The sequence below is a fragment of the Peromyscus leucopus genome, chromosome 7 (assembly GCF_004664715.2).
Source record: "Peromyscus leucopus breed LL Stock chromosome 7, UCI_PerLeu_2.1, whole genome shotgun sequence".
NCBI lineage: Eukaryota > Metazoa > Chordata > Mammalia > Rodentia > Cricetidae > Peromyscus > Peromyscus leucopus.
In genome coordinates this window covers 64934782-65006870 of record NC_051069.1, presented here as the reverse complement: position 1 = coordinate 65006870, position 72089 = coordinate 64934782, and the positions used below count along the sequence as shown (strand labels likewise).

At 38.8% G+C, this 72089-nt stretch overlaps 2 protein-coding genes across 5 annotated transcripts; one reads left to right on the top strand and one right to left on the bottom strand.

The window, feature by feature from the left end:
- Window positions 1-19264: 19264 nt before the first annotated feature.
- Aasdhppt (aminoadipate-semialdehyde dehydrogenase-phosphopantetheinyl transferase) lies at window positions 19265-31614 on the bottom strand. The gene is made up of 6 exons (XM_028893031.2): window positions 31352-31614; window positions 30804-31029; window positions 25926-26047; window positions 25186-25347; window positions 24041-24112; window positions 19265-21474 (listed from the first exon to the last, which is right to left on the bottom strand). Exons 1-6 carry the CDS (start codon window positions 31532-31534, stop codon window positions 21310-21312), a joined length of 930 nt encoding a protein of 309 aa, XP_028748864.1. The 5' UTR covers window positions 31535-31614; the 3' UTR covers window positions 19265-21309.
- Window positions 31615-31703: 89 nt separating this feature from the next.
- Kbtbd3 (kelch repeat and BTB domain containing 3) lies at window positions 31704-59558 on the top strand. 4 transcript variants are annotated; one of them, XM_028893027.2, is made up of 3 exons: window positions 31704-31956; window positions 48791-49035; window positions 54299-59558. In XM_028893027.2, the coding sequence occupies exons 2-3, from the start codon at window positions 48815-48817 to the stop codon at window positions 55899-55901; spliced, it is 1824 nt and encodes a 607-aa protein (XP_028748860.1). In that variant the 5' UTR covers window positions 31704-31956; window positions 48791-48814; the 3' UTR covers window positions 55902-59558. The 4 variants fall into 4 exon arrangements, with proteins under 4 accessions (XP_028748860.1, XP_028748862.1, XP_028748861.1 ...); XM_028893029.1 differs by lacking the exon at window positions 31704-31956 and adding an exon at window positions 31963-32127; XM_028893028.2 differs by lacking the exon at window positions 31704-31956 and having other exon boundaries at window positions 47852-49035.
- Window positions 59559-72089: the final 12531 nt, after the last annotated feature.

Here is a 72089-nt window from a genome sequence, read left to right as displayed (position 1 = left end):
AAAAAAAGACATTTAACTGGATGGCTTACAGTTCAGAGTTTCAGTCCATTATCATCATGGTGGAACATCGCAGTGTGCAAGAAGACATGGTGCTGCAGCTGAAAGTCCTACATCTTGACTCATAGGCAACAGTGAGTGGTGTGAGACACTGGGCATGGCTTGAGCACACATGAGCTTTAACACCTGCCTCCACAGTAACATACTTCCTCTAACAAGGCCACACCCACTCCAACAAAGCCACACCTCCTAGTAGCGCTATTCCCCGTGAGCCTATGGGTGCCAATTACATTCAAACTACCACACTTCCTAAGGTTTGACCACCACTTTTCAATGGCTGTAGGATAGAAACAGACGTCAGATTACAAAAGCAGCTGCAGGTACTGCTATCGACTGGGATTGTGTCTCCTCTTATCTTGACAGTTCTTATAATTAAGGCTTCATCTATAATGCAAAGCTAAGAGACTAGATAAACACTATTTTATGATATCCAAATCTGGCATTTTTCAGCCAAATTTACACACAAATGTAAAAGGAGTTAGTAGTCTCATATACATCCAGCTCACAAAAATATGTTCCTCTTTAAGCTTTGAAAGCCCTAAGAGCCTCAGATCAGGCAACAGTTACATTATGATCTGGTTGCTGGCATCATAGAAGTCTTCAAATAATCTCTGAGGGTTTCTGAATGAGCTAGAGTGATATTTATCTGAGCAATAGAAGGCATATGCACTTTTATTTATATTTACAATAAGTCAAATGTTGGAGCAATAGTTTTTCCAAGGCTAAAGCCACAATTGGAAATAAAAATTTTCCAGTACAGTCAAAGGGACATTGCTCATTATGTTCTCTTAAGTGCAAAATGTATGGTATTTTGATTGTGCTGGGTGTGTTGTTTGCTTTTCTTAGACTGTTTAGAGAATAGATACATACTTCCCTTTTGCTTATAAAACTGTAGAGCCCAAAAACAGAAAGCTAAAAGTTAACCCCACTGTTCAAGTAAGGCAGATAGCAAAATATAGGATTGTAATCAACTCTGTTCTTCCCTACAGTGCTATTTCTACTGTTCCATATTTTGACTCAATCAATTGGTACAAAGGTATTCAATGCCTGCTTTGTACAAGGGAGACAACATTTTAGGCATATAAAAATTTTTAAAATACAAGATTATCCCAAAATATCTGTTATAAACCCTTTTTCAATTATGACACCATTCTTTGATGAAATTTTGTTAGAAACAAAATTTTAATCAGTGGTGACATATTAATCTGCAAATAAAGCTATTGCTCTTGTTCAATCTGTAAATTTATTCACTCATCTATTCAGTTATCAAACATTAAAATCCTCATCATGCCAGGGACAGTGAAATCTCAGTATACACAGATCAACAAGAAAGGATTCCTGCCATTAAATGATTTATAATATGGTAAGGAGACACAGGTAGTCAACCAAAAAATAAAAACATGTAAACTGGTGGTAAAGGTATGCTGAAGCAGAATGAGAACTTAGTTTGAAGAAAGTCAATAAAAATAGCATTTGTGATTGGCATAACTGGTTCTTTTTCTTTTTCATAATTTTCACCCTTGCCTCTACCCCTCTAGCTCCTTCCAAGTCCACTCCATCATTCCCTCTCGAATTCATGACTTCATCTATAATTATTTTACACACACACACACACATACAACACACACACACACACACACACACACACACACACACACACACCTGAGTCCAACTAGTGTTGACTATGTGTGTATGGGGCTAAGAACTTAGAATTAGGGTCACCTCTCTTTTAGATGTATGAGTAGTTAGCAAGTTATCTCAGAGCTGTGCTTGGAGTTACCATCTTCCAGTCACAATAGGAAAGTCAGGCTCACTTTACAGAGCATCCTCTCTGCACCTGTCCATCAGAGGAGAGACTGTAGTGTTGCTTTAACTCAGTTTGCCAGCTAATCTCTGGTAACTGACCTTTTTTTAATTCTTCATATTTTTACTTATTTATTTTTTGACAATTCATACATGTTTATAATGATCATATTCATTCATAATTACCTGCTCTTAGTCCTGCCCCACTTCCGTTACACTCCTTTGTTCTTCCCAGTAAATCTTCCTCCTACTTTCATGTCTTTTTTTTTTTAAATGAAACTGAGTCATAAGCATGGGTGAGCAACTATTCACTGGAGCATGGGTAACTTACCATGGATGATACCAAGAAAGAATAGTGACTCTTCTTTCAGTAGCCATTAATTGCCAAGAACTTATTGAGGAGGTGGGTGTACCTTTGTAATCTCCTTCCCTAAACATGTTGCAATGCTCACAGTCTTTATCTTGAATAGGTAAATACAGCTGCTGTGAGTTCATGAAAGCATGAGACAGGTTATGTCTATATGATAACAACTGGATAACCTGGCTTCTATAGGTTGAGTTGGAAGTGTGGTAACTAAGTGTCAGCAGTTACCTTGGTAGGAAGGCAGCTGAAAGTTTTGGAGAGTATAAGAATGCAGTCCTCAGCATCAAAGGAGAGGCTGTTGCCCTGAGGATGCATGCTTTGGCATTTATTCACAAAACCTGAGCATATCTCCAGAGCATTGAAGAGGGTGCAGCTCCATACTTCCTGTCATCTCATAAGCTGATGAATGTGGAGTCAGCAGGTGTGGCAGAAACTTCTAGAAATAATGGTAAAACTGAAGAGAGGACAGCAAGGACTGTGTTTCCATGAAAGAAGATTTCCTTGAATGCTTTTAAGGGAGATAGAATAGCTAGTTGAGAGAACTTCCCATTTAAAATGATTGAGGCTTTCTTGCGATCCCTATTCTGCTGTGGGATGGTCTGTATGTCAAATTGCTCTGATTGGTCAATAAATAAAACACTGATTGGCCAGTGGCCAGGCAGGAAGTAGGTGGGACAAGGAGAGAGGAGAATTCTGGGAAGCGGAAGGCTGAGGCAGAGAGACACTGCCAGCTGCCGCCATGACCAGCAGCATGTGAAGATGCCGGTAAACCACCAGCCACGTGGCAAGGTATAGATTTATGGAAATGGATTAATTTAAGCTATAAGAACAGTTATCAAGAAGCCTGCCACAGCCATACAGTTTGTAAGCAATATAAGTCTCTGTGTTTACTTGGTTGGGTCTGAGCGGCTGTGGGACTGGCAGGTGACAAAGATTTGTCCTGACTGTGGGCAAGGCCGGAAACCTCTAGCTACACTATTCAGTCCATCTGCCAAGTTACTTCTTGGAAAGCAAGTTCTCTGGGTCAGGACAAGTTCTAGAGTTTCCTGATTACAGAAGCAGAACAATTCCTCTTTGTCCCTACAAATCAAAACTTGTGGTTTTTGTCTCTCTCAATGGTAAGAACGGTTATCTAGCCAAGAACTTTCATAGTGACATGGTAATGGATCACCTAGTCTACCAGAGTATCAAATCATAAAACAAACAAACAAGCAAAAGAAAAAAAACATGTCTTATCATTCAGTGCTGTTCTACATATTCCCTATGTGAATTGATCCATTCCTTTTAAAAAATACTGACTCTGACTCCAATATTAAGAACGTTTGACTTACATTAGTCAAATTAAAGCCTTCATACACTGTTCATGGGAGATAGGGTCCCTTAATACCTAACAATGAACTTGTATCTCTGTGGCAGTTTGAATGTAATTGGCCCCCATAATCTTATATGGAGTGGCTTGTTGCAGTGGGTATGGCCTTGTTGGAGGAAGTGTGTCGCTGCCAGGCAGGCTTTGAGGTTTCCTATGCTTAGGACACTACCCGTTGTGTCAGTCATCTTCCTGTTGACTGCAAGATGTAGCACCAGCTCCAGCACCACATCTGCCTGCACACTGCCATGCTCCCCATCATGACGATAATGGACTAAACCTCTGTACTGTAAGCTAACCACTCCAATTAAATGTTTTCTTTATAAGAGTTGCTGTGGTCATGGCAACTTAACAGCAATAGACACCTTAACTAAGACAATATCTAAGAGATATCTAATTTGAACCCAGATCCTTGGGTTCCAAATTATTCTAAATCTACCATTTAGTCTATATGTAATTTCAAAGTTTCTGGGTCATGTAATCTGTTGAATGGACATTATAATTGCATATACTTTATGGGGTTGATATGTTATATATATTTTAAACAAATAAAGCATTTATATCAGAGTAAACTAGTAAAAATACTAGTATTTTTTATTTTAATAAACATAATTTGAATCCTCACATGGAGGAAAATCTCTTTGGCAGAATGTTATACTACAAAGGGAAGATTGATAAGCAGTTACCCATTAAAGATATCTCAGAAGGATTATTATAAAGGTATGGAGGCATTCAAATTGTCAGCAGCTAATTGAGATTGTGTTCAAAGTGAATAGAAAGTAAAAAAGACCAATTTCTATATGCTGATTTGTCAGTTTACTTAGTGACTTACTTAAAGCACTACTTTTACTGTCTATTTGCCAAGCATGACTTCACTTGCTACCTGGAACAAAAAGACCTGGAGAAATAGCTGAAACAATGGGTTGTTGCTCTTAACAACCTACTGACTGCCATGTAAGCTTCTTTCCAATCTTGCTTGCTTGATCATCCCATGTGTGGCTTCAGAATATAAAATGAGAATACAAACTTGGCTCTGGATTGAAGCTTCTCAAGAGCTATCCTGGTTTAGGTCCACCAGTAACATCTCTCTTCCACTCTCATTGGTGTGGAATGATTATTCTAGAAAGATTTCCATAACAAAAGCAAGAGAGACATAGCTACCAACAAACAGACTAGTTTTCACCCTCATGAAGGTAATTTTTTTAATGGGAGAAAGGAAATACACAAAATGTATAGATAACATTACCTGGTGTATCTAATCATAATAATAACAGGAAAATGAGAAAATGGGGATTGAGGGTAAAGCTAAAGAAAGACACTGTGATTTTAGTTGGGTTGCTAAAGGATTTACTGATGAAATCACATTCTCAGAAGAGCCAAGAAGTAAGAGAGCAATGTGTATATGTCAGGAAGAAGACTACCCTATATATACTTAAGAAGGGGAAACTAGCTTATATTTTCAAAGAACAGAAAAATGGCAACTATAGTCAAAACAGAGAGAGAGCATAGTAAAAGAAACAGAGAAGGTGGGGCAAGAGTTAAGGAGGTAATGTGTGTTCTTGTAAGCCATGATAATGCCCTTTTTTAAAAAATCTGAAAGAGTTTGAAGACCCTGAAGAGCTTTGAGAATTAGTCTATGCCCTTTATTAAAAATAAAATAAAATTATTCATGAAACATGTAGAATTTAAAAATATGTAAGACTAGTGGTACCTTGATTCAAAATAATGATGGAGGTAAAAAATAGCAGTCTGACAGGCACATTTTTTTAAAGGTAAAAACAATAGTAATTATTGACAGATTGGAAAAGGTGGGCAGTATAAGCTGGGAGAGTCCAAGTTTTTTTTTTTTAACATAAACATCTAAAGAAATATGTTACACTTAATAGATTGGAAAGGCTTTAGCGAGATAAATGTCTTTATTTTGATATATTTGAGATGCTTGTTAAACATCCAAGTAAAGACATCAAATAAAAAGAAAATATGATCCTACAAGTTGGGAAAAAGATATGGTCTGTGAGGCATGGATTGGGAGTAAATGGTACATAATATATCTAGACAGAAAGTATAGGGAGGAAGAAGTATGAGAGCTGGATCTGGGACCTGCTAATGTTTAGGTCTACAGAAACTAAAGGAGTCAACAAAGGAGATTTGATTGATGTTGTGTCCTAAAGAAGCTGTAACAGGGAGGGGGGAACAGGATAAATTAATGTGATGAGTTAAATGCTATTGACTGTCTAATGTAAGGTAAAAATGCCCAAGGACACGGTAGTATGAATACCACTGGTGAGCCTCAGTGGTAAAATGGGGCAAGAAACCTAAAGGTTGGTGGCTTCTAGAATAAAAAAGAATTGTGGTGATTGAAATTATCTAATTTTGTAGAAAATAAGAGGCAGGGACATAAAAATGAGACAGTATCCATGAAAAAGAGTGTCAAGAGAGATTCTTTTGTTCTGTTTTTAAGATAGTAAAAGAAATGAAACTCTTTGTAAAACCAAGGAACTGTGTCATTGGTCTCCAGATTGCTCAATGGGTAAAGGCAGTTCCTGCCAAACCTAATGACCTAAGTTCTCTCCCAGAACCCATGCAATAGAAAACCAACTACTGTAAGTTGTCTTCTGATCTCTACATTCACATGTCATGCTGGCTAGTTTTCTGTCAACATAGTTATCTGAAAAGTAGAAACCTCAATTAAGAAAAATGCCTCTATAAGATCTGGCCTTAAGGCATTTTTCTTAATTAATGATTGATGGGAGAGGGCCAAGTTTATTGTGGGTGGTGCTATTCCTGGGCTCATGGTCCAAAATAAGAAAGAAGACTGAGCAAGTCAGTAAACATCACCCCTCCATGGCCTCTGCATCAACTCCTGCTTCTAGGTTCCTGCCCTGTTTGAGTTCCTGTCTTGATTTCATTCAATGAACAGTGATATGGAAGTGTAAGCCAAATAAACCCTTTCCTCCTCAATTTGCTTTAATCATGATGTTTTATCACAGCAATAGTAACACTAAGACACACAGTCATAAGTAGAATGTGCACATTCAACACACACACAAACACACACATATACACACAGCACTAAATAAATATAATTTTTTAATCAAGAAAAAAGGGAACAGATATAATATTTTCCAAAGTAACATGAAGGAACCTATTGTACAGGTAGAGTCTGACATAGTACATGGTCATAAATAAAGGGAATGGAAGGATGTATAATAGGGTACATGAGGAAAGTCTTTGAAAGGTTTTCTTTTCATTGGGTAGGAATTGGGGTCATCAGCTGACAGCAAAGATCCAGAGAGTATTAGAGGTTGGAGAATATGGAAAACTTGTGGGTAAGTGGACCTGAAAATGTACACCCTTTGATATTTGTGGTCACGATTTTAAATGAGACCAATAAACTCAGAAGGGTCAAATTTACAAAAAGTAGATAAGAAATGGGTTAAGAGTTAGGGGCAATGGGGAGTAAGGGCAGCTAAAGAGTGACAATGGGATGAGGAGAAATGAGCTGGGAAGCTGGGGTATAAGCATATTAAGGATTCTATACTTGGGCCCACAAAGTAAAGTAAGGCTGATCTTGGTTTTCATGTGGCACAATTTAATTGACAATTTTGCAGGTAGGGTAGGATAAACTAAACATTTATTCATGGTATGTGGATTTCATCAAACTTTAAATTTCTTAGAACTAGAAAATACCTTGCTCCATAAAACTAAACTGGTAACTAAAGGGCTTCTAAAGTAACATTGTTGAAGGATCTGAACTCAGCAGGAGCCCTTAGGAACCTTCTTCACCTAGTTAGTGGACTTCTTGACTTTCTTTTGTCCCTCAGAAATGTAAATACTACACCTTGAAACAAATGCAGGGCTTTTTCCTTGTTTCGGGGTCAACAGAAATAAAGTCATATTGTACTATGATTTGGTATGCCAAATAGGAAAGGAAAGAGGAAAAAAATATCCATTTGATGTAAGACAAATTGCTAAATGGTCTTATTAATAAAAAAAAAAAAACCTGGAGCCAGATATTGGGGTGAAAACTGAAAGATCAGAGAACTAGGACAGCCAGAGCCAACCTTAACTTATCAACTCCTCAGCCTCCAGAGAGAGCTACTTCCTGTATGCTCTGCCATCTTACTTCCTTTCTTTGAACAGCTTCATCATTTCCTCTTTCCACCCAGCTCTATCACTTCCTGTCTGTCTGTACAGACTTCCAGACCTCTATGGTTAACTAGCACTGGGATTAAAGGCATGTGCCATCATGCTTGGCTCTGTTCCCAGTGTGGCCTAGAGCTCACAGAGATCTGGATGAATCTCTGCCTCCCAAATTCTAGAATTAAAGGCATGTGCTACTACTGCCTGACCTCTATATTTAATATAGTGGCCAGCTTTTACCTCTGATGGACCAGATAAGCTTTATTGGGGTACACAAATAAAATATCACCACAATTTGAAATAAGCAAAAAATGTCACATGATAGGAAATCTGCATGATTGTTTTGGACATAAACATAAATAGTGCTTGTTTCTGAGTGACTTATAGATTAGTTATGCTTTTAAATGATAAAATAATACACACTATCACAAATACACTAAAAATAGCATGAAATGAAAGTGATTAACATATAACTTCAGGAACTAAAGCTATAAAATATTTAATTTCCAGTAAAATGGAAAATGGCCCTAAGAATGTTTTTCTGTTTTGATAACTATACGTATAAATTTATCTTGATTTATAATTTATCAACTATTTTGAGAAAAGCCACTGCAATGATGCTGAATGCAAATGCAATTAAAGTCTAGGAAGAGGTAAACCATTATTCTCTTGGTAAATTAATCATGCTTCAAGTTAAAAGAATACTAGTTTTGCAAAATGTAATTTCAACAAATACCATGCTTGATGTTGAGGCCCAGTAGCATGGCACTCTTGTTTAGAAATATAGGACTTCAGCTTAAATCAAAGTTATCTTCAAAGAATTATGTTTATCTTCATTTTGAAAAATCTTCTTTTGTTTGCTTGAGACAGGATCTTACTATGAAGCTCTTGCTGGCCTGAAACATAGCACATAGCCCAGGCTGACTCTGAACTCACAGCAATCTTCCTGCGTTTCATGTGTTTTGGCATTTCAGGTATAAGCCACAATGGTGGTTCCCACTCCTTAAGTACAGTGCTAGGAGTTGAATTCAGGGATTCATACATGCTCTTTTTGTCTTAATAAAAATAAAATATTCAAACTGTTTTATTTGGGCTTCAGGATCTGGCTTTTCTAGCCCTTCCTTCAATTCATTTACTCAAGTTTATTTGGATGAAACCAAACTAACCAAATAGAAGAGATAGACCTCCTATTTATTCTTTGATCATTAAAGAAAAACTGGTCATCAACAATAAAATAAATCAAAATTTACTAGGCAGCATGTTATATTTTCAAGTTAGTAAAAGATTATTTTCAGTTAACTTAATGGTTGATTGCTTTTACTATTCAAGAAGAATGCCTAGAAACATGACATAAGGTTACATTTAATAATTCAGGCTTTGCTTATTTATCATTAATTAAAGATACTTCATTGTCTACCTGTTTATTCTTAAAATGCATTTTAAATCATTAAATTAATACCTACTTTCAAAATCTGTTATCTAAATCTTTAGCTCATTCACAGTTGGTATTTGCTTTGAACAAAATTAATTTTGATAAAGAGACCTGTTCTTTTTAGGAGCTACTGATACATAGATAGAGAACATCAAAAAGCTTTCTTAAGAGTCGAAGTAAGTGCTATCTATGCACTTCTCCCTCATTTCATTGATTTATAAACCACCATTAGATAGCCATCTGATTATCAGCTACAAACTCAAGGCAGTGGCTTGGAAATGGTGAGTGAAAACCAGACTTCACCAATTCTAAGTAATCACCACCAGCACCTAAATGAATGAAAAATGGCACTGGTGGTGGTGCTGGTTACCAGCAGAAAGGTCACGGTCACAAAATAACCCGGTTGCTTAGTAGCGGAGAGCTTTATTAGGAGGAAGAGGGGTGGGGGAGCATGTGCAGAGAGCAGAGGGAAAGACAGTGAGGTGGGGAGAGAGAGCAGAGCAGAAACAGGGTGGGGTCTGCGTCCAGCTCTTTAAGGGCCCCGCTATGGAGCTACTGATTGCATGACCATCCCACGCACATAGTCACCAGCACACACTGATGACATAAGATGCAAGACCTTTGCTTAACTCCTGAACTGCACCTGTGAGGTCATGTAGCTGGAGTGAGGGCAGAATTCTAACAGGACCTATTGTATTTTCATCCATGTATCAAAATGAGAATTCTCAGCTATTTTCATGGCAAAGTTAATGATTTCTGAACTAGTATAAGCTTTCCAATATAATTGTGGTACACATGTATATATAACACATATATAACATATAAGCATAACATCTACAGATATATGCATAACATACAAGTGAAGCTCTCAGCCCAAAATAGAAAAATCTATGAGTCAAGACACATTTTGTAGTTTAAATAGTGAGCTACACAAAAAGAAAATGATATATATTTTATCAGAGTAGAAATAATAGTCTGCTGAAGTCAACTCTTTAACAAATAAAACTGTCATTACATTAAGAAGTTATGTTACAGGCTGGTGAGATGGCTCAGAGTTTAAGAGCACTAACTGCTCTTCCAGAGGTCCTGAGTTCAATTCCCAGCAACCGCATGGTGGTTCACAACCATCTGTAGTGAGATCTGGCACCCTCTTCTGTATACATAATAAATAAATACATTAAAAAAAAAAAAAAGAGAAGTTATGTTACAATTTTCTAACAAAAACAATGACCTCATCTCTATTTTGGAATAAAATGATATTCATTGCTTTAGAATTATAAATTTATTGTATAATTCTGACACTTTAATGAGGAAACAAACTTAATATTCTTAGCTGCTAAATTTTTCAAAAGGAAGAATAAATGTAGGTGACAAAGATAACTGAAATTCCAGCAGTAAAAAATTCAACCCTTCTAAACTAATTCCATTTCATGAAACACCAGACCTGCTTCAAGGGCAGCCTCAAGCCTAAATGTAGGAGTATGGTTTTATACAATTCATTTTAATGAAAGTATGGTATATTAACAAACAAACAGGCTTTTGTCCCAATGTTCCCCTATGACCTCCCCATATATGCATATGCATACATCGACACACCGACACACACACACACACACACACACACACACACACACACACACACTGCACATGCACACAAAATAAGTGAAGTATTAATGAAATTCATAGAAATTAAGAGTCCAGAGAAGGTAGATATTATAAAAGTGATTATGAAGATATAGAATGACAAATTCAAATAAGGATAAAGAAAGATTAGTTACAAAATTATGAAATCAAATACTGGAGAGAGAATTGCTGGGGAACAAACCAGAGGAAGTGAGTAAACAAGAATTAGAAACATACCGTAATATTATTTATATACCATTCAATTCCTATGTTCATATTGTAACTCTGTATACCTGGGACTGCATCAGAAGACTGAGCAATTCAGTGTTAAATAAGGTCACTAGAACAGGCTCTCATCAAGTATGATTAGCATTCCTCTCATGGTTTCACTGTGAAATACACCCTCCCCCAACTCATGTAATGACTTCTTGGTTCCCAGATGGGTCACTATTTTGGGAGGTTCTATAAACTTTAAGACGTAGAGATAGACTGGAGGAAGCTGAACTGGTCTACAGACGCTCTCCTTCTTTGCTTCCTGTCCCCTAGGTAAAGAGCTACTGCTGCTCTTCCTACTTCCTTAATTTCTGACTTAGTACATGGGGTCAAGCAGCCATGGACTAAACCCTTTGAAACCATGAGCCATAAATCTTTCTTCTTTTAAGTCAGGTTATTTTATCACTGTGATGAGAAAAGCTAACTAATACAGTCCCCATTAAAAGGGACAAGTGCACATAGAGATATGTAGCTGGAGTTATCTCCAGGCCTGCCTGGGCTCACAGCCACTCAGACCCAAATAAACACATAGATGCTTATTATATTATATTTATTATATTATAATTAATTATATATTATATATTATATTACATATTATATAATAATATATAGATAATATAATATATTGTATTTTATTATATATTGTATAAGTAATGTATATTATATGATATATAATGTTGTATATATTATATTATATTTTATTATATATAATATATTATATATATAGTATTATATATTATTTGGCCTAATGGCTCAGGCTTCTTGCTATCTAGTTCTTATATCTTAAACTGACCCATTTCTATTTATCTATAAGTTGCATGGCTCGTGGCTTACCAGTACTTTACATCTTGTTTCTCATGGCAGCGGCTGGAAGCATCTCCCAACTCAGCCCTCCTGTTCCCAGAATTCTCCTCTTCTGTCTTGCCTATACTTCTTGCCTGGCTACTGGCCAATCAGCACTTTATTAACCAATCAGAGCAACACAGAGATACAAAGAAAAAAATGAAGTGGGGACACAGGGATAAGATTTGATCTATGAGCTAATGGGAGTAGGGAGGGTGTCTCAAAACAAACCAATCTTGTTGCAACCTTGACCTCAAAGCTACATTCTTAGCAATGAGGGAATATATTTCTGCTATTGAAAGCATTCAGTCTTTAGTATTTTGGTTTTCTATGACAGCCCTAGAAAACCAACATGGAATCCCAATAATTGCTCATTTAACAGTTACTGAACTTCTGTTTATAGGAAAGTAGGAGTAAATGAAAGCAGTCCAGAGCCTCAATTGAGTAGAGCCATTAATAGTGAAGAAAGTAAAATGTGTCACATTATACAATGTTAAGTAACAGAAATAAAAAAAAAAAAAAGGAGGTGGGGGAAGATCAGAAGTGTTGGGGATTGTGGAGAGAGTACTATATAAATTTGATAAAATACAACCCACTAAGCAGATGACATTTGAATGAAGATATGATGGAAATAATTAGTGGACTGTATAGACCATTCTAGACAGAATAAAAGAGTGCAAATGGAAAATTCAAAGAAGAGAGAATTAGTGAGTTGCTACAGGAGAGATCATGAGGGAAAAGCAATAAGAAGTGGAGTCAAGTAAGTAAGCTAAACCAGTCCACACAAAGTTCTTATGAATAGTAAGATGATTCTGGCTTTTCCTGTGAGTAAAGTGGCTGCCAAGTAGAAAATTAGCTAAGAGGAGGGGAAATGGAGGCAGAGTAAAAGAAGTCTGTGGAGACATCCAGCAAAGACAGTGGCTTAGATGAGAGTGATGGCAATGGATGTGGTTTGACAGATTTTTTTGAATATCATGTGCCATGTGTTGTTTTTGAGACAGGTTCTTGCCATAGAGCTCTGATGAGCACTCATTTTACTGATCAGGGAGGTCTTCAACTTGTGTCAATCCTCTTGCCTTCTCTTGATTGCTGGGATTACAGATGTGAGCCACTACAGTGGGCTGAACCATGTGATCTTCATTCCTTATTAATACATATTCATTGTAGAGTGATGTTTCATCATTTTATTAATCTATAATGTAGTTTGATTATATCCACCTCTCATTACTCTCAAGGTTCTGCTTTTCCTTCTGCTCTTCTACTCTACACACACACACACACACACACACACACACACACACACACACACAAAAGCTAGGCTCTATGTACAAGAGAAAATACTTGTCTAAGCGTTGTGTGATTTCCTGTGGAGGCATTAACAAATATCTATGTGTCTCAGGGCAGACCAAAGAAATGATTCCATCCAAACCTAGGTTGGTGGACCAGTAAATTTATTAATTACTTACAGGAGAGTGGTGATTTGAAATATAGAGCCCCCATAGGCACACAGGGAGTGGCACTATTAGGAGGTGTGGCCTTGTTGGAGGAAATATGTTACTGGGGGCAGGCTTTGAGATTTCAGATTTTCAAGCCAGGCCCAATGTCTCATAGTCTCTTCCTGCTGCCTTCAGATCCAGATGTAGAACTCTCAGCTACCTCTCCAACTATGCTTTTGTGCCACCATGCTTCCCACAATGATGACAATGGAGTAAACTCTGAAGTGTAAGTCAGTCCATATTAAATGTTTTCATTTATAAGAGTTGCTGTGGCCATGGAGTCTCTTCACAGCAATAGAAACCCTAAGACAAGTATTAATGTCTGAAAGGCAGCTGTATCACTGAAAACCCCAAGTCAACATGGGTGGCAACTGATTTGAAAGCTGCATCCTTGGAGCTCCTTGCACAACTTTTAGGCTGTGGTGGTATTGTGTTCCCCAAAATATCGTGTACCTTAATAAACTTATCTGGGTTAAGAGAACAGAAAAGCCACTAGTTAGGCAGTGATAGCACACGCCTTTAATCCTAGCATTCCAGAGACAGAAATCCATCTGGGATCTCTGTGAGTTCAAGGCCACATTGGAAAGAGCCAGGCATGGTGACTCACACCTTTAATCCCAGGAAGCGAACCTTTAATCCCAGGGAGTGATGGTATAAAACAGAAAGGTATATAAGACATGAGGACCAGAAACTAGAAGCATTTGACTGGTTCAGCATTTGGCTGGTTAAGCATTCAGGCTTTTAAGCAGCAGTTCAGGTGAGAGCCATTGGGATGAGGACACAGAAGCTTCCAGTCTAAGGAAACAGGACCAGCTAAGGAATTGGCAAGGTGAGATAGCTGTGGCTTGTTCTGTCTCTCTGATCTACCAGCATTGACCCCAATAACTGGCCTCGGGTTTGACTTTATTAATAAGAACTTTTAAGATTCATGCTACATTAGGCAGCTGGGCTGGTCAAAGTCTCTGGATCCCAGCAATTTTTTACTGTTGTGTAACAGTAACTGTGTACCCTACGGGACTTTTTTAACATTTTGTTTACTTCTTTGTAGGAGGTCAGCTCCCACCTTTTAAAAGGGTTCCTATGAGGAGGAGAGAGGGATAAGAAACTTTTAGATAGAAAGATAGTGAAGAGGAAAAAGACAGAAAACACAAGATAGCTTCAGGAGGACAAAAATCCAATGGCCTTTTCTGCCTCTTTAAAAAGGCTTTTTATAACAATGCCAAGTGGTAGGGCAAAAGACCTCCCTCTTGCTAGATCAAAGCACACAGCACAGCCAAGTGTATACCCTTCCAAACACCTGGTAACCATGTCTTCTGTGTAAAGAAAGCTGGGTAAGTTCTCACTAGGAAACCTCTGTGGGTCTCTACACTTCCTTAGTCTCATAAACCTGCCTCCTCCCTTCAGGAGGGAGTTTCAATTCTAAGGAATTTGCTATATAACCCCATGAATATGAGCTCTAGGTTAATTAAATTTTCTTGCAGTGACAATTTCATTGTTTACGGCCAAATAAGACTTCATTATATACATATGCCACATTTTATATTCATCCATCAGTTGACAGACATTCAGGTCAAATTCATAACTTGTCTACCATGAATAGGGTCATAAAAACATAAAAAATCTGTAGCATGCTTAGATTCTCAGAAGTGGTAGTTAATTCATATATTTTGGAATTTTGAGAAATATCATTAGTTATTTCTATATCATTCAGACTAATTCAAATGTTGACTATGGTGTAATGTCCTGTGCCCCTTCCCCCACCATTCATTTATATTATCTGTCTTAAAGCATACTTTTAGAGATATATGCAGCAAGAGCTATTTAATACAATTACCATGCAATAGAACATGTATATTCAAGTTTTTGACATGAATTTTACTGGCATCTAGATGACATAATAAGCCTGGTATCAATGAAATTGTTCCACAATGCAGAGCTAATCCTCTAAAGCTATATCCATGGTAAATGCCCAAGCAATGCTGGCTGAATTTAATTGATATACTATGCTGTTGACCTTTAAAGCTACCAATACCTCTAGAACTGTATCTTGCCTATTAAATTCTAAAAGTCCTCTAGTTTACCCTTGAAGAGACAGTACAGACACAATCAGAATGAGTCTTTATCACCCTTTCATTAAAAAAAAAAAAAAATCAGTAACAAGTGGTGATGGCACATGCACTTGGAAGACAGAGGCAGGCTGCTCTCTGAGTTCAAGGCCAGCCTGTTCTACAAAGTAGTCTAGGACTGCCAGAGATACACAGAGAAACCTTGTCTCAAAAAAAAAAAAAAAAAAAAAAAAAAAAAGACACGGATAGATGGATGGATGATAGACAACAAAAAAAAAACACCAGTAATAATACAGCAGTATTGTAAGTAATATACTTTTATTCCAACAGATTAGGAACATGTTTTGTGTCAAATATTCTACTAATGTTATGTGCTTATAATGACTTACAATTTTACTTTTGATGGTTTCATACACATATAGAATATATTGTGATCATATTCACTCCTTCCCCCATCACCCTCTTATCCCTTAACTCCTGCTGACTTTGTTCTTCACAACTAAACCCCATTCTATGTCCATCTTTGTGTGTAAATGTGTATGTCTTATGCAAGTAGCTACAGATGATCTGTGTTCATGACTGTAGTGGCCATGCACTATCCAGAAGACTGTATTTCATGGTACTTCTCTCTCCAACATTCAGCTCATAAAATCTTTCCACCCTATCTTCTATATTTTCTAAGCCTTGAAGGGGGTGACACACATCTCAATTAGAGATGAGCACTTAACAGTTATTCTCAGCTTCAACAGTTGCAAGTCTCTGCATTAGCTATTGCCCTCTGCAAAACATAATAGAACAAAAAGCTTCTCTGATCCAGAGTGAGTAGCACTAGTCTATGGATAGATAAAGATCTAGGAGGTAGTTTGGCTACATCTCCATTTAGCCAAACATCAGTAGTACATTCTCCCTAGGCCTGAAATCTCACCAGTCATTTGGTTTTTACAGTACCAGGAATAAATTTATTCATAGGAAGTAGGCTTCTACTGCAATTGTAAAGTGGTTGATCACTCTCCAATCATGTTACTATTATACCAGAAGGCACATCTTGCCTAGGCACACCTTGTCTAGCACAATGGAATTGTAGCACATAGAACCCATAGTTGGGAAAGTCACTCTTAGGGTTTCTATTGGTGTAAAGAGACACCATGACTGTGGTGGTATTCTAATTGTACTGAAATGTGATTTTGATTGTATGTTAATAAAGTCGCCCGGGGGTCAGAGCTATTAGAGCCATAGACAGAGTGTGGCGGTGGTGGCACACGCCTTTAATCCCATAGATCTCTGTGTGTTCAGGGATACAGCCAGTATTGGAGACATATGCCTTTAAGACCTAGGGGGCTGTACATTCAGAGAGTGATGAGGCAGTCACGTGTTTGGGTTTACAACCAATGAGAAGGCAGAACAATAATACTATAAAAAAGATGTACAGACAGGAAGTAGCTCTCTTTCGGGAAGCTGGGACACCGCAGATCAAAGGGTGAGATTTTAGCTCTGAGCTCTGACCTCTCGGCTTTCTCTTTTACATTGTTTCTGTGTTTCTTATTTAATAAGACGGTTAGTTACCACAGCAACTCTTATAAAAGAAAACATTTAATGGGGCTGACTTATAGTTTCAGGTTTATTTAGTCCATTATCATCATGGCAAGAAGCATGGCAACAGCTTGAGCATGAGACCTCCAAGTTCACCTCCACAGTGACACACTTCCTCCAACAAGACCACACCTACATCAACAGGGCCTCACCTCCTGATAGTGCCCCAATAGGCCAAGCATTCAAACACATGAATCCATGTGGGCCATGCCTACTCAAACCAATTGTTGATTTTTCTCACCCAGCAACCCGCACAATGCTTTAAAAAAAATATTTTATGTGCTGGTACAAAGGTGTCTGATCCCCTGGAACTGGAGTTACCAGTTGTAAGCTGCCATGTGGGTGCTGGGAATTGAACCTGGGTCCTGGAAGATCAGCCAATGCTCTTAACTGATGAGCCATCTCTCTAGCCCCTATCTTATAGTGCTTTTTTTGCATTTACAGCAGCGAGGAAGCTCACAGCTCAGTACTAGTTGATTTCTCTAAGCCCTGTATACAAAGTATATGTTGTCTTGAGCAATAGGATCTTAAGACCATTTAGTTCCAGTAGGCAACCAAGAACAATGACAATACTATGTGGAAAGCTTCTGGGGGCTCTCTGGCCAACAAATTACCAGGAGGTATCTCGTAACTGGTAAATTGCCCATGCCCCAGGAAATAACCACTTCCCCAAATTTATAAGTGACAATAAAAAACACAAAATAGAAGGTTGACTGGCTGGGAAGGGGTCATTTGGTGATAGAAAGTAGTATGGAAGGATTATAATACATTGCACATATGTATGAAACAGTAAAAAAAAACTAAAAAGAAAAATGTGTATGTCATGAAACTAGACTGAATCATGAGGAACAGATCTTGGCTGCATCTTCTTTATTCTTCAAATAAATATAAAAACACAATCTGAAATAAATATGGCAGTATATGCTGGTAACATATGTAATGTAAGTCTTCCAGATTCCATCATGCCTTCCCCAGTATTGTTGGTTGTTCAATATTTACCAACACAACACTAAGCTTACACTAGTAGCTCAGTTTAGGCTTTGGCTATATGCTGTACAAATCTGAATAATAAATCTACCTACTACTCAATGGATATATGGTTGTACTGGCTAGTTTTATGTCAACATGGTACAAGCATGTCATCAGAGGGAACCTCATCTGAGAAAATGTCTCAATAAGGTCAGGCTGTAGGCAAGCCTGTAGGGCATTTTCTTAATTAGTGATGGATGTGGGAGGGCCCAGCCCATTGTAGGTGGGGCCATCTCTGGGCTGATAGACATAAATTCTATAAAACAATGAAACAAACTAGTCTGAACAAGCCATGGAGAGCAAGCCAATTAAGTAGCACCCTTCCATATCCTCTGCATTAAGTCTTGCTTCCAGGTTCCTGCCCGGCTTGAGTTCTTCCCTCACTACTTTTGAAGATGAACTGTTATATGGAACTGTGATCTAAATAAACCCTTTCCTTCCCAAGTTACTCTTATTGGTGGTGTTTCATCACAGCAATAGTAACCCTAACTAAGAAAATGATCATTACTAAGTTTTTCTTTCAGTACTTTATTTCCCCATGGTTAAAACAGGTGTTAACAGAACCTAGTTCATAAAGCTACAATGACCAAATAACCTGATAAATGTAAAGTACCTTGGCTGGAAGACTGCTATCTACCATAAACAGTCCTGGATAAGACACACAGAGCCAGTTAATATTTAGCTGATAAGTTGAAGATGCATCTAACCATCTTTACCAAACTCAAACTAACAGATACTATGGTTGTATATCTATCCCCCGTGTCCCCAATGAACTTCATTAGCTGTCTTCAAGTCTTCTTATTTAAAAATGTAAGTAGCTGAAATGCAGTAAGAAAAAAAAAAAAATTTTACCATAGCTCTATGTACATTCATCTATTTAGTTCTCAAAAGTTTAGGTGGCAACATTTCAACTGAGTCTGTTGAATTATGTAAATATAATTCTTTAACAGACTTTAAATACTGAGTAATAGAATTCTGATAATTTTTAACTGAAAATTTACTCAAATATATAAAACTGCAAAGGACAGGGACACACACACACATTCTTAAATCAACCCAAAGAAATTCCTGTGTAAGAAATTATTAATAAAGACCCATCATGCCATACAAATTGACCAGTACGGCACTATATAAACAATGGTTTTGGATCAAAGAGACAAGGATATAAACCAGCACTGATTTCCAGGCCAGAACCAAATTTACTACTTGGCAATACCAAATATTGGGGGAAAAGTGGAAATTAACATTGTTAACAAACAAGGTAAGCTTGGAGTCGAGAGGGGTAAATGACTTAGAAAATATCTAAATTCACATCACTCTGTTTAATGGGTTTTCCCCTCTCCTTGTAAATTCTCAAAACAACAAAACTCAGTACCCTTTGTTATTAAGATGTTAACTAAGGTTATGTGTCACAGAAAGGAGTACATGTAAGACATACCAGGCAAAGGAAGAGAACACAGGAGAGAGGCAAATAATCCTCAGGTTAACGGTGAAGGAGATCCTACAATTCTGCTGCACACCAGCCACAGAAGGCAAAATGACCAGACAATAAAGCTGTTTGTTCAAGAACCATTATTTGAGATAGATTAAACTGATAGTATTATTGCTAGCTGCATAGTTATACAGAAGGTAATCATGTATCTAGCCAGGCCAATTATTATCACTACTGGCACACTGTCAAGCCCGTACAAGTCCATAATTATTACCATTTTATTATAAGACAAATGATTTTTCATTTCAGTATTACACTCATGCAGGGGATTACAATACTTCATCTATTAAAAACACTACAACATTTTCTATGCTTTGTAAAATTAAGCATGCTCAATAAAATAAAATAAAAACACTTTTACTGAGCAATTTTATATAACTTACACACAATATTTAATGTTAGTAATAAGAACAATGGCATTATTCTACTTCTTAATATTTAACAGTAATAAGACTAACTCCTGAAGACATGCACTACTACAACCATATAGTAGATTCTCTCATCAATATGATGGTTTTGGCATCTTAATATATTACGTTCACATTGTAAGTCTATTTAGTAAATAAAAACAGATGAAGATGAACAAGAGGTTTATAAAAAGAAAATACAAATTACCAGTAACAATGGCATATCAAGCTCATCTGTAATGAAACGAATGCAAACTTAAAATATGGTACCACTTTTCAGTTATACAGACCAATAGAAGAAAAGAACAAAAAACCCATCCAATCTTCAGAGAATAAAATCAAGGCAAAACCTACAGTTGACCAGAGAGTACACAGATGGTGGTGCTCACACATGACTAACTGAAGTATGAACTGTAGTTTTTCAAGAGCAATGATAATACATACCAAAGTTGTTTAACCCCTTTGACCAGTCACTCCATTTCTAAAACCTGTCTGCAAGACACAATTAAGCATGTCTCTCAAAATGCCAGAGCTTTTACTGTACTGTTGCTTACACTAAATGACACAATTAAAACTCCTAAAAGGCAAATGAGTACACTATGGTACATCTTCCTCAAGCCCAGTAGTAGTGTTACCTCAGTGAAATTCTCCCAGCAGGGCTTAGCTTTTTCTTTCACTGGTCTGTTTGTGACAGTGGTAAAACATGTCAGACACATCTGAGTTGATGGAATCTTTAGGTGGGGGGGGGGGGGGGGGCTACTCACTGATAAAACAAATATCACAACTGTATAAAGACATAAACCTGGAAGCTCCAGCAGCAGTTTGTTACTGCAGCTAAGGCAATGTGAGTATTGTAATGCTAATGACAAATTAAACCTTACAATATGTGCCACACAGACATCATACCAGGCAATATCTTAGAACCACTAAGTTTATGTATCAACAACAGTTATGAAGAGCATATGTATTTTCTTCAAAACATATATTATCATTTAAAAAAAGTTAATATGGATTCATTTGCAACAAAAGTTTCTGGAATGATAACTCAAGTTTTAGGGTAATTCTGTGAAAATGCTTGCCTTTGTCATGTTTATACTTTACTTTTTTCTTTCTATAAAGCATATGTATCACTGGAAGATTTTGTCATCATTTTTGTCAATTACAATTCTGGACAGGAAGAAGCCACTGAACTGGAAGTCTGCTCTTAAAAAGCATTTGGGTCTTAAAAATGTTTTGATAAATAAAATTTGAGCACATCCAGCATTTTAGTTTAGTGAACACAGAAGATTGCCCTTTTCATTTCTTTTCCTTACTCAGGGAATCTATCATGACTTGGTACCATTTCGTATTAGAATTTCTTCTGTGAAGCAAAAACAGTCCCAAAATGAAGGATCCTCAGGTGTCATAGGAATAGCAGAAGCTATCAAATCATTAAAGTTAAGAATGGTAAACTGCCTCTGTGATGGTTTAGAGTCATCTTGATATGAAACCTAAGAGAAAAAAAACAAAAGCAGATTGCCTTGTTTTTATTTATACCTCATATTAACCATATGAATAGCTTTATAATTCTGAAATAATTCCAGTTCTTTAGTATTAAATTAAGGCTTAGTAAAATTTCTACAGTAGTGTTTTTACTTCTTATACTATAGTTACAATTTAAAAAGTGAAATATAAACATGATTCTCAAGTCACGTATGGCCACCAACTGTAGCATTTGCTTAAAAACAGACTTAATGAGAACTCATATGCAGTCCGACTCAGTATACATACATATAAGGAATCTGAAGAGCTGTAATTTCAGCAAGCAGAAGTGGGCCATAGGCAAAATTTTTGAAACACTACTGCTAGAATAGATCTGCTGTAACTATATAGGGATGACACTCATTCAGGAAATTATTACTGAGTACCAACAAGGCACCTTGACTTCATGTGACAAGACAATCAGAATATTGAAACACATAAAAACATTGTATAAAATTACTTTCAGGCTGTATGTAGGTGGTATATATGAAATCATAAATGAAGTCCATGTTTAAAATTGGGCCCCATCTCCAAAATGCCATTATATATAAATAAATAAGTAAAATACTCTAAAATCTGAATTCCAAAACACCTTCATCCCAAAGCATTTCAGATGAGGGCTAAGCAATTCATATTAAATAACACTTGAACTTTATACACTACTTTAATAAAGTTCAGTACTTATTTATATGGTTTCTACACCATTATAATATTGTCATCTCAATTTTACAGATGGTACTTGAGGCTCAGAAAGACCATTTGCATAAGCTGGCCATACAAGTTAAAAAGTACACTTAGACTTTGAACCTAGTTTTCCCACTATGCACTGCTGCAGTAGGTTCTACTCAAAGAAGCACAAACATTTAACCAATGGTGCAAGAGTGGAACAACAGTTATGGTAGTAACCAACCAATTTCTTAGTGGATATGGAGCCTGCTCCACAGGAGGAATTTCACACCTGGTAATATAAAACTCAGTCAAAAGCTCATGACTGGGGATAGCACAGGCCCTAAGGGAGGAACCTAAAATTGTTATGTTAAACTGTCACATAGTCGAATTGCCTTCAATATCCATAGATCTGTGTTGCTTTCCCCTTTGGTCAAAGGAGTTTCTTTCTGTAATGAGTTAACAGTTAACCGACAGACTCATAGCTGGTCATGTCCCAAACATAACAACAGTGAGTGCTCAGTTGTGGATGAAGCGTTCATAATAACCTCCCCTCATCCAAGACTCGGGGAACATAAAAAAATTTACAAGCTGGCACATGAAGAAAGCTGTGAAATGATGACTTCTGGACATGGCATGGTATTTGCACACATCAACTCATAAGACCTGCACAAAATCAAGCACTTCAAAATTCCTACATGAGTAAGATAAGGGACACCCAACCCTCACTGGGAGTTAGCCAATCTACTTTGGGGATATGGCTGCCAGTAAATCAGTTCATGACTCAGTGGATGTCCCTATATCCACGTCCATATGAGCAGCACTAACTTGACTTGAGGTTATCAATAAAAACAAAAACATGAAGTTGGGAAAGAGGCAGAGTAAAGGACTACTGGGAGAATTAGAGGTAATAAATCCATATGATCAAAATATATCCTATATATATTTAACGTTTTCAAAGAATAAATACATTATTAAAATAAAGAATAAAAATGTACCCCCCCAATAAAGGTATTCAGAGGGAGCATGAAGCTGAGACTTGAAAGTAAGAGGAATAACCCAAATCATACTATATTTCATTGAGTTTCAATTCTAACATGCTAATCTTCTTAAGACAAACTAAAACAAAATTCCATACTTATTTATAAAAGAAATGGTCTGTGGCCTACGTTAATTTTCTAGAAGTAATAATGAAGGTATGTGTGTGCATGTAATATACATATTTTCTCAAACGTGTTTCCTAAAAACAAATGCATAAATTTTACAGTATTCCATAAATTACTCACACAGAACTACAGCTATATGTAGATTATGACTCCTAGTGTTTTCCTACACTTACTAGATAACAACATTAGAAATATAAACAGATTAAGATTAAAAGAACAGAAGTGGGACCACAAAGTCTCACATAAACTCTGGGAACAGTTTAATACTAGGAATAAGTTTAATTTGTAAGGTGATTCCAATGTTCAACTTGGTGCCCTTTATATTCAATAAAGCCCCAATTCACCAAGAAATAAATTCCTGTTATGACTAAGATAGTGACGATACTGAATTTCTATTGGAAATTTGACAGTTCTATCAAAGTTTTCCTTTGCAGTGTTTAAGGGTATCTAAATATAAAGGTAGGTGTGTGTGTGTGTGTGTGTGTGTGTGTGTGTGTGTGTGTAAAATACCTGACAATTTTATAAGCGCTGATAATAAAAAACCTTGTAAAATAAAAACTCAAAAAACAAACAAAACCCATCAAGACCTCTGACCCCCTAACCTAATGCAAGGTAAATTATAATTTTCATCAATAAAAGCAAAAACATCATTGATTCATTCTTACTTTTTAGAAAGATTTAAAAAAAAATCATAAAATCGTACATTTTGTCGTCTAGATCCATCAGGTCTCCTAACAGCCACTGCAACAAAATGGTGCTCATCTATTTTGCTTTCCTAAAAATATAAACAATAAATGCAGATTATAAAACATAAATCCAGATTTTTTTTAGATTTTTAAATTTCATTTACTTTTTACACCCTCTACATTTCCTCCCTTCTCCCTCTCTTCTCCCTCTCCCTCTCCCTCCCCCCCCCCCCTCTCTCACTGTCTCACACACACACACACACACACACACACACACACACACACACACACGGCTCTTGGAATCATGTAACATGTAAGCAGGATTAGGTAGTTTATTGACTAACAATGCATATGCCTTGTTAATCTCTATTACAAAAGTGTGCTAGCTAGTTTTGTCAACTTGACACAAGCTAGAGTCATCAGAGTAGAGGGAAAGCCTCAACTGAGAAAAAGCCTCCATGAGATTGAGCTATAGGCAAGCCTGTAGGACATTTTCTTAATGACTGATGTAAGAGGGCCCAGCACATTGTGGGTGGTGCCATCCCTGGGCTAGTGGCTCTGGGTTCTTTAAAAAATCAGATTGAGCAAGCCATGGGGAGCAAGCCAGTAAGCAGCACCCCCAACATGACCTCTGTATTAGCTCTTGCCTCCAGGTTCCGCCCTGCTTGAGTCCCTATCCTGACTTCTTGTAGTGATGGACTAAGATGTGGAAAGTATAAGCCAAATAAATAAACCCTTCTCCCCGCAACTTGGTAATGCTGTTTCATCATAGCAATAGTAACCCTAACTAGGATAGAAGTAACATTTTAAAACACAATTCCCAACCCCTCTTATTAATACAATGATACTCTATTTTGGACTGAAGAATTTCTGTATTTTTCTGAGACATGGTCTCACCATGTAACTGGGTGGCCTGTACACAAGGCTGACCTCCAATTCACAGAGATCCTGAATGCTAAGATTAAAGGCACAACTAGGTCTTGCTAGGACTGAAGAGTTTTAATGAATAGATTTAAGTTATGCACTTTGAACCTATTCAAGCTCATGACAGACATGTACTCATAACTGTTGACATTCTCCTCGTAAATTTCAAGAACACTCTAGGTTACTCACATACCTAAAAACGCAGTCTTAGCTATAATAATTACAATAAATTTTTTACCTCAAAAGCCCATTCTTTTTCTTCTTCCCCATCTAAGAACAAACGTGTTTCCTTATAAACCTGGCCTATATCCAAGTTTAACGGAGATATATCAAATTCAAGCCGCTGCATTTCAAATCCCAATCCAACACCAATGGCTTTTATGAAGCTTTCTTTCAGTGCCTACAAGAAAGAGACATTTTTCTCTTAAAGTATTCAATAGCTAAAACTTTTCATAACATTTACAGATATAATACATTTCCATTTCTAACTATGTTTTTATAATTTTTTCCTTTGCTTTGTTCATTATAATTGCATTGGAAACAAATCATGCTAGTATTATTCAGGTAAATCATTTAAGATCTCTCAAATGTAAACTGTAATGACCAAACAGTGCCACGTGCAACAGGTTGTTAAGAGAATTAACTAAATTATAGAGACATTGAAGTGACACTGTCTGTTAAATAAGGCTCATGTGTATCAGTTTAACACAGAACACATTATCATAAATAATAAATAAAACTTTAGTTTTAAAAATAAGCCACCTTCTAATTAAATATTACAGGTTAAAATTTCTCAAAATAAATACCATATTAATATAATATAGATAATAAAAAAATTCCAAAGTTCTCAAGGAATTTGTCCATTTTTATCAAGCATTGTATAGTATTACAAGGAAACCAAGTCTTTCACTCTTATTTCTAGTGAAGACAATAAAATAATTATACATTATTACTGTCAAAACTACAAAGAAATTATACCCAATGCCGGTAAAACATATCCAGCTGAGTCCATTCATCATTAAAACTTCTGATTGTTTCCCACTCCTTGTTGGTAAACTTTCTTTTCATAATATGAAAGAATTCTGGAATTGAACCACGACCTGTCAAATCAGAGAATATAGAATTAAAAAGTTACTCTAAAAGGAAAACAAAAACAGAACTTAAAAAGCTGCTGAAGACCACACAGAAAAGAAAGTCAATTTATACAGAAAATAATCCTAAATGAGGGCTGAGATGTAGCTCCATGGTAGACTGTTTGCCTAGCATGTGCAAGGCCCTGAATGGAATGCCTATTACTATAAACAAAAACAATAAAAGAAATATGCTTACATAAAATATGAGCATATCAAAATTAGCTAGGAATTAAAAAGAAAAATTCACTATGACAATCATGAGTAAACCTAGAAGCAGTTGAATAGGAATCCGTGAAATCTGGTTTTAAATTTTGACCCTGCCACATTACTGGGGGGAAAAGAAAATAACTGTTTTATAATAGTTTGTAACTAGAAGGCAGTTAAACAATGCACACTGTTTATCTGAAGTTACTACTGAGAAAACAAAAATCAATATATACATATATAGACACTCAAGTGGCAGAAGCGGGAATATCTGGAACAAAATATACTATCTTCCTTTGTATGGCTTAGAACTTGTACAATAAACAAATATCTCTCCCATAGTGAGTCAGGGAAGAAAACACTACAGCTTCCACTTCCATAAGTCAAGTCTTCAAAATAGGTTCTTTGTGCTTATCCCAGAAACATGTGGTACTTGAGATTGCAACAACAATTCTCATTCATTTTCAAATATATTATAATGTGATCTTAGGAGTCCTATAACAAGAGAATATTACCATTTGGGGACATGGATGAATTGTTTCAGTGATCTAAAGCTCATTTTCAATTTACTGAGAATTAGTGGAGCATTTCAATAAAAACTCTTTCATTCACTGTTTCTGGCATGTACTAGCTTGATAAATAACACCCCAGAGAAAGCCTTTTAAAAAGTTAAGGAGCTGAGGAGATGGCTCAATGGGTAGCTTGCTAAGCAAGCATAGGGACCTGAGCTTGGATCCTTAGCCACTCTAAAAGCAGGCAAGTATAGCAGCTGCCAGTGTCTGCAAGGGGGACTTGTCAGGGCAGGGGTGGGAAGAGAAGCTGATCCCAGGAGCTCACTGACCAGTATCCAAGTTTATTGAGAGACTACATCAAAAAACATTAAGGTTGGTGGAAAGTGACAGAACACACCTGATGGCAACCTCTGGCCTCCAAATTTACATACCCATACCACCCACACCCACAAAATTAAAAACATAAACTGTGGTTTTTAAATGGACTCTGGTATAAGTAGCATATATAAAATCAAGAGGAGGAACATTTTAACTTGGATTTGGAATATTTCATACTTTGTATGAAACTGTCGATTTAAAGGAGTAATAAAACTCATAAATTTAAGATAAGCCTGTTTTTACCCACTGTGTCATTTTGTCTGTTTTTTTTTGTTGTTTTCCACTAATAACCTACAAGAACTCAATTTTTGCCTAAGTATAAGGTAATCAAAGAAAAAATAGCTGTATTTATAAAAAAATCAACATAAAAGGCAGTCAAGCAATCATATAATTCATTACTTACAGCTGAAAAAAAATACCAATGAGTACACTTTCCTATATATTAAAGCACAAAATAAATAGCAATGGGGAATGCCATAAATATTCAACTGAATGACAGCAGCACCACCCTGTGGTTTTATGGGGGAAGGCACACTAGCCAAATACTCTATTTTATTCCACTTTACATAGGAAATTAGAAGAAAAGCTTTTAGAAAATCCTAGTAGAAAAACAAATTCATTCCTCAAAATATCAGCGTAATTACTGGGCACATACACAGGCAAATTCTTAAAACTACTTGTATATACTGATGTCTACTACAATCTATTTAATCATCCTACTGAATATTAAGAACATAGGTATACATATGTAGGAAAGGTGAAAAGACTAAAAAATATGTGAAGTACTAGTTACATTTAGAAAAACTTAATCCTTCTTAAGAGTTTAATTATTAAAGAAGAATGTCAGTTACTAATTTGTTCTATAAAATCAAGATCACACAACTTGGAAAGTTTGTTTTAAACATAATAACCCAAACAAAAATCATCCACAACCCTTAGCTACTATTCTAGGCATATGAAAAAAACACTCTAATACTAGAACCTCAAAGCCCAGCTACATCATTCTAAAACAAACTCCAGTACTCATGTATTATAATAGCATCTCAGTTAAAACTCACCATTCAGCTGTGAAGAAAGCTGAATTGGTAAAGTGCATGCCATGAAAGCATGTAAAACTGAGTTCAGTCGTTAGAACCCTAGAACACACGTGAAAATGCTAAGTGTGGTTGTATAGCCTGGAATACCAGTGTTGAGGAGGAGGAACCCTAAGGCTCACACTGGCTAACCAATCTAGTTTAATTGATGAGCTACAGGTTAAAAAGAGTCTGTTTCAAGGAGATGGGTGGCATTTGAGAATAACATCCGCTGTGGGTTGTCGTCTGGCTTCCATACATATAATTGGCACTACGAGCACACATATACAAAAACTAAAACAATAAAAGCATTCATTCTTCTCAAAGACTATGGAAGTTATTTAGGGAGGGTGGAGTTAATAAAGAGTTAAGCAATGTCAAACTGAAGACAATAAAAGACCAATGTGGACAGAAAACAATGATCAAAGAAAAGAGCTAAAAAGAAATGATGAACAGTAGATGCCTAAGAATAGAAAGCAGAAAAGAACAAGATAACAGGGTTATGGTCAGGAGTTTGAATTCTATTATATATGTGTAATGAGAAATTATTTCACAATTTAAAACTGGTGTCCATATCTCAAAAAGATCACTCAGCTCTATCTGGAGAATCTTTAGGAAGGTGTAACAATACTGAAGAAGAAAGAGTGTGGCGAGAGACAAGAAACAGGCTCTGTGACTCTTTAGTTCTATCCAGGCCTAGTTTATACCAACTACACTTAACATATACTTATAATGCAATAATTCCTTTAGAGATCAATTCCATAACAAAGTCTATTTTGAGGTATGTGTCAGTAAAGGTCTTGCAATTTAGTTCAGGATAGACTTGAACTCATGATTGGTCTGATTTTACCCCCAGAGTGCTAGGAATACAGATGTGTGTCAGTACAACTAGCAAGTCATTTTAAATTACTTGAATTAATTAAAATTAGAACTGTTTCTCAAAATACTTTTAAGTTATTTTTATTGTGCCAACTAACATCCAAAATATTTTATAATAGAAATACATACATGAAAATGAAAACCATGCAAATAGAATACTTACTTCTTCCCCAACTTAAATATTAATTTTTATACTGATCATGCTTATTTTCCAAATACTGTTAACTCAAAAAAAAAAAATCATAAAACTATCTTCTTTACATCTGAAACTCCAAACATCTTTAATAGTAAATGAAAATTAGGAAATGAGGGACAAACTTTGATCAGGAAAACAACATTCTCCCCAAGCACTAGGAATTTACACTATCAGCAACTTGTACTAGGATCCCAAAGCCACAATCTATTTAGGAAATGAGCTGTACTTAGCCAACATAGGTAATAAGGAAAATGATTCCCCACATTCCTACCTGATATTTCTTACGGACACAAGTTGTGGATAAGATAATTCTCTCTTCCGATATAATAATGACACTCCTCTAAGGCGACCATGTCTCAAGAGTTAACAGTGCTTGGTACAGAGTAGTTTCCCCTTCTATCCAACACTACACCTTCCATCTTTCAGCAAGACTGAAGAACATTCCTTGATCAACTGCTTCACTTATCTTGGTCTAATAAACTGCCAGTGAAGCAAACTGGTGTCTATTTCTAATCTTCACTAAGAGAAGATGATGCATCCAGTCACAACTGGAAAATTAGTGAGGTGGTGATGATACTAGTCCCAACTGAATGTATCTCTTCCTTTGTGGGCGTATAAGCTTTGAGTCAATGAAACTATAGAAGGGACGGAAAAGGCTTTAATCAAAATTGCTGGGGGAGGGGGTCAAAAGATTTAATAAAGCATTAACAAGAAACAGAATCTTCAATTTCCGCTCAACCACCTTCCCACCATTAAAAACTTCAATCAGTAATGGCTTATTCAGTATTGACCACAGTCAACACTGCTGATTATAAAATTTGTTTATGTTTAGGCAGACACTGTCTAGTTGTGTTGTCTTTCTTCTAAGTGTTCATGGCCTCTCCACTTACTTCTAGTTACAGGAAAAGCTCCTATGAAGATTCCTCAGAGCTATAAACCCACGTGGCCTACCTACCCCCCACTGCCACCCTGACTCCTCTGCAGCAGCAGTTATTTTACAGTAAGCCTTCTATAATACCAGGTCATATTCTTGGAGCTGTGTTTCAATAATGTTTGCTACCTTCAAAATTCATGTTGAAATTTAATTGCCAATACAAAAGTATTGCAAGGCCGTAAGTGCACCACCTTCATGAATAAATTAATTTTTAGCCCAGTCCTCAAGGATTTCCCTGAACCCAGAACAATGAGCCTAATCAGCCTCGGGTATTCTGCAACAGGAAGAAAAAGAAAAAATACCAAGAAAAATGTATGTGCCTATCTATAGAGAAATTGCAGCTAAGGATTAAAACAGTGCAGTAACTATATCTGTAGATAAGGGTTAATGTTAAAGGAAATATACATTCTTTTCAGTTAGATGCTTTGTCAGGTAAATTAAGTATGGCAAGTGTCTGCATTTTTAAGTCTCCTGGTCTACAACAGTCTAATAGTTAAGATCTGAGACATAACACACTCAACTACTAATCATAAAAATGAACCATTACCTGGAAAACTAGTCTTCATTATATCAATGCCAACCTGTAGCTCAGGTTCTGCAGCAAGAACTGCATAGTCTCCTTGATGAGAGATGTTAAAGTTGAAATTGGGATAGGGATTCAACGAGTCTTTTGCAAGAACCGGCTTTCCTTTTGAAGTTCTTTGCAGACGAATATGATCCCAAGGGATATTCAATTTCTCTGCAACTAATTTCCTTATCATCAGACGGCCAGCCTGTTAAGACACACAAAACATATGGTACATACTATTCGCATAAACACACTGCTTACAAAGTATATTTTGTAACGTCTAAGCTTTTAACTTTAAAGCATATTCATTACTAAACAAACGATTTCTACACAGGCCCTGCCTCCAGTTTTAGGGGAAAGAGCCTCTATAGGCAACCTCACTGGGGAGGGGCTAGTGGTGAGAGCCCCAGGCCTTAGAGGACACAAGGCGGAAGCAGGCAGCGCCCGCCAGAACCCGCACCGGGCCGGCGACTCTCTGCGGTGCCCGCCGCCCAGCCCGCCTCCCGAGAGCCGCAGGCCGTGAGTACCATGGCCGCCTTGGCGTCGCGGGCAAACACGAACTGGCCGATGCGCTCCTTCTCCTCAGGCTGGATCGACCGCACCGCCAGCAGCCATTCGGCTCGACTCGGCAGCCAGGTGCCGCAGGAGAAGGCCCAGCGGACGCCCTCCATGGACGGCACCATACACAGCCTCTTAGCCGGGAACACCATGCGCCTCGACCAGACCGCAGCTCGTCAGGCAGACCCGGCCGCAGCCACGCCCCCCACCCGAGAGTCTGCGCGGACGGGCTCCACCCGCTTCAAGCCTCCGCACAAAGAAGTCGGGCGCCTGCTTGTGACGTTCACAGACTCCACCCCTACACGTTGTTGCGTGGCCTGGTGCTGCCCCGCCCCCAACCCGGAGGAGGGTAGGGCGGCTCGTGGAGGAGGAGGAGTCGAGTCAGAACTCTGCGGCACTGGGTGACGTCTTGTGACCATGGCTCTGGAGCCTCGGGAAGGGCGGGACTACGGTCTCTCAGAACCGTTAGGCCACTCACAGTGGAGGGAGCGCTAACGGGACAGTCGCACAAGCCAACCGCAGCCGGAGCTCTGCAGGTGGACCTGGGTGGAGACTTGGCGCACTGCAGTTGCAGGTGGGTGAGCTACGGGGTCTGAGGGAAGGGGGCAGTGGAGTCTTCTGCCCAGGGCAAGGGGCTTGTGACCCTTGGCTTCGGTGCAGCCCGTGGGCGCTTTGGAGAGGGAGGGTCCGCAGTGAGGAGCCTGCTGCCACCGGAGTTGTGCATCATCATCACGGCGGCACGGAGGTGACTCTTCCCTGCCATTTGCAGAACTACCCCCCCCCACCCCCCGTACCTCCCTGCCTACCCCGAGCCGTCTCGGTAAAGGCCCTTCTATGTTCAGCCAGCCCCGCAAGGAATCAAGGCACGGCTTCCGCGCACCTTTGGGCCCCATGCTGTTCCCAGACTTCGGCAAAGTCGCACCGGTGCATTTCTGTTTACTTGGTTGCTGTTGTAGATGGATGTTGACGGCTCTTCTGTGAACATCCACTTGAGCAAAGTCTTGGCCGAGTTAGGGAAAAGTTGGTTTCTGCGGATGAATATAGATTCCGCACTTTTTTAGCCTGTTCCCTTCTTAAGGCTGCCAGGAAGGATCTGGAAGGGCCGGCAGTAATCTAATATATACAACCACTGCCCGTGAGTTCTGTACTCCTTAAGATGGCTTAAGTCTGATCCTTATTTGTTCCCATTAACATTTTTGTGATATGACATGCCCCCTCGAGTCTTATGCGGGTACTTGGAATTTTTGAGTATGTGCTTACACACAGACAATACTATCTTGATATAACATCTTGCCTGTTAAAAGCGTGAGTGAGGTGCTATTTAAGATTTGAAGATTGCAGAGAGTTCACAATGTGACACGGTGTCTGCAGCACACATAAAAAGCTACAGTAAACAAAGTGAGGATGAATAAAGTAATCAAGTACTAATGCCCATATCAGTAAATATAATAATTCAGGTTCCTGCTTTACATCTTATGTAATTAAGCATCCTCTTACAGTGTCTCCTCCCCCGTGTTTTAATGATTAGTGTGATGACACGTGCCAGGGCAGCTTGAGTAGGCAAAAGAGGAGCATGACTAGGTTCATGATGATTGGAGGTGATGGTACCAAAGAGTATTGTCAGACATGTTTTCCTGGATAAGGAGAAGAAAAAATACAGAGGTGGTTATAGGAAAATAAGAAGTCAAGGGGTGGAGATACTTTGTTTGTTTGATGTGTATTTAAAGATGAAGAGTTCTGGAATTTGCATGCTATGGAAAGTGTCTAGCAGAGAAGGAAAAATTGTGTGTGTGCCAGAAAGCAAGAGGTCTCATCACCATTCTGGCAATCATTCCAGAGTGGTGGATAGTATTGCTTTTTGCCATGTCCCTGAGCTAGAGATACAGCCTGATATTAAAACTTGTGTCTAGCTATTTGTTGCCATGCATTTTTAGAATAGTGCCTTCTACAATAATAGCTTGTGGCCGGGCGGTGGTGGCGCACGCCTTTAATCCCAGCACTCGGGAGGCAGAGGCAGGCGGATCTCTGTGAGTTCGAGGCCAGCCTGGGCTACCAAGTGAGCTCCAGGAAAGGCGCAAAACTACACAGAGAAACCCTGTCTCGAAAAACCAAAAAAAAAAAAAAAAAAAAAATAATAGCTTGTCTGTAAATGTTCTAACAAATAACCTTCCTTCAACTTATCTGTCACATATGAGCTAGAAATATATTCTAAGAACGGAAATAACATCAAAACACTGCCATGTTTGAAGTTAGTGGTTTCTTTACCTGCTTTGTGCATCTCTGTCTCCTGGCAACTGTACTAACTACCTGTAATTTTCTAAAATTGAAGGCTTTGTTTTTCACCTGAGGGCTTTATATATTTCCCCCCACCAATGATTTACCTTCTCATCATTTATGTCTCAACAAACACATCCTCAAAAAGGCTGTAGTATTGTAGTTAATGACAGCAAGGGCTCCAAAGTCAGACTATCTGGGTTTACTTTCCAGTTCCCCACTTACTCACTATATGTGATTTAAATTAGTACTTAAATTAGCAAAACTTCATTTTTCCCCATCTATAAAATAAGAGATAATAATAGTATTTGCTTTTTATAAGTAGCTAGTGAAGTTAAAGAGGATATAAGGCATGCAGGACAAATAGCAGCACATCCTCATTGGATGATAAACACAAAAAGAAAGAAAATGCGGGAAGTATAGTTGTATGTATGCCGTATTCTCCAAAACAGCTCTAGTTCCTACTCAGTACTTGTGATGGCTATTCTTGGTTGTCAGCTTGACTATCTGGAATGAACTACAATCCAGAAATGGAGGGTACACCTGGGAAAGATTTTCTGCTTGATTTGAAGTGGATAAATCAACTTCTAGTCAGGATGTTTAAGACAGAAAGATACACACCATTGATCTGGATATTGAGTCAGGAAGACATATGCCTTTAATCTAAATCTTAAGGTGGGAAGACATATCTTTAATATGTTCCATACCTTCTTCTGGAAGTCATATAAGAACATAGAAGAAGAAAGCTTTTGCTCTTTCCCCACTTGCCCTCAGCTTACTAGCACATACATTCTTTCACTGTCATTGAAGCTTAGTTCTTTGGGGTTCCAACATATACAGAAGACTAGCCGAGACCTCCAGTTTGTGGGATTGAGGTTTCTTGGATTTTCAATTCATAGCTAGCCATTGTTGGATTAGCTTGACTGCAGCCTAGAAATCATTCCAATATGGATATATATATATATATATATATATATATATATATATATATATATTTTATGTGTGTATATATATATTGATATAGATATATGGGTATATATAGATATGGAGAGAGAGATTATTCTCTAAGTCCTATGACTCTAGAGAACCCTGACCAATACAGTACTTTTGTATAACTAATGTCTATAATAAACTCCATATTTAGAGATCAGTGATGGGAGGCTATAGTGAAACAAAGCCCAGATGAGGTCAAACTCAGCCCAGCCTTAGTTGAATTTACTTTTTCAGGTAGCACGTGCTTTTGTGTCATTGCTTTATAACAAGGATTTGTTGTTAAGCCTAACTCTTGAGATTTTAAGTTTTTAAACTAATTTTTATAATTTCAATATAGTCTGTGTTTGAAAGTTACTTCCATGAACACTTAGCATATGTGTTCTTCTGCATAGTAGTAATAAAGAAATAGCACAGATAGAGTGTATGAATTTAGAATCTGGCTTAAGAGGAAGCATGGAGCAGATTACTCCTGTGATCCCTATACATAAGAGGTTGAGGTAAAGGATTGCCATAAAGATTAGCCTGCTATATATAGTAAATTCTTCCAGATGCCTCTGGCTGTTCTCTCTCTCTCATATCTACAATAAAAACCATAACCATGTTGTAGAGCAGTAAAGGTGTTTTTTGGGTTTTTTTTTCTCTGTACTCCCTCACATGTATCTGGTACAGAAACCTGGGATATAAATGAGTGTTTCACCCCAGGTATAAACAAGAGGGGAGCAGTAAAGGAACTGCTGACATAACTGCTCTGCAATGTGGTGAAGGGAAAAGTGGTTTTTTGTTTGTTTTGTTTGTTTCTTTTTGTTCATAAGAGAAAATATTCAGAGGCATCTTCCAGAATCCAAAGCAGAGAGAAAAGAAGAGGAGAGGAGAGAGTAGACTGAACATGGTCAGCAGGGTGGACATGGCTAGGGCTATGTATGAGAAGAAATGATACTAACTAGCCAGAAATAGAGAATAGAAAGAGCCCAGAATAGTAAAACAGTCAGCTTGTAATGATGAAGAATGTAAGCATTACATCTCAGATGGAAAGGTATCCTGGCAGTCGGGCACCGAGGAATACCACAAAGTCACAGCACATAACAAACCTTCCAGAGAGATGTATTGGGAGGGAAGAACCCAGGAGGATGGCTGCCTCTGCTAGGGCAGAAAAAAAAAAAAAAAAAAAAAAAAGCAGAGAACAGACAGAAGTCAGGACTTACATAGAGTTCCTTTGGGGGGCGGGGGTTGGTGTTGGGAGTGGACCTTTTCAGGGTGAATTTTTCCAAGGTGGATTGGTGAGATTTCATGTCCAGAGCTTGGGCTTTTTACTCTGTAGGGTGAGGGTTGGGTGCAGCCATTAGGACAGTTAGAGTGTTCTGTGGTGGATGGAACCTGACAGTTGGAGGTCCTCAGGGAGGGGTCTGGCCACTCCTGTGTTCCAAGTGGCTAACAGTCCTGTAGTGGTATTTGCTTGGCCTATGACCTTGGGCTAAAGAGTGGGAAGGAGATGGTGTTTCTTGCCTTTGTTCATGACCTCTTTAAGGAGAAGAGAGAGGCATCACATGTTTCTTTCTTCCTGTGATCCAAAGGCCAGGTGCTTTGGCACCAGAAAGAACAGAGGACGACTTCAGCTGTTTACTCTGTTCTGTATTCGTGAGTGTATTTTCTCAATTTATATCTTAATAAATCCCTATTACCCATTAAATAGACTCACACGGATTGATCTTAACATGTTTCCCCTCTTTTTTGTTTGTTATTGATAAACAGTCAGGTTACTGGAAAGAGGAGTGATGTTATCATAGACTACTGCCATTGGATAGGGTCATCATAGACTACTGCCATTGGATAGGTCATTGAAGTCCTGTGTGGGTAGACTTGATCTTCACCATCGGGTGTAACTGGAGTTGCTGGCCTCTCGCTCTAGCTGGGAGCTGTAATCCGAGGGTAGTGACTGATTAAAAGTCTGATTAGAAATGTTTTGAATCTATTGTTGAAAAAAATCTAGACAAGATGTTTATAGGGCAGCGTTCAACTAGTAGGATTAGGAAAAGGAGGAGAAAGGGAGTTAAAAAGGGTAGTATCCAATTCCATATTAGACTTGTCAGTGAGCCACTGGCCAGAGGCATCGAGCTGTTTCTTGAAGATTTATCTGGAGTTGTCAGGTCTGACTGATACAGAAGGAACATTCTTTTCTGAGGAAGAGACAAAGACCACCTCTCTCTGCTGTTAGTAAATTTAATCCTTGCTGATTTTGTAGCACTTATGGCCATGAGGATGTCTATTTGGCCCTGAAATATAAGGATGGTCTGAGCCACCCATTGGTGATCCTGGATGAACTGACAGGAAAGCAGATGGTACATAGCTAGGTGATTGTACCCAGGACTGCAAAAAGCGTAGGACCCAAACTGCTTATTTGTCATCCCATGCTGCTATAAACCCTGTGATAGGAATTGGCAAGTTCTTTACCAGGTACCACCCCTAGTTTTGGAACAGGGAGCTCCAGGGCACAAGTCCTAGACTACCCAACAGGTAAGGTAGGTAGTGATAAACCTAAGTGCCACAGAGAATCAAGGCATTGTGGGTGTTTAGGCATAGGGGCTAGGAGGTAGTACCAAGGGTTACGGAATTACTGTTGTCTGTGAAATTCAGTGTGCTCACAAAGCATGTTCCTAAAGAGTTAAAGCAGTCTGTGATATTGAAGAGAGAGATGTGTGAAATGATATGAGAGGGAGGTGGGATCAGTATCAAAAAGGGATGATATTAGGGATATAAGGACCTTTGAGGAGCTTTGGACCACTTCTACCTGTCTATACCTAGGGGTTGAGAGAGTAGGATGTGTACCCTCTATATTTTGATTATGCCTGATGGATGGCTGTGATAAATGCTATAGTAAAGTTTACTAAGGCCTCTGTATCCCATCTGCAGTACCATGAGTCATCAAATAGAATATAAAAGATTGGTCATTTTGCATAAAAGGTAGAACACTTTCCTGAATATGCTTCATATCTCCTACAGGGCCAGTAAGGACATCCTTCATAAGTCTCTGTTCCATGTCAACAGTGATCTCTATGATCATAGAGAAAGCAGGCATAGGGGACCGGTGTTTCAGATGTCAATGTAGGTGTTACAAGGACAAGTATCTCTTTTTGGCAAACTGCTGGTGAGCAGTCTCCAGATGCTACCATGTGAGTGGTCTGGTAGAACCATTAAGTATAAAGGTTTCCTAAACCTTTGAAATCTTAATATAACAATAGCATAGAGGAAGAAAGAAATCTGAAACATTTTTCATTACCTTAAATCACTTTCTTTTACCTTCAGAATTTTTATTTACATGCCTTAACCTTAAAACACTTTTTTATAACTTAGAACTTTTTTAAGCTTTTGTATCCTCAGACCTTTAAAAACTTTCTTAAACCCTCTAAACTTACTGAAGCTTTCACATTCTTAGACATTCATAACTTTCTTAGACCCTCATTGCAAATGGGCTGCATTTTCACCAGTAGCCCCTCTTGGGCTCTCTTTAGGAACTTCAGTCCTACCACCCAGTGCCAAGTCTCAGGTTCTCTCTATGAACCCTTCATGTCCTTTTAAAACTAACACCACCTAGGTGATTCTTTGTCTACCACTAAGAAGTACATTCTTGTATGAATACATGGAGGTGTAGCTTTGATGCCTCATTAAAGCATTGTTTCTTAAGTCTTATCATAAACCTGTTTGTTGTGGTTTTTTTTTTAAATTTTTGTTTTTAAAGGCAGGAATTATCACACAGAAATAGAAAAAACAGGCATGGGGGTAAGCACTGGTGAAGGAGAAATAAATAAGGGAGTTAAAGGGAACTGAATCAGCCTTTTATAGCCTGATAAAGAGCAATTTCATGACCCTATTAGGACAGGCTCTTGGTTAAAGGTTGGGGTCTCTTGAACAATAAATATCCATTTGTAAGAGCTACCCCAGACAGGTAGAGTTAGGAAGAAGTACAGGAGAGAGCAAGTTTAGCTATAAAAGATTTTCAGACCATTTGTGTAGTGGCAGAAGTTGCCACTATTGAAAATTGAACATGTCAGTTTAGGCCATCAAAATGTACTAAGGCCAAGCTGTTCCTAGTAACAGAGTGATGCTTTAATAAAAATCTAAGACCATAGAGGAAGAGAGGAAGGGTCTCAAAACAACTCTGTTAGAGTTTCTATAAGCTCCTAGTGGGAGCTGAGAGGTAAGAGAGAAGCCCAGGAGGGTATAGAGAAGCTGTGAGAGTTCCAGGATGGAGCTGAGAGATTAGAGAGAACAAGTTAGAGGCTAGAGCCTGGCCAGGTAGATATGGAATATTCCAGAACCCCTGGGGTAGGACAATCCAGGAGAGTTGGGTAGAAAGATGAGTATCCGGATCAGTCCATGTAAAGACAAAGGTATTTTGTGACTGTGGATCAAGATGTATGGAAAAGAAGGCACCCTTGAGATCTGGGACAGAGAAATGGGAAGGTCTCAGAGGGGATGGTAAAGAGGATGGAGGTTGGGTACTATGGGGTGAAGGGGAACTACTGTTGAGTTGTTAAGTCAGAGATCCTAAACCAAGTGGTAGGTTCCACTGTTGTTAGTCATTCCCCCCACCCCAGAGTATGGGAGTACTAAAGGGGGAAGAAATGGGGTACAGAAGATTCTTTCTTAGAGGTGAGAGATAAGAGGCTTAAGTCCCCTGAAGCTGTGAAGAAAGTGGTATGGAGCCTGGATGACATATTTGGTGAGGTTTGGTGAGGCTCTTCCCCTATTCTGATAATAAACAAGAAGGAGAGGTGGGTCCCCAAAACTCCATCAGGAGTAAGAAGGTGGCCCCAGTGTCCAGAAGGAGAGAGATAGATCACCCTGATATTGTGATGTCTACCTGAGACTCCCAGTCAGAGATGGCAGTGGTCAGGCCAAGGGAGGATCGTGGGAACCTGGGCCCCCTCAGTTGTCTGTGGCCAGATATAGGACATCATCTGAAGGGCCACCTGAGCTTGATGTCCCCATGCCTCAAGGGACCTGGGGCCAGTCAACACCCCAAAACCCTTCTTGATGGCACCTTGGACATGGTTTGGGTGGTTTACATGGGTTCAGGCAGGCCCGGGCTAAGTGACCCTCCTGACTGCCTTTGAAACAGAGACCCACAGGCTCTCAGGCTTTGGGAGGCCAGGGAACCTACATGGTTGCCATGGCCACTTGAAAAGCCTTAGCCAGAATCAGGTATTTTTGCTTTCAGGCTTTTTTATCTCTGACATGGTATACCTTAAAGGCTACGACTGTGTCTTCTGCCTGAGGAGTCAGGGGTCCTTTCTCTAGACATTTAAATTAGGCCCTAGTATCAAGGAAACTCTGGGAGAAGTGGGTCTGAGAAGTTGTTTTCCATCTGGGGTCTCAGGATCTAGACTAGTATATTGTAAAAGGACCTTTGTGAGGCGGTCTAGGGATTGAGATGGTTTATGTTTGTACTGGATGACCTATTAGATTATTTAGTGATTTCCCACTTTAAGGGTGGCCTTGTGAAGACCAGCTAGGAGGCAAGTTAGAAATTGATCCCAAGCAAGGATGCCCCTTCAGGATACTGTAATTCCATTCACCATCATGGTTAGGGACTGCCTCAGTCCTGACTGGGTGGGCAGCCTGTCACTAAGGAGGGAGAAAGGGAAACTAGAGATGCTGGAGAGGAAGATGAGGAACTGTGGGTTGAGGCTAATAAGGGAGAGGCTTGTTAGTGGGATCAAAAACAGTGGAAGAATCATCTGGTTTGGGCCTCACAGCTAGGAGGAGTTGTACCTTGGTTGGCTTATGTCATGTGGACACTTTTAAGATGGGAGTGAGGCAAAACCCATCCTTTCCAACCCCGCTGTCTGTCTCATGGCCGCCTCTGTCCCTATGGGGGGGACAGGAACTAAGATGACAGCAAGCCCCATGTTTCCTTTAAGATGACCTATGTGTAGATTTTTAGCTGTCATCCCTGGTGTTATGAGTTTTAAGTTAACCCCTTTGTTACAAAATTTACAGGGTTATAAACATCTCCAATATGCTTGCAAATCTTTAGGTACAGAAAGTTTACACAGTAGTTTTACAAATCTTGAGATAAGATTTATACCTTAGGAAAAGTTGTAGAGAGTTAAACCAAAACCAAGAGTATGAGATGAGTAGCAATAGTCCCCACTGGGAATAGTCTGTCTCTTTATTTTGTTTTGCTCTCCTTTCTCTGTCACATAGTCAGGTGGCTCACCTGATAGGGGAGATTTTAGAGGAAATCTTTTAAACAAACATGCTTGGATGGGGGAGGGGCAAGCCATACCCCATACCCCAATTCCAGAGCCAGCTTTTAATTGAAGTGGGACAACATAAAACAACAGTCTAATGCCATTCATATCTAAAAGACACCTAAATCCCTGTAAAACTGAATCTGATAGGATAAGAACAAATAAAGCTTAGAGATAGGAAAATTTTGAGCTCTGGCTATAGACAGAGGCGTTGCAGGAGGGAGCTGAGCCAATGAAGAGTATTTGCAGAATGTGTACACAGAGCAACTGGCCTAGTGCTTTGCTTTCTCCCCCTGTTGCTAGGTTTGGCTCCTGGCTTCCACTTTGCAACGAACTTACAGATCTATCAACTGGTAACTTAAAAGACAGGTTTTTTAAACAATGAAGGGGTTGGGGGGTGGAGGGTGGTGAGGAACCAGACAAAGACAGGGCTTGGAGCAGAGAAAAAATTGGGAATGGGGAATCTCTTTTTATTTCCCTGATCACTCCTAGTATTTGTAAAGTTCCCAAATAATATTAGGATCTAGGGGGCTTTTAGGTGGCTCTCTGGATTGATTATCTAGTATTGAGGCCAAACTTGATTGCAAAAGTGAATAAACTTAAGGCCCTTTAGATCAGATGCTAGGTGTTTGAGTCTGGAGGTTTTCTTAGAGGCATTCTAAGGATGAATTAGAGGCTGTGGGCACATTCCCACGGATGAGAAGAAGGGAAATGTCCCTGCAGCCTGTAGTTGTGGGCATCTCCGTGAGTCAGTGAGGACCAAACTGCTCGGTGGGTTGTCACCACACTTATTGGGGATCAGGGCCTTAGCCTGCCTAAGCCAGAGAGACTGGAAGCCTGGTAACAGGACAAAAACCAAGCTCTGAGATGGGAATGTAATCCACAGGAAAGGGTTGGAGAACAGAGTCAAAAAAGCCATGAGGACCTAGAGGAACTGTGGCATTGTAGGCAGCTCTGAGGAGAGGGTGGGAGAAGAGGGCAGGAAGACGCACAATAATAGCCCAGTTAGGTCTAAGGAAACTGCAGGATTGCAGCTCCAGGGGTGGGGGTATAGGGTCAGGTGAAGAGAGCTGGCTGGAGCCTTAAAGACTGTGGCTGGGGGCACCTCTACCTCCAGGAGTAACAAGGGAGTGCTGGACACTCAACGGTCACCAAAGAGGAAACTCGCCAAATTGCCCTTGGTGGATGGGGTGCCAAGAGATTGGTGAGCCTGAAGGTGAGTCTCTTGTGGGTGAACTGGAGATGAGGGATAGGATCCTAGTGCTGATAAGAATTCCAACCATGCCCCATGGTCTCAAATGCTAGGTAGGACACTTAGTCATCTCCATTTCCAGGTCACACGTCCTGCGTGACCCACACCCCATAGTTATGTAGTCACGTAACCTCATGATCTGAGATTGGGCCTGTGTGTGCAGATGCGTCCTGGCCTTTATAAGGCAGTGTCATATTCCCGTGTGTGTGTGTGTGTGTGTGTGTGTGTGTGTGTGTGTGTGTGTGTGTGTGTGTCGTCTGTCTGTCTATCTGTCTCCCCCCCCCCCCCCACATACACACTCCGTCTCTTTCTGCCAGGCCTGGTTTCTCCTGTCCTATCCCCTCTTCTCTCTAAAAAAAGCCCATTCTAACTCTGGTAACCATGGCTCATGACTTCTGCCGAACAATCAGTGCCATTATCCTTTCAAGTGCAGCTTAGATCATGATGAAAAATGCAGGCACTAAGAGAGGCTAGCCAAATGTAAGCACCAAATGTAAGCATTACATCTCGGATGGAAAGGTAACCTGGCATTCAGGCACCAAGGAATACCACAAAGTCACAGCACACAACAAACTTCACATAAGAGATTTATTGGGAGGGAAAAACCCAGAGGGTGACTGCCTCTGCTCCGACAAGAAACAGCAGAGAACTGAGCAGAAGGCAGGGTTTATATAGAGTATTTTTGGCGCAGGATAGAGGGGTGGACCTCTTCAGGGTGAAGCTTCCCAGGGTTGGGATTGGTGGGATTTCATGTCCAAAGCTTGGGCTTTTTACTCTGTAGGGTAGGGGCTGGATGTAGATGTTAGGACAGAGTGTTCTGAGGGTGGAACTTGGCAGTTGGAGGTCCTTGGGGAGGGGCCTGGACACTCTTGTGTCTCAGGTGCCTTACAAGGAGTAGCTGGGGGAGGGAAGCCCATGAGCTGGAAGGAGTTTAGGGTGAAGGAGATGAGAAGGACTAGGATGTCAGTGTGGACTTTGAAGTGTATAAAAGGTATTTGAGATACTGAGGGCATCTAAGGCCAGCATGTACTTTTGATATGTTGATAGGTAGCCATATGTTCCTTCCGTAAGGGAAATGGCTCTTTGGCAGATGGGAACTGGTTTAACAAGTTCCTGAGGGTGCTGAGTTTTATCTGGCCACTAGAAGTGCTCTTGTAGTTCAGGTTGAGCTCATTTCTGGACTATGGACTACCTTTTGGAGTTTGGGAAATTTGAGTTTTCTTTAAACCTGACAGTTATTTTATAATAAAGTTATAGGCAGGAGCCTTCTTGAATTCAAAGCTAGCCAACAGTGTGAGGCCCTATCTCAAAAGTGATCTATTGTGGTAACTTTTGAGCAGTGCCTTATGAAGATCTATCTTGTAAATAAAACTGTTTTTCTTTTCTTTTTCCTTTTTTTTTTTTTTTTTTTTTTTGGTTTTTTTGTTTTGTTTTGTTCTGGTTTTTGAGACAGAGTTTCTCTGTGTAGCTTTGGCTATTTTGTAACTTTCTCTGTAGACCAGGCTGGCCTCCAACTCAGATCCACTTGTCTCTTCCTCCCAAGTACTTGGATTAAAAGAGTGAGCTACCACCACTCAGCTTTAAAACTGCTCTCTAAGCTTTTGGTTGATGTTGAAATGGAGCAGAAGAGTGCTCTACAAAGCATGGACTTCAAGTGAACAAGCATGTTTCTATACTGAATGAAAAAGGATACTGTAAAGAAAATCCAAAGTAGCACTCTGTGGGGGGAAAAGGAGAAAAGTTTATTTCAAATTGCCAAGGCTGTCTCCCAGGAAAGCAAGGTGAAGGGATGGGAAAGATGCCCAGGGTTAAATGGGAACTGGAGAAAGGGGGCTTGTGATCAGTGATGGAGGGAGCCTAGAGGCTAGCACTGACCTTGGCAAGTTAATAGGCACCACAGTGATATGGTAATAGAAAAGCCACAATGACTGCCTTTTAGCAAACAGGATCTTTCTTCAAGTCCCTGAAGGAATGGGGGCTTTTGTCCAATTTGCCTGACCTTGGGAAAAGGACTTTCTTGAGTGACCAGACACAGCTTTTTTTGTTCTTAGGAATGCTGTTTAATTTGAGTCTCAGCTTGCTATTTTGAAGAAAGTATTGTTAATGACAGTCTTAAATAGTTGATATATCAATATTGAGTGAGGTAACCATGGATGTCCTTATGTGGTCGCTACACAAGTGTGTGGGTTCACGCGGGTCCGTGGAATGAAGACACAGAGGCATCTTAAGAATGAATCTAGCCTTTCATGGCTGCAGGGGGTCCAGCCTCAAAGGACTGAAGCACTCTTCCCTTCACCTAGGACAAATTTATTTACTCTTTTTTACAGTTTAGATAGTTAATTTCCATACCTTCAAAGCAACCCAAAAGGAGCTCCCAGAGACCAAATGCCAGGTGCAAATTACTTCATTTCTCAGGTACCTTGGTTTTCCTGGTTTCCTGGACCAAGTTTTGCATAGGCCTTTGATCCTTGGGGGACTCTCTGATCCTTGACTCTCAGACAAGATTCACATAGGGCAATAAGAGAAACAAAAGGTAAGAGAAATAAAAGGTGTGGTTAAACAAAGGAAGGATTAGAGGTAGGTGCTGCTCTCTGGAGCCAAGCCAGGAGCTCAGCAGGAAAGCCACTACACATGGAGATTATCCAAAGTCCTAATGATACAGACTAGGGGTTAAAGAATTAAAAGACAGGGAAAATCTCAAAGGTAACAGGTAGCAGACAGAATCATCAGCAGCTGAAGAAAGGCATTTACTGGGGGTAAGAACACATGTATGCAGCAGACACACAGAGAAAAAGACTCTCTGCCAAGCTGGAACTCTAGTCTCCTCTCCAGAGCTGGGATGTTTACAGTCTCTGAAGAGTTTTCTCCTAATTTGAGGGTGGTGAGTTTGAATAAAGATAGAATGGTTACCCACAACTGTTGTGTAGCCTGTCCTCAACCAACCTTGAACTTGTTGAGACAGTACATCAGCAGGCTGAGAAAAAACCCCTACAGGGCCTTTGCTTTAAGCTGCCAGGCATTTGTCTCAAGTCAGGAGTATGAAGAAGGAGCCAGCCATCTTGGAAATTTGCCACCTTTATTACCTAGCCATGACCAGAACCTATCTGTCTGTCTTCCAGGAAGTCTGTCTAACTCTTAGTCTCTCACTGGTACTGTCAGGCTTGTATCACTAAGCAACTACAGAAATTCTAACCATTTGTTGTCTACTAATATTTACCGCTTAACAGAGTGGAATTTTTATATATAATGCTGTTGTCTAACTTATTGTGTAAGGGTCCCAAGTTTTTTGCTTTGAGGTATGGATATTTTTGTAAAACGGCAGGAGAGAGTGTTGGTTTTTTTGCAATGCTCTTACCCTGTGAGGAAAAGTCAGGAAACACGACAGAATCCACTAACAAGAGTTTTATTAAGATGAGGAGAGAGAGAGAGAGAGAGAGAGAGAGATGTGCATAGGCCTGTGGAAAGATGTGTGTGGTGTGTGAGGGGGCCAGGGAATCATGGCACTGGCTTATAAAGGCTGAGCTGTGCCTGCGCACACAGGCCCAAGTGGCTATTCCATGCTTGCACATAGATAACATGGTTGTGCCACGTGCTTTATACAACCATGTAAAGCCACAGGGTCCTGGGTCACGCAAGACATTTGACCCGGAAATGACTGGGTGGAAATAACTAGGTGTCCCGCCTGGCCTGAGTGACCATGCCCAACCATGGGGGCATGTTGGGAATTTCTATCAAAGAGGCCTTGGCAGGTGGAGCCAACATGTCCCATGGCTGGTGAGGGAGACACGCCATGCAGACATGGTGGGCAGCTGCCAAGGGGCATGATGGAAACTCACTTACACCATGCAGACACGGCACCCACGTGGAAAGTTTTATTGGGAGAAGGGAGAAGGGAAGAGAGGGAAAGCAGGCGGGGCCTGGGAGTAGAAGAGAAGGAGAAAAGGGAAAGAGGAGGTGCACACTACCTCATGGCAAGAGAGAGGAAGGGAGAGAAGAGGGAGGGTTTTTTTTTAAAGGGGACTTTACATAGGATGATGTTGTCAGGGCACTGGGTGGGCCAGGACTGAATGCTACCAGATATAGTTGCTGAGTTTAAGTTATTATCATCAAAAGTTCTCTTCACACCTACCCTCTTTTCTTTGTGTACTAATATATTCCATGTTTCTCTCATTTTTTTAAAGTACCTACTTTTTATTCTAGCCTGACCTTGTTGGATTTCTTAAAAGAATCATCGAGGGACCAGAGACCAGAGAGCTGGTTCAGTGGGTGAAGCACTTGTCATGCAGGCATGAGGACTTGGATGTGGATCTGGATCTCATGTGAAGTGGCTCTATCAGCCTAGTGCTCCTAAAGAGATAGGAGGCAGAGATAGGACAGTCCCCATTATAGACTAGCTAGCCTGGTGGACACAGTGCGCGCGCGCACACACACACACACACACACACACACACACACACACAACCACTACCACCATCAACATAAACAAAAAAGAAAAATTTATACAAACCATTCCCTTTTCTTATAAACCCATTGTAACACTGTACACTCCACCTCCAATTCCTCAGTGGTTCTTATTTATTCCTTTCCTTAAAGGGGCCATATTGAAGATCTCAGACTTCAGACGATTCCAGCCATAGCTGTCTGCAATCTGACTATCTACAGTTATGTGAAAACCCCAAGCAAGAAGCTCCAGCTAAGTACCCTGAGAGGAATAAATTGTCCTAAGCCACTAGAAGTCAGGGGATTTTAAGGAAATGAATAAGTACAACAGAGAGGTACTAGGGAATCAGTTTCCCTGTTTCTCTGATTTCCCTAGTTCTCAGCCTTCTTTCCTGTTTATTTCCTTATTTTTTGCTGTTAACACTTTTGTGTTTGGAGCTGAGTTTGTTATTTGGGAAGTTAATGATTATCTGTGTAAGTATTGCAACTCAGATGGAAAGGTATCCTGAAAGCTGGAAACCAAGGAATACCATAAAGTCACACCGCACAACAAACCTCACACAAGAGATTAGGAGGGAAAAAAAAACAGGAGGGTAATTGCCTCTGCTAGAGCAAGAAACAGCAGCAAACTCAACAGGATAGACAGCTTATATAGAGCTTCTTAGGATAGCTTTTTTTTTTTTTTTTTTTTTTTTTTTTTTTTTTTTTTTCTTAGGAAGAGGGTGGAGCTTTTCAGGATGGAGATTGGTGCGATTTTATGTCTAGAGATTGGGCTTTTTGCTCTGAAGAGTGGGAGCAGGGTCCAGCAATTAGAGTATTCTGTGGATGGAACCTGGAAGTTAGAGGTCCTCAGGGGAGGAGCTTACAATCTAGCCTCCCACTGTTTTTGCATTCTTTACCTTGTGTTTAGAACACCCTTTAAAACATTAGTAGTATTGGCATGCTGTTTTTCTTTCTGCTTTCAACTAGGACACCTGGGACCAATGTTTTCTTTCTTTTTTTTTTTTTTTGGTTTTTCGAGACAGGGTTTCTCTGTGTAGCTTTGCGCCTTTCCTGGAACTCACTTGGTAGCCCAGGCTGGCCTCGAACTCACAGAGATCCGCCTGCCTCTGCCTCCCAAGTGCTGGGATTAAAGGCGTGCGCCACCAACGCCCGGCCAATGTTTTCTTTCTAATGGCCATTTGTTAGTTATGGTTTCTATTGCTGTTAATAGACACTAAGACAACAACTCTTATAAAAGAAAACATTTAATTGGGGCTGGCTTACAGTTAAGAGGTTTAGTCCACTTTCATCATGGCAGGAAGCATGGCAGTGCACAGGCAGACATGGTTCTGGGAAAGGAGCCAAGAATTCTACATCCAAATGGCTAGACAGCAGGAAGAGAGAGTGACCCTGGGCCTGGCTTGAGCATTTGAAACCTCAAAGTCTGCCCTCCCACACACCCCCAAACACACTTCCTCCAGCAAAGGCCACACCTTCTTATGGTGCCACTTTTTACGAACCTATGGGAGCCATTTTCAATCAAACCACCACAGCCATAAATCAACTAATACCACCAAACTCGGGTGGCTTTTTTTAAGTCAGTTCTCTTGTGAAGGTCAGGGTTAGGGTTAGAGTTAGAAGATACGAAGTCAGTATGTCAGCATCAACATTTTAATCCTGATTTTGCCACAAAAGATTGTGCTTAGAAGAGGAACACATGTATAGAATGTATACTAAAAGAACTACTACTTCAGGAATAATATTTAATAATATTTAAGACATGTAATGAAGTCCTAAAGAAGGTAGGTATTTATACAACCTCTACAGTCAATCCTATGATAATAGATATCAAGCTTCAATTACATATTTCCCAATTCAAATAAAAGTTCAAGAAGAATTTTTTATTAAATATCATAAAATCAAATGTTTAAAGTTTACTATCATATTATTTCTATTGTAATTTCACACCATGAGTACATTGATTAAAATTCATTTTATTTATTATTGGGTATTAATAAGCATGTGGATGTCAGAAGATAACTGTATGAAGTTGGTTTTCTTCTCCCACCTTTATATGGGGTCTGTGAATCTAACTTAGGTCACCAGACTTGCAAGGCAAGAGCTTTTACCTGATAAGCTATCTTGCCAGACTGAAGAGGGCAAATTAAGTCTGAAAATTTCATTAGCTTCCTACAACATTAATTTTTTTATTCCAGTTCTAAGAACGGGTTGAATTGGCTATGGATAATTCATACAATTTCGATGAACAAGGCTCATGGAATGGAATCTCATCTGAAATGAAAAAGAATTTCCTTGCATCAGAAGATCATGGACAGAAAATTTTAAGCGTTCTACAGAGTTTTAGAGAACAGAATGTCTTTTATGATTTCAAAATAATAATGAAAGAAGAAATAATCCCATGTCATCGTTGTGTGTTGGCAGCATGCAGTGACTTCTTCAGGTACTCTACCCCCATCTATACTTTATATTTTATATATGGAAAAAATTACATTGTATTTTAAAACTCACTGCCTCCTGAACATGCTATAGCAATTTTTAATTCTTAATAAAAAGACTTAATTAGAACTAGTTTAATAATAGTGTTTGAATAGGGACTCTTAAGCTACAGCTGTAAAATTAAGAGTCTTTCAAGGACACCATCCCCAAAGTTCTTTAAAATTAGTTCCTTGAGCTATTCTGGGTGGGAGTGGGGTTCATATGGGGTCAGCTTTGTTGAAATGGCAAGTCAAACAAAAATAGAAGCTGAGTTTAAAGAAAATGACCAAGAAGAAAATAATTTTAGTTGTGTCCATGCCATCTCCCAGGTGAGGAACTCGAGTCCAGAGGACTTAATATTTCTCCTTCCACATATGGTGGCTCATGCCTATAATCTCAGCATTCAGGAGGCTGAGGAAGGATGATTGCCATGATGATAGTGAGTTTCTGATGCATAAGGGTAAAGGTCTGATGTATTATCATAGTGCTGTGGCAGTTGTCTGCTGGCCAGTAAAGAGAATGGTATCTTGTGCTGACACCCGCAGTCAGCCCTCCTAGTTTACCGCAGTAAACTCAAGTTCTCACTTCAGTACTCTACATTGTGTCCAGTTTGGGAATAAAAATTAAGTAGGGTTTTACTCTCTCAACCAATTTGATAAAAACAGGGTAAGATTGAATATATGAAGCAAAATGAAAAGTATACTGCATTTGCAATTTTTTTAAATCGGTAACTGAACTTTGTGCTGTTCTGTTTTCAATCATTAATTCAAAACCTGCTTTTTATAACCATGTAATTTAAGAGCTGCTGTACTGCCATTGTAGTAAATTGTATAAGCTAGACTTTATTTAGCAAGCAGTTCTTGCCATCTGCTACTGATTGAACACCTGCCTTTGGAGTTTTGCTTTGAATTTGGAACTCAGTACTGCACAGTGTTCTTGGCCAGAGAAGCTCTAGCAGTCTTGAATTAGCTATTTACTTAAATATAACTTTCCTTCTCTGCTTTTTGTTTCTTCACATACTCTTAGGCATTCTTTGAACTATGTTGGGGCCTCAAGTGTTAGTCTCTGTTACCCCCAGGACACCTTTGTCTGCCCTCCTCCTTTTGAACTCAGCTTTCCTTCCGGTAACTTTTTTGTGTCCCTTATCCTTACAGATGTGGCCTTTTGTTCACAGGCATCTGTCTAGTTAGTGGTTAAATACTTAGTTTCTAAGTATATATTCCCTAAGCTAAATCCCAGATCCACTATTTACTAGTCATGTAATCATCATTACATTAGGTAAATCACTTACCTTCTTCAGACCTAGGTCTCCTCACTATTGACAAGGAAATTAGAAAAATAAAAATAGGAATTAATACATAGGGTCATTCTAGAGTTTATAAAAGAAATAATGTATAAATGGTTAGCATACTGTATTTTACATTCAGTTAATGTTAGTCAATAAAGTTCTTGTTTTGCAACGTAGCAAAACACAGAAAGATCCTGTTCTGAGCATACAGTGTGATTTCCCTTCATTGTTTTCAAGCTAATACAACAAGAAGTTTTTGTAAGCATTTGAATTTATAATCCTCTGCTCTTATCAAACTTATTTTTTAATTGAATAATTTAGTACGTTAATTATTTGAGAGCTTTTTACATGTGTATATTGTCTTCTGGTTACTCTCTACCGCCTCCTTATCGCTATTTAGCTATATCAATGTCCCTTCCTTCCCCAGCTGTCCCTTCTCAGTGATGACTTTTTTGACCCATTTAGTTTAACAAGGGCTGTTTGTGTGACTACTGGGTTAGGCATTTAAATGCTTTAACACATACATACTATTTTGTTCAGCTTATTCCTAACTTTTCCTCAAGTGACTTAATGCTGAGCAGATAGGCAGTTAAATAATTTTAGCAGTATTAGTAAATAGTACATGACACAGCAGAACCTCATATCCTCTCCTAGCTTTTTGAGTCTGCTATTCATCTTTTAAAATCACTATTAGAATAGAATACTAGTTTTCTTTTTTAATTTTAGACTGTTTTAAATAGCAGGAATGACCAGTTCTTTATTGAATTTTGTTAAATGAATACATAGCTCACATGAAAATATATACAAATGTGGCTAGAAACTTAATCATTTATACTCTTAAAATAAACCATTAATTCATAATACTTGTAGTTTGATAAAATTAACTACATTGCAAGAATAATGTAAAATAAAAATGTCAGAAAAGTATGCACTACTTATCACAAATTATGATTAAGATGTAAAATCAAGGAACTGAAAAGGAATCACATTCTTACAGAAAACTACTTAGGATAACATGACAAATATGAGTCACATAGAATCCTGGGACTTGAGAAATTGCTCAGTGATTAAGAGCACCTGCTGCTCTTCCAGAGGTTCTGGGTTCAATTCCCAGTATCCACATGGTAGCTCATCTGTAACTCCAGTTCCAGAGGATCTGATTCCCTCTTCTGTTCTTCACAGGCATTACTTGTACACATACATACATGCAGACAAACCACCCATATACATAAAATAAATAAAACCTTAATAGGTAGGTAGGGTAGATAGACAGACAGAGATGTGGGGAGAGGTGAGCAATCTATTAGGAAATGTTTGATTTCTTAAAATAGTAACAGTTAATACTTTGCAATGATTAAGTCACTTATTCATCTAAACAACTCATTTTTTAAATTATTGACTTTTTAAAAATTTTACATACTAACCACAATTTCCCTTCCCTCCTCTCCTCCTGTCCCCCCCATCTCCTTTCTACCTCCCCCCACCATCACCCTCCATCCACTTCTCAGAAGGGGTAAGGCCTCCCATGGGAGTCAACAAACCATGGCATATCAAGTTGTGGCAGGACTAGGTCCATGCATCAAGGCTGGCTGAGGCATCCCACCATAGGGAGTAGGTTATAAAACGCCAGCTCATGTGCTAGGTGCCCCACAAACAGACAAAGCTACACCACTGTCACCCACATGCAGAGGGTCTAGGTCAGTCCTATGCAGGCTCCCTAGCTGTCAGTCCAGAGTCTGTGAGCTCCCATTAGCTTGGGTCAGCTGTCTCTGAGGGCTTCCCCATCTTGATCTTGATATCCCCCCCACCTTGCTTATCATCCTTCCTCCCTCTCTTCAACTGGACTCACAGAGCTCCAGCCCAGTGCCTGGCAATGGATCTCTGCATCTGCTTCCATCAGTTACTGGATGAAGGTTCTATGATGACAATTAGGGTAGTCACCAATCTGATTATCGGAGATGGCCAGTTCAAGCACCCTTTCCACTATTGCTAGGAGTCTTTGCTGGGGTCATCCTTATGAATTCCTGGGATTTTCCTTGGCACCAGATTTCTCCCTAACCCCATAATGACCCCCTTTATCAAGATACCTCTTTCATTGCTCTCCCTCTCCATCCCTTCCCCACTAAACAATTCATTTAATCCCTTTATTTTGCAAGTAATTTTATTGATAGTGATATGATTTTCCTTGAGTATGTAACCTGAGGTTATTTTGTAGCATATTAATAATCTTTTAGTTAAAATAACGTATCCGTTTAGAACTTCCCATTACAATGCAAATTAATATTTTAATTTATTTTTTCAGATTCATTAGCCATGCTTTTTTCTTTTTTTATATTATTCATGTGTGATACAAGAAAACAAGCATTAATAGAATACCTTTCATATTCATTATTAATGAAACCTCCTGCTGGTCATGTAGTCAATAAGTGAAGAAGCTGCATTATCACTGAGATAGCTGTCTCTTGGGGTCATAAACTTAATACTGCATTGAACCAATAATGTAGTACATAGATACATAGATAGTATATAATATAATCATTGCTCTTTAGTATTTCTAAACTGACATACATTGTTGAAGGTCCTTGTGTAACATACAGCATACATATAATTTTGTCACTACATTTACTTGGCTTTGTATTAAGAAGAATCAAATAGCCTTATAAAAAGTCTCTTTATCATTCTTTTCCTTATTCATTTGAAAGACCCTGTCATATTCTTCAGGTAGATGCTGTGCTCACTAATAGATTTATTTGTTCTCTGGGACAGACTCAAAGTAAAAAGTCAACCCCAACACCACCAAGTACAAGCAAGTATTTAGCTATGTATAGCACAGGTATAGCACACATAGTATTTGTCTTAGTTGCTTTTCTATTGTTGTGGTGAGACACCATGAAAAAAAAAAAAAACAGCTTGTAAAGGAAAGTGTCTAATTTGGCTTAGAATGTAAGATTAGGGTCCCATGATGGCAGGGCAAAGGTATGGTGGCAAGAACAGCTGAGAAGTCACATCTTAGTCCACAAGCAGGAGACAGAGAACACACTATTAATGGCATCACTCTTTGAAACCTCACACCTCCACAGGACCACCCCTTCTAATCTTTCCCAAATTGTTCCCCCAACTGGGGACCATGTATTAAAACTTGAGCCTATGGGGGTCATTCTCATTCAAACCACCACAGTATTTTTTATAATATCAGCACAGATGCAGGCTGTACAGTAAAGTACATTTTATTCACTGGTACTTCCAAATGACCTGTAATTATTGTGTCTCCTGAGTTCAAGTTAGTCCCAATCTCTTAATTTTAACTTCCGAGCTGGCCTGATTATTCAGATTCAGAGAGCAGTCTGTCACCCAGTGGTTGTTACCACAAAAACATAGGTTTGGCCCTTTTTTTTGGGGGGGGGCGCTTTGTGTGGCTTAGTTTTTGGCCACACAGTCCCTTATACAGTATGAATCTGATTTCATAGATTTTCCCACAGAGCCATACAAAATCATTGGTGGCAGTGGGCCCTTCATTGTGTTCTCTGTTTGATGTAAATTTTTGAAGCCTAAAACTTTGAACATTGTATGTTGAGAAATGTAGTTATTATCACAGCTGTAATTAATTTTCCATTGAAGAAAACGGAGTTATATAGAAGAACTAACCAGTGCATAAAATTTGAACCACTTTACAGCCTTTTTTTTTTTCATTTTTTACTATATCTCAGCTACATTGTATAAATTTTTAATATGAAGGTTACATAATATATCATCAGATGAGTATTATGGCATATAATTATTTTAAATGTTAAAATAGTTCATTAGGATGCCATTAATTGTGGTATCATAAACATTTTAAATGAACTAAAGGGTAAAGAAACATCTGTATGGTAATATTGATAATAATTGTAGAATAAAATACTCCTGTTTACTTGTTCTTCTTTCTTCTTTATTTTTTCAGGGCCATGTTTGAAGTAAACATGAAAGAAAGAGATGATGGAAGTGTTACCATTACTAACTTGTCCTCCAAAGCAGTAAAGGCATTTCTTGACTACGCCTATACTGGGAAAGCAAGAATAACAGATGAAAATGTGGAAATGTTCTTCCAGCTGTCATCCTTTCTGCAGGTCCCCTTCCTGTCCAAAGTTTGCAGTGACTTTTTAATAAAAAGCATCAGTCTCGTCAATTGTTTGCATTTGTTATCTCTGTCAGACAGCTACGGCTCTACCCATTTGTTTACTCACACTTTATGCTTCGTACAACGTCACTTTCATTTGCTATTTAAATCCAGAGAGTTTTTAGAGATGAATTTTGGAGTGCTACAAAAGTGTCTGGAGTCAGATGAGTTAAATGTGCCTGAAGAAGAAATAGTCCTGAAGGTTGTCATCACATGGATTAAATACAACTTAGAGTCCAGGAGAAAGCACCTGCCTCACTTGATTACAAAAGTAAGGTTACATCAGCTACCCGAGGACACACTTCAAGACTATCTGCTCAATGAAGAGTGTTTACTCAAAAGCACAAACTGCTTTGACATAATTGTGGATGCCATTAAGTGTGTGCAAGGTTCTAGTGGCCTCTTCCCTGATGCTCGACCATCCACAACTGAAAAATATATATTCATCCATAAAACTGAGGAAAATGGAGAAAATCAATATACATTTTGCTATAATATTAAAACTGACTCATGGAAAATACTGCCACAATCACATCTTATTGATTTGCCAGGATCTAGTCTGTCTAGCTATGGAGAGAAAATATTCTTAACAGGTGGTTGTAAAGGGAAGTGCTGTAGGAAGGTTCGACTTCATATTGCTGAGTCTTACCATGATGCCACTGACCAGACCTGGTGCTACTGTCCAGTCAAAAATGAGTTTTTCTTGGTTTCAACCATGAAAACTCCAAGAACCATGCATACATCAGTCATGGCTCTCAATCGATTATTTGTTATAGGTGGAAAGACTAGAGGATCCCAGGATATTAAAAGTCTCTTAGATGTTGAATCTTATGATCCACTATCCAAAGAGTGGACATCGGTTAGCCCTTTACCCAGAGGCATCTATTACCCAGAAGCCAGTGCATGCCAGAATGTCATTTATGTTCTTGGATCTGAGGTAGAGATTGCAGATTCATTTAACCCATCCCTTGATTGTTTTTTTAAATACAATGCTACAACTGACCAGTGGTCTGAACTAGTAGCAGAGTTTGGGCAGTTCTTTCATGCTACTCTAATTAAAGCTGTCCCAGTAAACTGCACCCTGTATATATGTGATCTTTCCACCTATAAGGTATATAGTTTTTGTCCTGATACTTGTGTTTGGAAAGGAGAAGGCTCTTTTGAATGTGCAGGCTTTAATGCGGGTGCAATTGGGATTGAGGATAAGATTTACATATTAGGTGGAGATTATGCACCAGATGAGATCACAGATGAGGTGCAGGTTTACCACAGCAGCAGGTCAGAGTGGGAAGAGGTGTCACCCATGCCAAGAGCCTTAACTGAATTTTACTGCCAAGTTATTCAGTTCAACAAATATAGGGACCCATGGTTTTCTAATCATTTCTAAAAATAATATTTGCATGAATGGTCTAAAATGATGCCTAGTAGAATTAGTAAAAAAGTATCTTACTTAGCACAATAAAATATTCCTTCTATTGAAGAATGACTAGAGATGTATGCTGTCTATAAGTAGACAGTTACCAGAAAGTTAAAATATAAAATACATTTTACCAAAGTTACATTAAATGTAATTTAATATTAAATAGTTCAGAATACTTAGTATTTTCTTATGTAAGTAAAAATTATAGGTTTTGACCCTTTGACTTTAAGGTAAAGGATGACAAAAAAAATCAGTGTTCATAAATGTGTAACATGTAGAAGGGAGAAATCTCTTGAGGAAGGGAAAATGGCCTATATACTGTCACATTGTGTGACATGAAGATAAATTAGAAATAGGTGAGACGCTCACATTGAACATTGTAGGTCTAAGAATTGTTGAATCCCTATCCTTTTCTGCCTGCTACTTAAATGATTTCATTTTACCTTTGTTGTGGTCAGTAATTTTCTAAAAATACATTTCTTCACTCTTCTGGTCAATATACTAAGAAGAGTTTGGATTCATTATGGTATATGATATTATGTACATGTAATATGTATTTGTTATTAAGAGCATATTTGAGCACTATATAGTGCTAAGCCATTGCAATTACTATTTTTTTACTTGCTGGTTTATTTGTTTTTAGTATCATTGTGAGACTGAGCTTTTAATAACATGATAGCTTTCATTTTTTGTTTCAAATTTGGTAAATTTACATTTTTTATTTAGTTATCATCCTAATTGCACCAAGCTTTGACTGTGTCTTAACAAATAAGCCACTGAGTGATGTTCTTGCAATCTGAAATGGTACTTTTAAAATGTTCTTTCTATATCACTAGTGCCTGTTCCCCCAACATAGAGGATATAGAAATTTTTATCTCTAGAGAAGTTGGTCATTATAAAGTAGTGGGTTTCTTTTTGGCCTTTGTATACATGTTTGTCTTTATACTTTAGTTCCTATTCATCTCTTCCATTGCCTCCACCCATCCCCCAGGTCTTACTCTAGCTGGTTTCTTCCTGCCAGATAGTCCCCCTTTTGCTTCCAGGCCACATGCATTTCATTACCCTCTCTTCTGCTCCCTTAAGATCTTTTCCTTCCTTCAAAGTTGTCTTTCTACTTTCATGTCTCACAAACACATACTGTATACATGCACGGATTCAGAAACAAATCTAGATTCTGCATGAGAGAAACATGATTTTTGTCTTTCTGGATTTGGCTTTTTCACTTAGCATATTGACCTCTAGTTCCATCCATTTTCCTTCAGGTGCCCTAATTCCATTTTTGAAAGCTGAATGTAATTCTATTGTGCATATATACCACGTTTTCTATATTCATCCATTGATGGTCATCTAGGCTGATTTTGATATCCTGATATTCTGATATCCTGACTGTTGTGAACAGAGTGCAGCAATAAACATAAATGTTCATTAAGAATCCTTTGTGTGTATAACCTGGAGCTGCAGTAAGATTCCAGGGTTTAATTAGTACTTGACCAGTTTCCTGCCATGGGTTCTAATTGTCAAGCACCATGTTGTTTTATGACTTCAGTAAATTATTCAAGGTGAATCAAAGTGACAGGACTTCTGATATCAATAGTTTCAAAATCTGTCTTTGTCAGCTTCAACCAGAGCATGACCATTCTTGTTCATGAGCAAGGTCATTCTGCTTTGCAAGAGGTATGCTTGTTTGATTGCTCTAAAAGATACTGCCATTTTAGGTTTTAATACCTCTGATTTACATCTTAGCAACTATATAGATTGCACAACTTAGAATTAGTGTGGTTTCCTACACTACATTATAAATATTAATTTGTAGTAAGTGTAGTTAATGTTTACCTAAATGAAAGTTCTTTGATTTTTATCACATAAATGCAAACACAAATTTCAGATGCATTTTCAAAGTACATTTGCATGCAACTTCAAAATTGGGCTATCAGATGTCAGTCACAGGGTATTCAGTACAATCAATAGCTCTTTTTAAGCATATTGACTGGTGGCTGTGCCTTTTCTTTCATGTGTACTTAAGAAAAAGAAAACTCAGAGGATGCTTCTCTGGCATTCTTAGAGAAAGCTGGTAACAAAGAGTGGCCTATGTGGGACTAGTAAGTATTTCTTAGTAAAGTATGCTTAAATAATATCATCAGTGAATCTAGGAATTATTCATTTCTTCCCCCTCCAAAAAAGAGAAACTAAATTAAAACAGTCCCCTCCCAACAGTGTTACATTATCCAACCCTTTTTATTTCTGCTATTCTCTATGGTAATGTTCTTGACATCAAGACCCAACTGGTTTACTTGGATTTGTTGTCTTTTCTTATGGTTTGGAGCCTTTGGTTATATTGCTGTGTTTGCTTTTAAACACGTTCATTTCTTGCCACCTCTATACATCTACACCCTGTGCTTCTTTCCAGTTGTCATTATGGAGAAAATACTATGTCCAGTCATAAAGCTCAGCCTCTTCATTTCTTTATCACCACCACAACAAGCTTGGCTCCACTAATGTCTAATTTTGTATTTCCTTGACATGCTTTCATCTTAACTGCCCCAGTGGGGAAAAATGGCTCTGTGTTCAGAATCTCCAGGACTCTATCTACATTGGATCCTGTGTTCCATGACTACACTGGTACCTTCAGTGGTCTTGCCAGTCACTGTGGCCTCATTGCCTAAGAACAGAACTTATCACTCTGACTCTCTTCATTCTGGTTTTCTAATATGCAAATCTCTGTGGTCTCTGTGGTCTATTTTGAGAATATAGTATCCTTTTATGACATCTTCTTGTAGGTCTTTTTTTTTTCTTTCTCTTTAAAGTAGTTTTCCTTTCATGTTGGCCTTCAGCCAGGACTACATGTAATGGCCAAATAATTGGGCTCACTGTCCAGACTGCTGTCATTCCTGTGGAAAAAAAATTGTTAACATTTCTCCATCCTGTTTGTGTGTGTGTGTGTGTGTGTGTGTGTGTGTGTGTGTGTGTGTGTGTGTGTTTGAGACAATATTTCTCTGTGTAGCTATGGAACCTGTCCTGAAATTTGTTCTATAGACCAAGCTGTCCTCGAACTCACAGAGATCCACCTGTCTTTGCCTCCCAAGTTCTAGGACTAAAGGCTTGTGCCACCATGGCCTGGCTCATCCATTATTTTTTGTCTTGCTTTACTTCATTGTGAGTATACATCTAGAAATACTTGAATATTATCTCCTAAATATTGAATGTATGTATATAGCATTATTAAATATAGGAAAAGATTAACATATGAAATAAAATTAGAGTTGATGAACATTCTTGTTGTGATCTTCAAACTTGAGTTAAAATGCAGCATACCTTTGTTCATGTACAGTCTTGAGCAAGAGTATTCACATAATTAAAATTAAACTCAACTCTGTATTGGTAAGGAAAGAAATATTTATCATAGAAACATTCATTGTATTCATTACCCATGACAGCTGGGTTATTTGAAGGCAACCACACATTGCAACAAATTCTACTTTTTCATATACTAAGAAGAACAAATAAATATGTGTTCATTGTGTTTGGCTCAATTATACATTTGACAACCAAAGTCTGAGACAGAGCTAATCTGTTTAATATTTTGATATTTGGAAGCAATAAAATACATACTGGAATAGAATGCTACTTTGGGATCATTTTCAGATTGATTGAATTCATTGTTCTGGAAGCTTTTCTCTTGTATTTGAAATTAAAGTATAAGTTTTAAAAATGTCTCCAAGAAATAAGGACTAGACTTTACAGGGAAATAGACCTCTGTTCACTGTAAGAAACAACAATTGCACTTTATAAAGTCCTAAGGGTGAGACTATTACTAAGACATTTTAACTATTCTGATTTCAATTGGTTTACATACTTGAGATTTTTTTTAAAAAATAGAACTTATAAGAGTTAACATTTTGTAAATGAACAATAGTATTATTCTTAGATAGATTAAATTCTCTATTTTGGTATAAATTTGAGTAGGCACTAGGTCATCAAATATAAACTATGAACATACTTTAAATTTTAAGATATAAAGGTAGGCAATCACCACCTCTGTTTATGTAAGTACTGTGTCAGGGAAATAATAACAATTCATATAGGTTTTGGTTCTTCTCTTCATATTTTTACTCAGATGTTCATTTACAAAATGTTAACTCTTATAAGTTAGAGATATGCATTAAAAGTGAAAATAATCTTGGAATAAAATACGGAGAAAGTTTTTCTAACTTAAACATTTCAGACACATGATTTTTGTCTTAGAGTTTATAGTTCAGTGCTTTCAGGGACAAAGAATTACTATACTATACTGATTCCAAAAAGTTACCTTAGAAATTGTTGCTAATACTGAAAGTAACTTTGCCATCTGTGATGAGAACTTGAATTCTTGCTTTAAAATTGTTTTAAATTCAGCCTTTAAAGCACTTGAAGAAGCAACATATCTCTTGTTGCTACAAAGTATATCCTCATTTTCCTTCTTCATTAAGAGCTCAACACATTGACTTCTCCATCAGTGGCCAGGTTGCATGATTTCTCTTTGTTTTTTTTTTTTTTTTTTGTTTTGTTTTTTCTTCTTTTTTTTTTTTTTTTTTTTTTTTTTTTTTTTTTTTTTTTTTTTTTTGGTTTTTTCGAGACAGGGTTTCTCTGTGTAGCTTTGTGCCTTCCTGGAGCTCACTTGGTAGCCCAGGCTGGCCTCGAACTCACAGAGATCCGCCTGCCTCTGCCTCCCGAGTGCTGGGACTAAAGGCGTGCGCCACCAACGCCCGGCCATGATTTCTCTTTGTAAGGTTGCCACAGAGAATTCATTGTAGTGCCATGTTGTTGGGTTGAGCCTGGCAAGCTTTGTAGAATCTTTTGACAGGAGGATTTTTTTTTTTAAGAGTTATTTATTTATTATGTATACAGTGTTCTGTCTGTATGCATCCTTGCCCACCAGAAGAGGGCGCCAGATCTTATTACAGATGGTTGCGAGTCACCATGTATGTGGTTCCTGGGAATTGAACTCAGAACCTCTGGAAGAGCAGCCAGTGCTCTTAGCTCTGAGCCATCTCTCCAGCCCCGACAGGAGGATTTTACCTTACTGTCTAGTGCCAGTGAACTTGGTGGTTCAAACATTTCATTCTTGTCTACCTCTCTAGGTCTTAGTAGTCCTACAGAGTCTAGATCAATGGTTCTCAAACTGTAGGTTGCAACCACTTTGGGGATCGAACAAACCTTTCACAGGTCACCAGAGACCATCAGAAAACACAGATAATTACATGACAATTCATAACAGTTACAAAATTACTGTTATGAAGTAGCAACAAAAATAATTTTATGGTTGGGGTCACCACAACATGAGGAATTGTATTAAAGGGTCACACAATTAGGAAGGTTGAGAACCACTGGTCTAGAGCCTTGTTGTGCATCCTGAGTGCCCTCTTCCCATCAGCATAATCATAAACATATTTTGCCTGGAGAATTTAGGGACAAAATTTAACAATTTTTGTTACAGTTTTCAAAATTTTAAAAATACTTTTAGAAAGTCCTCTAGAAAGTCTACAAAACATAGAAATTATAGATACCAGTTACATTATTAAGAGGACAATTTACTCACAGATCAATATAGACTAGCCTTATGATAATAACAGCATGGTAGTTTTGTAAAACAAGGCCATAATTCCATAGTTATCAACCATGAAACTTTATTCACCTCATTAACTCTGAAAACGTTCCCAACAACAAATTGTGCTACTGCTCTTGAGGGTAATGAAGTTGCTGAAATAACTCAGAGTACAACCCTCTATTAATAAGTATCACACTAAATAGATATTACTTTATATTTCTCATCTACATGGAAGCTCACAGAGACTGAGACATAACTTCATCATTCAGACTCAGCAATGCCTATCATAGAAATCTGTCCAATAAACTAATTCTATTGAGCAATGTATATATGTAAAGCAAAATATATTCATCATGACTGAATGTGTCTGATTCTTCTGTACCTTTGGCAAATTGTTTCCTGAAGGTGATATTATAGCTTCTAAGTAATTCTTAGAAATTTTTTTCTGAAGGTGATGTTATAGCTTCTAAGTAGTTTTCTACCTATTCTTCAGGTAGTTGATTATTTGTTTTCATACATTTTAACCATAAAAGTAACTATAACAGCTAATCCTTCATTTTCTTTAAGTAGCAATAATGGGTAAGACATTCAGTACAAATTCCATTAATACATTTGCAACCCCCATTTCTAAGTGTAATTGCTTCAGTGATATTTTTCCTAGTTGGGGGAGGTAATGCCCAATGCTATTACGCAGGTAACTTATTTCATTTCTCTGTTAGTGAAATGTGAGTCTTCTGCCATATGCTATGAGAAATAAAGTCAGCATTTTTTCAGGTTCGTGTTAACCTTAATAACTATCTAGTAAAATATCTCAGTTCTATAAAATGTTAATTTATTAAAATGTGTCACAATTCTCTGCATTGTTATCAGAAATAAAAGAGAGAAAAGTAGATGCCAAGACTCTTCTTACCTCTTTCCAATGTTCTAGGCTGATAAGAAACCCTGATAGATCTCGGACCACTGAGACTGTGGCATTTGAGTGGGCAAGTGTTAGAACCTCAGCCTCTGCTTGAGAAAGAACAACAAATATCCCTGGGCCAGAGATAATGAAAACAGAACCTGGCCAAATATACAGGGTCAGCAACTGATCAACTCTGCCTCAAGGAAGGCTAGGCCTATGCTAATTGAGTGTAACTGTCTTCCACAGACAGTTGGAAACTTGATCCCAAGGTAGTGATGCTATTGGGGGATTTGTGTATTACTCTCACACAAAATTCTTAACACATCACAAAGGACAAGTCATTGTAAAGGGCATAAGGTCCTTGTGCTCACAGATAAGTACTGAGGACTAATGAGTTTTCCCCCTTAGCAAGAAACCCAGCCCTTGAAAGAGGAAGACTCTTAGTTTATTTTCTGGTTGCTATGATAAAATTCCCTGACAAAACAAAATTAAGAGAGAAAGCATTTGTTCCAGCTCACAGTTCAGGGATATAGTCCATCAAGGATGAGAAGTCAAGGCAGCAGGACCTTGGAGCAGTTCAACATCACATCCACAGTCAAGAATAGAAAGCAATGAATTAATCCATGCATGCCAGCAATCATCTGGCTCGCTATAATTTTAGACAGTCTTGGATCCCAAGTCCAGGGAAATGGTACAATCCACCACATAAATTAACATAAAATAATCTCTACAGATGTTCTCCAAGACCCTTCTCCCAGGTGATTGTAGATTTCATAGATTTGACAACACTAACCATCTCATGCACTCTGTCTCTGTCTGACATGTTTTGATAAGGCCAGTTGTGTTCTTTGAGTTTCTTAAGGTCTCTAGTACATGTTAGTACTAGGTAAGAATGTATTTATCCAGACTCCTTTCAATACACCCAATTTTTTCCATGCCTTCAGCTTCCTAAAGTTCCCTTTGACTTCAAGCACTGCTCCAGTCCCTTCCTTTTGATTCATCTAGATAGAAGACTTAGTTTATTAAAAAATTTATGGTGGGGAGACTACAAAGAGGAAGTACGTGATGTAGATGTGATGTAGAGGAGAGAGAGACAGAATCAGAATGGTACATGGACAGAGGAACTAGAGGAGCAGGTCATGCTCAGAGGGGTCAGCAAAATGTTTATTTTTCTTTTGTCTTTTGTTTTCTTTCCAGGGGGAGGTTGCAGGAGTAGAGGGCAGATGTGGAAGGACTGGGAAATGAGTGGTGTTGAGGTGCATGGTGTGGACTTCCCAAACAATAAAAAAAAATTTAAAAAACAAGAAGCCTAATGGGTCAGAGAGTTGGCTCAGAAGGTAAAGATGCTTTCCACCAAACCTGATGACTTTAGTTCAATACCCAGGACCCACATAGTAGAAAGAGAGAACCATTTCCCAAAAGTTTTCCTCTGACCTCCACATGTATATTATAACACATGTACATTCCCTCACATACACACATAATAAATAAATTAAAATTAATAATTTTTTGATGAAAACCTGAACAAGAAGGATAAGTCAACTGTCAATCTGTAAAATAAGAGTATTCCATTTGTCTGCTCTAAAAATGTAACTATGGCTATGATTCTTTCAACCAGCACGATCCTCTGCCGGCATGGCCCCACCGTAGCATAACCAACAGTTAGTATGTCTTGCAGACAGGATTGATTGTAGGTTAAGGCTTTGGGACTGGGTGAGTATTTATGTTTCTAGTTTGGTAGCTTTCAGAGTACATTCCTGCACCAAAGACACTAGAACTTAGAGATGAAGGCTCTATGCAGGAACCAGTTCAACTCCATGTTCAATGAATTGTGTGGGTGTTGTCCTTGGCAATGTGCCCCTCCACACACACACAATCAGCTTGATGAGAGCAACCCATTGTGGTAGCAATAACCTAGGTTGTATAGGTATTTCCATGGAACTCTCTTGTCCAACAACTGAAGTGAATGCAAACCAGTCCTGCTACTGGAGGCCTTGTTTAGTGACAAGGCAATCACCAGTCAAGACTCCATATCCCCCATTGTGGGAGCCCGTTCTGGGGTTCCTTGTGGCTTTAGCCAGCAGGTCCGAATAGAGGATGATCAGGACCACGGGCCTGAGTGCAGGTGTCTGAGATGGCCTGCACTTGGCTGTGCTGGGGGAGGAGGTCTTTTGCTCCACCCCTTGGCATCTCTATAAAAACCCTGGACCAGAGACAGTCCGGGCCCGTTGGAATAGGTTCCAGGCCCTCTAGAGGCTATCCTTTAATTTCTATCTGTTTATCTCCGCAAGATGCTCCGCTATAAATCCTTCTATCTAATGTTTCCTGCTGATCACACTCAAGAAAACTCTGGGAAGCTGTGGGGGTGGTGGGTAAACACCCCACAGAATGGCGCCGTGAACAGAGACTAAAGAAAAAAGGGACTAAAGAAAGGGGAAGAAAGGGACTAAAGAAAAAAAGGAACAAAAAAAGGGGGGACTAAAGACAAATGAACAGGGACTTAAGACAAAGTAATAGGGACTAAAGATAAAGGAAAATAATAGTTTTAATACAGAGTTTTTGGTGAAAGTGCTGAGTCAGCCCTGCCAGTGGAAAGGCATGCCGGTGTTATGAAAAAAAATATATTTTTATATATATTTTTGGTGAGGCAGGGGTTTTATCCTCGAGAGAAAAGGAAAGCGGACTGGAAGGATGTCCGATGCTGCAGCGAAATTCTCTTCTGTCAAAATTTTCTATCTTCTATCCCTTTCTCAAATTCTATCTGTGAAAAATAAGTAAGGTATAGGGTAGTAATATAGTTTAGGAAAAAGTTAGAAGTGTAAGATTGTGTAGGAAAAAATAAGTAAGGCAACTAGACAGAAAAACTCTTCAATTTTCTAACTTTGGGGGCTTTGAAAGCAAACTGGGGGGAAAAATCTTTCTTTGGGCTTTACGGGTAGTAAAAAAAAGCTCTTCTTTGAGCTTATGGGGAAGAAAAAGTTTCCTATGGAAGCTTTTGACCTGGGGACAGCTGAAATGCTAAGTCCAAGTGGCAGGAGAAAGTAATTTCTCCCTGAGGCAAAAATGGGGGTGTAAAAAGCCAAAGTTTAAAGTTGGGAAGTTTTGGGAAAAGTTGGTCTTTCTCCTGGGGGAAAAAAATCTTTCTCTTAAACTATAAAGCTTTTCTTGGAAAATTTGGGGGAAAAAATCTCTCTAAAAAGCCTTAATCTTTCCCAAAAGCTCTTAAAAAACTTAAAAACTAAAGCCTTTCAGAACTCTTTCAGAAGGACAAAAATTAGAATCACCTGAAGATATTAGTATGGGGACCACCTGTGATTAGCTCTAAGGGAAAACAAACTTAAGACAGCAAAACCTAAGTTCTTTGCAAGCTTTAACAATCCTCCCTGCAATGCAGGAGGCAGGGACAAGTTCCTAAAAACCTCTTCTAAGCTCTGTCTCTTCAAGCTAGTAAAAGACAGTGGCTCAGAGTACCCTGAGGGAAACGCTTGGGAGAGTGTGGGTAAAGAGCTACACAGAGCCCAAAAGGGCAGGAAACTTGACCTGAGAAAAGCAAAAAAGCCAAGCTTTTCAGTTACAGCCGAGCTGAGGCATCAAGGGCTTTGTCTAAGTGAGCATTTCAGAATGAAAAGGTGCTCCTAATCATCCTAATGCAAAGACCCCTGTAGCAATGCAAACTGTTAGCATTGTATCCTCTCTTCTGACCAAAAACCCAGAGGCGACTGGCCAGCTTCTCTGAGTTGGAGTGCATTTCGGGAATACTAGGGTTCCTCCAGTTGCAAACTTCCTGGAGCACAGAGCTGAGGCAAGAAGGTGCAGGACCCAGGGGAAGATTGCTAATGAACAAGCAAAGCTAAAGGCAGAAGGAATGGCACGGTTGTGCACTTTCCTACAAGTCCCGGGTTGATAGGTCCACAGCTGCAAAAAGAAATCTGAGAAAAGCTTTCCTATTAGAGAAAGGACCTTTCTGGGAAAACAGTAAAGCTGAACTGTGTCTGAAGCAGTTGTGCTGCCGAGTCAGAACGCTGTCTGGGGAAAGAGCCCAGCCAGGGCAGAACAGAACTATCCAGGAGTAAAGCTTTTTTTTCTGTCAGAGAAAGCACCTCTTTGAGAAAAGCTTTGTTTCAACTGACTCCCGATGAGATGAGGGAGTGTAGCCCTGAGGGGTGATTGCCTCTGGCATAAGCTCTGTCCTTGAGCACCCAGACAAGCAAACCCAACCCACTGGGGGACTGGGCCAAGTGAAGGCCTGATGAGGCAAAACACCTGTCCAATGGGAGTTTAGAAATGGTGAAAAATCCCCTTGCTAAGCTTGATTTATGAACACAAACCTCAGACCCTGAAAAAATAGAAACGGACAAAAGGCCCTACCTTCAGTAGCAGGGAAAGCTGCCGCTCTAGTGTCGGAAACCGTTTCTGGGGTAGAGGGGATAAATTGAGACCAAACTGGGAACTGTCTGGGAGAAAGACTCTGAAGAAACAGAGAAGGGACATAATCCTCCCCAGAAAATATGTGACCTGAAAAAGCTGCTAGAATTTGAGGCAGACTCAGGGGGAGAAAAAAAGCCCCTTCTTCCAAAGGCAGCTAGCAGAGGAACAGAGCCGCAGACAGATAGCTGAAGCTCTGCATCTGGGGGGGAAGGAACAAGCAAAATGAGAATAAGATCAGTGGGAGAAAATCTCTGAAGGAGCTATGGAAAAGCTCTGTTGAAAATGATCTGGTTTTTCACCGACTGACTAAGGCAAGCACAAGCCCTGAGGAAAGTTGCTATCCGAAATGCCAGCCTCAATGCCGGCTAATGAGGCAGGTGTGGTTCTGATTTGGGGGCCAGTGTCTGATGAAGGAGAAACACCTGTTAAAGCCAGTTGAGAGAATAGAAATGTCCCATATGTCTCCCAATGTCCCATAGCTGAAAATGTAAAATGCTTGTTCAAATCTCCCATTGCAAAAGCAAAAAACTTTGTTCAAACCTCCCGGGCAAGAATTTGTAAGCAAGTCTGGTAAAGGAGAACCAGTTGACTCTCAAACCCGATAAGAAATATGGGAAATGATATAAGGGACTGATATTACGGACTGATATAAGGGAAATGCATTCTGGGAAAGGTAGTTTTTCCGCTAAAGATGGTGACATTGCCCTGAAACACTTTTGTCAGCTCTAAAATTAAAATACAGCCTTTAAAAGAATAAGGAGGAAAACCATCTGAGGGTTTAAGTGTCAGTTCCAATAACAAATTGAAAGGATACGGAACTAGGTGCTTCGTGGTTTGGGGCTCTGTTGGTAAAGTGCCTTATTTACCCTAATAGCTGTACAAGTTTTACGGCAGTTGGATGACAAAAAGCTACCTTTAAGAGCAAACAAGCCACTTTAAAATCCTTAAAACAAGGGAAAGCAGTTTATACATTGAACGTTGTCTTAGATATGAAGAAACTTATGTTGAAATTAAAAAAGTTTTTGCCTTTTGAACAAACTACCTACAATGAGTAATTCCTTTGCAAATCTAATAAGGAGACAAGGAAATAGGCATTCAAAAAAGAAATGACTGCTTTCTAGATGGAAAACAAACTTCAGAAAATCTAGCTATCTTACAAAAGAGTTGCTTTACCTGAAAGTTCCTTATAAGAAATCAATGCTAAATATCACAGCTGCTAATAACATCAGGAGTTAAAGCTAATGAAGTGAAAATACTAAATCCTGAAACTCAAGTGAAATGGAAAGATCCCTGCTCGGGATTATGGAAGGGTCCCGATCCTGTTTTAATATGGGGCCGAGGACATGTTTGTGTTTTTTCGCAAGAGGAGAATGAAGCTCGGTGGTTACCGGAGCGTTTGGTAAGGAGTGTGGAACTAAGAAAAGTCAGCTCCAATGATGGTTCCTATAAAGGAACCAGAATGAAAGTGGCTCGATTAGTGCTTCTGAGGTTTTGTCACTGGTTTTAATGCAAACAGTGAGGAAATAAGAGTTCAGAGCTGTGCTGCTTTTGGCTTTACTAGCTCCTTTAGAAAAATACCTTATATCACCTAATAGCTGTGCAGTATTTGGCGAAGGGCTTTACAGCAGCTAAATATGATAATTTCACCCTCAGCGTAAAGTTTTTCAGTAGAACAAACCAAAAGTACTGCAGTGATAGAAACGTTTGTTTGAATTGAAGTTCTTAGGGGAGCTATTATGAATTTGGGTGAAGGGACAGCCTCTAGTTAAAAACCGTTTACCGTTGACAGTGCATCTCTGCCGGATCGAAAAGGCCCACTCGCAACTTTGGGGTGTGGCTTCGTCCTGAGAATGTTACAATCCCCTAGCAACAAGTATCACAACTCTATAATGACAACACTCACTAAATCCCAGTGCTTTATAACAAAGCTGACTATAAACTCTAAACTTTAGAAATGATGTACGTACTTCCTGTCTAGTTAAGAGAATCTTTTTGATAGAGATGGTGATGATAATTAAGAGTAAGAAGTAGAAAGACGAATATAAGATATGTGAGTTTGTAAAAATTCTGTCTTGTTAGATCTGTGTTAAGAAATCCTTAGGTGTTTGCTAAGTTAGATATATGCTAATGGTAGCCTATATGTTTGTAAAATAGATCAATAGAGTTCCTTTAAGAATATAAGCTTGTAAGAAGTATCTAAGGTAGTCTTAAGACATGTAGTAAGCTTGTAAGATGCTAGTTGTAAATGTAAGTTTAAATAAGAAATAAGATGGAATGAATATAAGTATATAAGAATTAATAGGAAATATATTTGCTAACGTAGTTCTATAAAGTATAAATAAGTAGACGTTAATATGTTGTATGTGAGTTTGTAAAAATGTGTAAATGTTAAATGAGTCTAAATGCTTTGCAAGGCAAAAAATGTTATATGTGAGTTTGTGAAAAAGTGTAAATGTTAAGTGTGAGTCTATTAATGTATATGGTGAAAACACCTGAGACACAGGAGAATAGTGTCCCAGTAGACTGCAAAGTAGGCAGTCTGAATGGTCTCAAAAGCTCCAGAAGCTGCTAAGAAGCTAAGAATGGCGGACGCCAGAACCAGCACAAGGCATCCGCAGCTGAGATCCGTGGAATATCAACGCAGCACAGAAAAACCTGAGCTAACAGCAAAAACAGTGCGGTTTAAAATATTACTATAACTAAAAAGGTCTGTCTGTGAGAACAAAAGTTGCAGAGACGCTTGTTTGAACAAAAATTAACTACAAAAAGTTTTGGTTGAAAAAACGTCTCTTCATATTTGGAAGTGAAAGCCTGATACCACAATTTATATCTTGTTTGAACTTTTTTTTTTTTTTTTTTTTTTTCGAGACAGGGTTTCTCTGTGTAGCTTTGCACCTTTCCTGGAGCTCACTTGGTAGCCCAGGCTGGCCTCGAACTCACAGAGATCCGCCTGGCTCTGCCTCCCGAGTGCTGGGATTAAAGACGTGCGCCACCACGCCCGGCTTGTTTGAACTTTTTGAACTTAAAATGAGATAAAAATTACAAAAACATTTTGGTTATGGATTTCTTCAAATTTGGAAGGCTAGTACCAATATTTATCATTTGAATTTTGCTACTTAAATGAAATGAACAATAGAGATTTCATTACAATGGGACAATTTTGAGCTTACTTATAGTAATGACTTAGGAATGGTTTTCTGGAATTGGGTTAAAAATGGAACTGTTTAAATGAAGAAATGTATTTCTACTTAGAATCAAGATGCAATTTTGTGTATGCATATATGCTTTATTAACTGGAGATTTATGAATTGTTTTGTGGAACTGTTTATGTAAAAATGGAATTACTTATGGAACTGGTTTTGTGTTACAAATGGAACTGTTTAAACAGAAAAGTTTGGGTTTTCTAACTAGGTTTGAGATTTTGCTTAAAAATTATAAAGAAAAGGAGGAGCTATGAGATTGAATTATGTTCACAGAAACCTATTGATATTAATGCACCCTGGCTTTGTGGAATTGAGGAAATGTTTAAGTTTGATGTGAATACATCGAAGTTTTTCCTATGTTCTGTTAACAAGAAAAATTCAAATGACTGAGTTAAAGTTGTAAGACGGAGAAAATTGTTAACTATATATAGCACCATATATGCTAATTCTAATGGTTCTGTTAAGAGTTTGCTTTGAGTTGTAAGATTGAGAGAATTGTGACTATGTATAGCAATATTTATGTTAACCTGTTAATGGTAATGATGAAGCTAAGGAATTCTTTAAGTTTGTAGTTGCCTTAAGAGTTTTGGTTTAGAAAGGGCTTGAGGCAGCTAAGACTGCTGTGGTCACCTTGGACATAATTCAAAAAGAAATGCCATTTATATCATCCTCTACTCCCATACTGGGAGGTGTAACAGCTATGGAGATTGCTGTAAGCCATTAATAGTTATTTTTTTATATATTAAGAAGGGGGGACCTGTGGGAGCCCGTTCTGGGGTTCCTTGTGGCTTTAGCCAGCAGGTCCGAATAGAGGATGATCAGGACCACGGGCCTGAGTGCAGGTGTCTGAGATGGCCTGCACTTGGCTGTGCTGGGGGAGGAGGTCTTTTGCTCCACCCCTTGGCATCTCTATAAAAACCCTGGACCAGAGACAGTCCGGGCCCGTTGGAATAGGTTCCAGGCCCTCTAGAGGCTATCCTTTAATTTCTATCTGTTTATCTCCACAAGATGCTCCACTATAAATCCTTCTATCTAATGTTTCCTGCTGATCGCACTCAAGAAAACTCTGGGAAGCTGTGGGGGTTGTGGGTAAATGCCCCACACCCCATTATTAGGAGACCTAATTAGGATCACCTTCATATATTTTAGGAAGTTTCCACTGCACTAGATCTCTATGTCATCCCTCCCTCAAATGGCCCTCAATTTCAGCCATCTCTCCCCAAATTCTCCCCCTCTATCCTATCTCCTGTCCCCTCCTCATCTGATCCTCCTATTCCCAGTTCATCTGTAAAAATCTATTCTATTTCTTCCTCCCAGGGAGATCCATTTGTCCTCCCCCGACCCTAGACCCTTCTATACCTAACCTCTCTAGGTCTATGAACTGTAGCTTGGTTTTCATTTACTAACTGTGAGCTGCTTGCTTAAAGCCTGCTTGCTTAAAGCCGGTGCTACAAACAACTCAGACCTGCCCTGCCGAACAGGGCCCTGCCTGTAAAGCCAACGCACGTGGTCATAGCTTAAGGAAGCCAGAGCCAAGTCTTGACTCTCCTCAAGAGGGAACACGTGGCTGGATTTAAGCTTTAGCCGGCTACGCTTTCTTGTGCATTTTCTCTCTCTCTCTCTCTGGAATTACACCTCGGACACTAGGTGGCTCTTTTGAAAATCCCCTCGGATTTCTACTGTTCTATGCAGATTTGGTAAGTCACAACATATCAGATATTTTAAAGGAAACTATTTAAAAGAGAATTTTTTTCCACATTTAAAAAAAAATGGGTGTTATGTGTACATTGGAAGAAAATTGGGTTTTGTTCAAAATTTTAGGCAGTCTGACAATGGAACAACTATATGAGAAGATTAGTATTGTTGGAATTATGCAGTTAATCACTATGTTTATCCTCCTTTTGCAGTTTAAAAACATAGTCAATTTAAGTGCCAGGATGACAGCTTTAGAAAAACTTGTTAAACCTGTAAAAATTCAGACAGAAGAAATTAACAGCGAAGTTGTTTCAAATTTGGATCATAAGGTTACAGAAAGAAAG

Bases quoted from the DNA above. Each gene is read 5' to 3' on its own strand.
- Aasdhppt (XM_028893031.2), bottom strand. From the start codon at position 31,534: ATGGTGTTCCCGGCTAAGAGGCTGTGTATGGTGCCGTCCATGGAGGGC. The intron at 31,030-31,351 runs GTACTCACGGCC...GTGTCTTAACAG, and splicing joins GCGACGCCAAGGCGGCCATG to GCTGGCCGTCTGATGATAAG. The intron at 26,048-30,803 runs GTAATGGTTCAT...CTGATTTGACAG, and splicing joins AATGAAGACTAGTTTTCCAG to GTCGTGGTTCAATTCCAGAA.
- Kbtbd3 (XM_028893027.2), top strand. From the start codon at position 48,815: ATGGATAATTCATACAATTTCGATGAACAAGGCTCATGGAATGGAATC. The intron at 49,036-54,298 runs GTACTCTACCCC...TTATTTTTTCAG, and splicing joins GCATGCAGTGACTTCTTCAG to GGCCATGTTTGAAGTAAACA.